The 72,089-nt window shown below is 44.1% G+C and overlaps 1 protein-coding gene across 1 annotated transcript; it reads left to right on the top strand.

The window, feature by feature from the left end:
- Positions 1–38,863: 38,863 nt before the first annotated feature.
- LOC126195745 (mucin-5AC-like) lies at positions 38,864–40,251 on the top strand. Its single transcript, XM_049934371.1, has 2 exons — positions 38,864–38,908; positions 39,337–40,251. Exons 1-2 carry the CDS (start codon positions 38,864–38,866, stop codon positions 40,249–40,251), a joined length of 960 nt encoding a protein of 319 aa, XP_049790328.1.
- The last annotated feature ends 31,838 nt before the right edge of the window (positions 40,252–72,089 follow it).

The following is a 72,089-nucleotide window of genomic DNA, read 5'->3' as shown; positions in this document are numbered from 1 at the left end:
GTTGTCACTGACCAAGGTGTGGGGCAGATCTTTGATTCAGCTTATTTGAGTGAGAGGCTCTGCCGTGTTGAAGTGGAGGTTGGCAGCTCTGTGAAACGGGAATAAGTGTCAACGACCAGCAATCAACAAGCATCCAAGAGGGAGTCTGTGAAGTCTACACGGACCCACTCAAAAGGATGACAGCCCAGACCATGGTGCATAGCTTTGCCGGGGAGCGGCCTGATATACTGCGCATTTAGATAAAGCAGTGATTAAATGTTCAAATTCGTGATTAATTCAAAGCTTCAGACATGGTGACTAGCCAACACCTTGGTGGATGAGATGTCGCAACGATCCTTATGCAGAAGGTGAATAATGCCGTGCCGAGAGAAACCCTAACGACCTCTTGCAGAACAGCGTTTCACTGGGGACAACAAAAAATCGCCATAGACGAGCGCGTGTCTGTGTCTGAATAGACAATAATTGTGGATGGGATTTGTGGATCTTCTTCCGGAACATATCGCCTAAACTGAATGGAGAACGGAGTCGACGGCGACGGCTTCAGCAATGTAAGAACTTCTAATAGAGAATCTATACACAGTGCGCCAAGCCATCTCGTCGAGGTAAAAGCAAAGAAAATGATCCTGATCGAAACCAGCGTCAGATCCCATCGGTAAAGGCGAAAGGGCGACTGTGTATGAATGATAAGCTACTTGCGGAAATTAATACCATAATTATATCTACTAAGGAACAGGGCCCAACTCTGAAGTCTAGGCTTGTGATCAGACACCTAATTATACTTGACACCGTAGAGAAACATATAATACTTCTTGATAGGATACGTAATAACAAGCCCATCCTTCTCTATTTGAGAACGATTCTTCTGTCCATCATTAAGTGTCTTTGACACAAAATCAATGGGCTATTATGAGTCATTTGCACAACGTCACTACGATACTAGCTCCACACCATGCTGCGAATGGTCAGTTGCAACCAAAAATTGGAGCACCAGCTGATAGTGGTCAAACACGTGGCAGAACGGCGTACGTTCTTCAAGGTCTGGAATGCGTGGTCTCAGGCAGGAGTTCACTCAAACGCTGCACCTTCCTTAAGCGGTTGTCATCAAGGAAATGAAACCTAAGCTGCTTGCAGAAGGAACATGTGGAAATACGCGGCTTTGCCTAAGAATGCCTGGAACCCTCTCATATTCATGGGGCGAAAGGGCCGTAATAGGCGGTGTGTGACTGTCGGTCGGCTAAATCACCCGACAAGAAATAAGATGTCCAATGCATTCCATACAGGGTGGTGCGACTGGTAACGACAGTCTCGTCGAGGTGATTGATATAACAGCGAATTCGGTGGGTAAGTTGCTCCAAATATCGCTGAAAAATGGCTGGCGTTCACTTGCGCGCGAAGTGCTACATTCCTGGCACGGAAAAAACGAGGTCACGCCGTCGATTTTTATGGCATACGCACTACGTAGTTAGCAGCCTTCCTGAGTCCCGGGTGAAAAGGGCACAATATTCCAGGTAAACATAATTCAGCCGTTGATGAGGGACAAAATCGGACACAAAATAAACGGAATCGGATATCGTAAATCGTATATCAAAAAGCCCGGACGTAAGTATTAGAATTTAACAGCGTAGCTGCTGAAGCCCTGTCCAGTTGGAAGCGTAAGTGGAACCCCGTTAATATGCTCATTGATGAACGGCGTTTTAGAAACAGTTGCATTTCTTACACTGAAGAGCTACAGAAATTGCTGTACCTGCCTAATATCGTACAGGGCCCCCGCGAGTACTCAGAAGTGTCGGAACACGACGTGACGTGTCTGAAGTAGTGTTGGGGGGAATTGACACCATGAATCCTGCAGGGCTGTTCATAAATCTGTAAGACTACGAGGGGGAGGTGATCTCTTCTGAACTGCTAGTAGCAAGGCATCCAGGGTATGCACAATAATTTTCATGTCTGCGGGGTGTGGTGGTCAGCAGAAGGTTAAAACTCAGAAGAGTGCTCTTTGAGCCACTCTATCACAATTCTGGACGTATGGGGTGTCTCATTTTCCTGCTGGGATTGCCCAAGTCCGTCGGAATGCATAATGGACATAAATGGATGCAGATGATAAGACAGAATGCTTACGTACGTGACACCTGTCAATGTCGTATCTAGACGTACCAGGGATCCCACATCACTCCAACTGCACTCGCCCCACACCATTACAGTGTCTCCACCAGCCTCAACAGTCCCCTGCTGATATGCAGGGTCCATGGATTCATGAGGTTATCTCTTTACCAGTACACGTCCATCCTCTCGATACAATTTAAAACTGTGTTGACGCACCGAGGCGAGGCGTAAAGCTTTGTGTCGTGCAGTCACGCTACAGTCTGGAACTGCGCGACCGCTACCTGTCTGGGGCATAGATGTGTGTGATGTCCTTAGGTTACTTAGGTTTAAGTAGTTCTAAGTTTTAGGGGACTGATGACCTCAGATGTTAAGTCCCATAGTGCTCAGAGCCTCGTGCAGTCATCAGGAGTACACGAGTGTCCCTCGGATCGGAAAGCCCATATAAATGATGTTTCGTTGAGTGGTTCGTGTGGTGTCACCGCCAGACACCACACTTGCTAGGTGGTAGCTTAAATCGGCCGCGGTCCATTAGTACATGTCGGACCCGCGTGTCGCCACTGTCAGGATCGCAGACCGAGCGCCACCACAAGGCAGGTCTCGAGAGACGTACTAGCACTCGCCCCAGTTGTACGACGACGTTGCTAGCGACTACACAGACGAAGCCTTTCTCTCAATTGCCGAGAGACAGTTAGAATAGCCTTCAGCTAAGTCCATGTCTACGACCTAGCAAGGCGCCATTAGCCTTAGATAGCTTGTATCAAAAGAGTCTCACTTGTATCGCCACAATCTCCAGATGTCTCATCAAGAACGATGTATACAAAGGCTGTATTAAAAGTTAAGTATTCAAGGAGCTACGTACTTTTCTTTATAACATTCATTACGTATCCTGTTTCAGACCTCACTCCATCCTTCGTGAGTTAGCGCGTTATCTTGGCCGCCTCTTTCAATTAGTGTGCGTAGTGTTGGCAAGTCTGCCGACACTACAACAGTTCGCACGCTGATACTTATTGATGGCACAGCATTGAAATCTACCGATCCTTGCGGAAGGGTTGCATTTCTGTATGGTTGAACGCTTCTCTTCAGTCGTCGTCGGTCCCATTCTTGCGGTATCTTTTCCCGGCCGCAGCGATGTCGGAGATTTGATGTTTTACCGGTTTCCTGATATTCACGGTACACTCACGAAATGGTCGTACCGGGAATTGCCCAATTCATCACTACCTCGAAGATACTATGTCCCATCGTTCGTGCGCCGACTGTAACACCACGTTCAGACACACTTACATCTGGATAATCTACCATAGCAGCAGTAACCGATCTAGCAACTGCGCTAGATGTTTGTTGTATCATAAAGGCGTAGCCGACCGCCGCGCTGTATTCTGCCTGTTTACATATCTCTGTATTTGAATACGCAGTAAAGTGTCATACAGCTTGGAGAGCGTGTGTCGACCACATGCCACTCTATACCAGCATCCAGTGACGCCTATGGGCTTAGGATGACACGGTGACCTGTCGGTATTGTTGGAACTTCGTGGCCTGTTCGAGCAGAGTTTGGTTTTCTAGTTTTTGTTTGAATACGCAAGTCTATATAAGTATCTTTGTCGCTTCACTGTATCACAGATATTAACCACTAATCTACATGTATAAAGTACATGTAGACTAGCCACTGCGGATGAGGTCATTTGCTTCAATTATTCACTCTGTGTGTATGTGTGTGTGTGTGTGTGTGTGTTTGTAAGTACCTCAGACTCGTAATCAACATACAGTTCATGCGTACATTAGTAATATCCATTAACATTACGATAAGCAAGTCATGCTTCGCCATACTAATAGATTTCATTTAATTCCCTTAGAACAGCATATACAGGGTGATTCAAAAACAATACCACAACTTTAAAAATGTGTATTTAATGAAAGAAACATAATATAACCTTCTGTTGTACATCATTACAAAGAGTATTTAAAAAGGTTTTTTTTTTCACTCAAAAACAAGTTCAGAGATGTTCAATATGGCCCCCTCCAGACACTCGAGCAATATCAACCCGATACTCCAACTCGTTCCACACTCTCTGTAGCATATCAGGCGTAACAGTTTGGATATCTGCTGTTATTTCTCGTTTCAAATCATCAATGGTGGCTGGGAGAGGTGGCCGAAACACCATATCCTTAACATACCCCCATAAGAAAAAATCGCAGGGGGTAAGATCAGGGCTTCTTGGAGGCCAGTGATGAAGTGCTCTGTCACGGGCTGCCTGGCGGCCAATCCATCGCCTCGGGTAGTTGACGTTCAGGTAGTTACGGACAGATAAGTGCCAATGTGGTGGCGCTCCATCCTGCTGAAATATGAATTTGCAGCTCTCTGCTAGCTCTGCGAGTCGATTTTCCTGGGCTGCGAACAAATGCTTGCTGGATGCGTGCTACATTTTCATCACTCGTTCTCGGCCGTCCAGAACATTTCCCTTTGCACAAACACCCATTCTCTGTAAACTGTTTATACCAACGTTTAATACACCACCTATCAGGAGGTTTAACACCATACTTCGTTCTAAATGCACGCTGAACAACTACCGTCGATTCACTTCTGCCGTACTCAATAACACAAAAAGCTTTCTGTTGAGCGGTCGCCATCTTAGCATCAACTGCCGCTGACGCCTAGTCAACAGCGCCTCAAGCGAACAAATGTACAACTAAATGAAACTTTATAGCTCCCTTAATTCGCCGACAGATAGTGCTTAGCTCTGCCTTTTGTCGTTGCAGAGTTTTAAATTCCTAAAGTTGTGGTATTCTTTTTGAATCCCCCTGTATATTCCAACACTGATTCTGCAAGAACTTTTCCGACTGTTAGATGCAGAAATTTTCATATAGAACGTCATTATAAGTTAACTTAACTCCTGAATTGTAAGCAGATGATGTTTGATTTACGATTTGGTTATATATTTATTCTGTAAAACGTGTAACCACGGATACGACATTCCATTAGAACAAAATATGGGTTCCGCGGAAATAAGTCGATTGATGATACCTTTAACCGGGCATACGAGTTAGCGCAAAATGTCAACCGCAAGTTTCCCATCGAGCTTCATCTAACAGAGAAGTATGGGGCTGTATTGGTACAAATTTGCGATAATGTCGCATACGGTGATGATATGTTGTTCAAACAAATTTCGGGCTTGCAGCCGGTCGTCGTTCAATATTTCGCACGATATTTCAACTGGGCACCTGCCAGTCATCTTCAGGTGAGCCGTCGCAGACTGGCGAAATGGTCCTCCGTTTCGCAATATATAGCGTACTGTAACTATTCTGCGCATGCGTCGAAAACTTGATAGTTGAACCACACTGCTTGCCAGCAGCGCCCTCGCTGGTGGAATAGCGCAACTCAGTCGCCCTCTGCGTTGCTGTTTGCCACGGCCGTCGACGCACTCTGTCGTCTTCGATTTAAGCAAATCGTGGAGATGATGGGATTCCATGCACTGTCCAGCTGGTAGCCGCTGTCACGGTTTAAAAGATTTTTCGCCAGTCGCATTTCTACGGATTCTTTAATAGTGGAGTCCCAGAAAGACGTTGCTGTGGACAAAATCATGGTTTTTCCATACTACATTGAATGTCAGGTAGAAATACAATGTTCAGCAATAGCGGACTTGCTTGGCTGCAAAAGGCAGGTGTAACGTTGATGTTCAGTGCAGGGTTCTTTCACGGTGCGTGTGGTTTGACCTATGTAAGCCATACCACAAGATACTGTCAGTCAACAGACGAGATCGGCCTACACATTTTTGTGCTTTAAGTGTCCCTCCACGTTTCCATTTCACTATCACATCGGAAAGAGTGGACCTAGGGACGTTGAGGAGTGTGGAAATCACGCGTACAGACGTATGACTCAAGTGACACCCAATAACCTAACCACGTTCGAAGTCCGTAAAGCGCCCCATTCTGCTCTCTCACGATGTCTAATGATTAGTGAGGTCGCTGATGTGGAGTACCTGGGAGTAGGTGGCAGCATAATGCACCTAATACGAAAAACGTATGTTTTTCAGGGTGTCAGGATACTTTCGATCACATAGTGCATGTTATGTGGATCCGTAGAATATTTCGCGGCGTGCACATGGTCACTGTCTCTCTCTCATAACTAACATAACCTTGCTACATGACGTCAAAGAACTGTTCTGCTGAGACTGACAGGGGATTTAAGCACAACGTCAGTGGAGACACTGTGCGTGGTGCTCGGAACATACCCGAGTGACTTAACAATCTGTCAGCGAGCTTAGATACCCAGCCTGCAGAGAGGAAAAGTAGACAAAATATTGGAAATTACTTATCATGATTTAAGGGACAAGGAGCAGCTGGAGCAGTGACAAGTAATTGCGTGGCAGCGGTGTGGGTAACCAGTGTAGACTGTATGCCGAATTTATAGAAACAAGATCGTACAGGCGCACCAGACGGGCAGTTAACCAAGATAAGCCGGAACCATAAGAAGCATCTTATATCCTGCGCTGCTCCACATTTATTTCAGCATATTAGGGGAGTATGTGATTTAGATAAACACAGGCACCAACGTGAAGGAATATCTGTCACTTATTTTCAATCTTTGTACTTCTCGACAATGTTATAAAGACGGTTCACAGATGTTCATCAGAATTCTTGAGAGGTAATTAATCGCCGGCTGTTGTGGCCGAACGGTTCTAGGCGCTTCAGTCTGGAACCGCACGACCGCTACGGTCACAGGTTCGCATCCTGCCTGGGGCATGGATGTGTGTGATGTCCTTAGGTTAGTTACGTGTAAGTAGCTCTACATTCTAGGGGACTGATGACCACAGATGTTAAGTCCCATAGTGCTCAGAGCCATTCGAACCATTTTTGGTAAGTAACCAGTTGTTTGCATTCATGTGTTGTGACGAGTTGCTGATATCATTTTACGCACATTATTCCCACTACTGATCCAGCAGTTTCCTTAAGTATCTGCTGATTGTGCTATTATTATCCCTGCCCTGATCTCGGAGACAGGACACACTCACTGAGCGTCAGAAGTGTAACTCTCGCTGCCCAAATTACACCTTCAGCCGAACTCATACTTTTTCACAGTCACCTGCACGCGGCGGAACATTAAACACTTACGTCTCGATGGTGGTATGACACAGCCTATCAGGAACAGAGGTAAGTGGGTATTAATAAATGATTATGTTTCACAGTCAATGCATGAAGGACACAGAACATAGACAACACTATACATGATTTAGGATAACGTGGTATTTAGAATAGTACAATAGCATTAACAGTTTTGTGATCATTAATCGCAATAAATATGTAAAACCTTCATTAATTGTATTTAGTATAGTAAATGTAATTATTATAACGATCTCGCAATCATTATACCTCCACTGACATGTGAAATCTGTATTGCAGCGCTCCTGACTTAACCATCACAGGTAACAATTAACAAACACATACGGCATTGCGTACACAATGTCAATTTATATCGAGGAAACAGTTGCAGTAATACTAACAACTTAGCTAATAATTTACATTCGAAAACACGTGACACTGAACAAGTACACAGATCTTCCCGTATTGTGAATAGTATCTATAGTATGTAACTAAGTAGCTTTAGAAGAAATAGTTCGAACCAAAACTGCAAGACTCGAAGGCATCCCGAAGTCGCTGGCTCGGTTAGAGACATAATCGGTCGTCTCTCTCCCTTTCTCCGTAGTTGTTCTTTCCTATGACCTATATTTCTTTAACCTCCTTACGCATCTTAATAATTGATGTGAGATTCCCATCCTAGATTAATTTTATATTTATTTATTATATCCAAACCAAAATTATAAACTACATTTTTATGTAAAATTGTAATCAAAAGAAGTAATACCCAAACAAATTGAGAAACTGGGAGATATAAAGTGGTCTGCCTATTCGTGGCTTTGGGCGGGCTACATCGAGGGGAGCCGGAAGCTACCACAACTTGCTGCTGCTCACGATGACCAGGAGATGAATAACGTCTAGGATTCGTATGTTATTTCGGGGTGCACTCAGTCTCGTGATGCCAATTGAGGAGCTACTCTACCGAATAGTAGCGGCTCCGGTCATATAAAACCATCATAACGACCGGGAGAGCGGTATGCTGACCACGTGCCCCTCCTATCCGCATTCTCAAGTGAAGATGACACGGCGGTCGGATGGTCCCGATGGACCACTTGTGGCCTGAAGACGGAATGCCTTTTCGTATATTATAACGAATGAGTTGTAATAAAAGAAGGACGAGCTACATAACCGTAGGCAGCTGGTTACCCATCTGGCGTAACGGAAATAAAAACGTTAAAATTACCAGCTATCCGAACTGGAAGAAGTACTGTTGTTTAACCAGCGGTCCCGCATGTGAAGAGGAGGGGAGGTCGAAAGATATCTTATTATGTCTCGGGTGTTCTGATGAGCAACTTCTGTCTCAGTACAGAGTACTGAAATTATCTACTTGAGATCGTTGCTGTATGTGTGAAATATAGTAATGTAGTGGGCGACAGAGGATAGAGATGATGCACGCTAAAAAGAAAGAGCTTGGCTTTTACTTCTTCTTAAAGATATTACTAACAGGAAATATGATTTCGGGCTATTACTTAAATAGCAATCGAGGTACAAATTTCCTAGTGACGCATGAAAAGTCAAAATTGTTTTCACCGCTGAAGAAAAGTAATTCCCTGGTGATACTATGTCAGTGCAGAGCTATGATAGCAGAAAAAATGATGTGCACTTACCATTTTTTACCAAAACACTTATGCATAATACTACTATTTAAGAATGTGGTCGCAGTGGTCCATTCCGTTAGTCTCTTGATTCCCAGCACATATACCTTCCATGACCTTAAGTGATTACAATGAAACGCATGGTCATTGAGTTCATGTTAAGAGCAGGTACTTAGCTACATTTGCAGATTTTCCGGAATGGTTTCCTAAAACCTTAAATAAATCATCCATTACCCCTTGCTTTGCGTACCTGAATACTGTGATGCGATCTACTTTCTTTTTCCTCTGTTCGGTGATAGTTGCATTTTCACGCGCTCTGTTATTATCTATGGTGCTGTGTTCTTTAATTTATCTTCGGAATTAAAATTCCGTTTGTCAACGCTGTAGAAGCTATTATGCACACAGACCGAGGGTTGTAACACAATATTTTTTCGACTCCAGTGCTCTCTATTTATTACACGAATCAGTATAGAAACTTGGGATGAAATTTAACTTCCACTTCGAAGCTAATAGTGTACATTATTGACTACTATAAGTTGCCGGTTCATGTACTTGCAGCAGGAATTATCCTTCGAGAACCTAACTCTTACGTTCGAACAAGATAGAGATAACAGGCAACAAACAGCGTATTCCATTCTCCCTTTCAGCCGGCACTATTCATTTACGACGGTGCAACGTGGTTTTCTCCAAGAATGCGATATCGCATATTGCATTACTAAAGCGATCCTACGATTTGTGCCATCCCTTCGAGACTCTTCTTCTCTGTGAGAGGACCACCCTGTACGCATCACCAAGGCGTAGAGCGTATTATCAGAGTATTAAGTATAATTCTAATTTATTCCTTTCTTATTTTAAATGTGATCCGTAGCAGTTTAGTCTGCGTAGCAATCAGAAATTAAGAGTTCCTCATTCCGTATGGCTTGATTTGCGACGATATTTGAGTTTCACGCAATACAGCATTCAATTGCAAACAAGACATTCTGATGGCACTAAACAACGTTTACAGATTTGTAAATTCGGTCTGTGCGTTGATATGGAAGATAACAATGTCCTTTCAGGTTTAGTATTCAGTGATGAGGGTAAATTTCATTCAACAAGAGAAGTGTAGCGACACAACATAAGAATATCGGTACACAGAAACGTAGAAAAGCCTTATAGAGGCTCTCCGAAACTTCATGTGCTTTGTGCCGTTATTCGATAACACGATTACTGACCGTTCTCTTTTCAGAGAAGAATATTACAGTAATTTTGTTACCAAAATACCGCGGATCTGGCTTTATTAGTATTTCATTTTCGAACATGACGGAGTACCACCTAAGTGGTACCATAATGTAAATTGTGAGAGCATTTCTCAGTAGTGAGCTGCCTCAAAGACAGACCGAAGTATGAGGGGACGGTCCTCCCATTGCACCACTGGGGTCGAAGATCGTCTCATCTCACGGTGTATGATCCTGCTTTTTTCTCTTTTTATGCCTATGAAGACAGCCAATGAAGTACTCTCGGATACGAGAAGGGAAAAAATACAAAACAGGCACAGTATTATATTGACCCACTTTAAGATATTTATTTAACATGACGTAACATTGTCTCATGCAACATTTGCTCATTATTGTCTCCCCTGAGGAAACATTCATCAAAACTTGTATGCCTGTTTGGATCTATAAATTAGTAAATATGAGCCGGTGCGTGGCAGTACCTTTCACATCGGAAACTCGTGAAACTGCTGCCGCGATCATTAGCAACTTCCTCCTCTGAGTTTATCTAGTCTTCTCATAGTCACTTCCTATGTTATGTCGAAACATAAGCATTTGCACCAACATTCGAATTAATCTTACTTAATATTTCGCAACCCACATATATAAATTTCAGTTCAAAGAACATAATACTACCAACAGGAAAGAGTGAATTGCAGTTACTGTTCTAATATCAGTAGAGAGACCCGTTTTAATTCCTCTTGCTTCCCCAACACACGGCGTCGATCACACTCGGATAAGAATGAAATCAGCTTTCGTACTTGAGTAACCATAGCGACACTATAAGCTGGGCTCTCAGGCAAACTGGCCGTAAGGTTCCCGTGTGACAGCCTACGTCTGTAGTAACAAGTTGCTAACATTTCGTATAACACTGACTTGTATGCAATTAGATACAAATACAGTATAAGACATCTAGGCTCCTCCTCTGTCGTTGACTACAGCTATTAATATCCTACTCTATAAAGGAATCTTTTAATAGCATAAGGCAATACATTACTACAAAAATTTTCAAACGTATTTTCAATGGTCATGAATATGACTACTTAAAGTCACGTAAAGGTTGTTCTGTAGTTCAGTAGAAGAAAGAATGAAATTTTTCACGCACTATTCGCGAGTGGAACAGAGTTGGAGCGATCAGAAAGTGGTACCGAAAGTACCCTCCGCCACACACCATTAGGTGGCTTGCAGAGTATGATGTAGATGTAGAGGTATATTCGGAAATCGCATTGGCATATTTGGTATTTGAAACAATAATTTTTGCCTTTAGATATTTCACTCCTTAATACACTTATGTTCAAATGAGACACGATTATCAAAATGCTGTGATATATGGACACTGAAATATTGTGTAGCAACTGTAAGACGCAGTCAGTTAACACTGCATGTATCGTCATCTGGGTCGTCTGTCAACAATGCAGTGTCGCTTGAAGCGATCTGTGCCGTTGCTCAGGAACATTGCGAGTTCGTGTAGTTCCCGTGCGCTCTAGTATTGTCTCGAGGTGTTCTGAAAAAACCGTAACTTAACAGTTAACTTAAGGAAAAAGGTTGTAAAAGCTTCGTATTAACATCTGAGAAGAAGCCTAAACGTCCATTTTTCCAGCCGGACACCAGTTCTTCGGAACAGGTATGTAATAAGTGGGCCTTTCTGTCCTTGTCCGCCGATAGACAGACATCAATTTCCCACACTCAGGAACGAATTACAATAAGTAGTCAAAAATGACACATAAAACTGCTACAACTGCTAAGGAAATAGTACAAGATACACACAATAATACAAGACACACACGATATGCTTTCAGACAAAACAGTTGCTCATAGAGGTAGGCCTATACATCATTCTCGTTTGAAAAACATAGATCATAGTTAGGATTCATTGTTTTCATAGCCGACTAGCGAATTTTGTATTAATTTTGAAATAATTTTCTATTAAAATATTAGACCATATTGGCTGTTCTCACCCTAACCCAATTTAGATGTTTCATTTATTAAATTATTGAGCGACTTGTTTCTGTGTATGAATAGTAATTCTTAATATGTGTGTGTGCGTAATCCATATCTTCCACGGCACTCCTGTTTTAAAATGATCGTGAATATCATATATGTTTTTGAGTCGGTTTTACAGGCAATATTCGGTACAAACAATCTACGGTAAATTAAGGTTTTCCTGTTAAATACACGTTTGTTCGTGTGCTTCCCTGTTTAAGATTTAATCCTAAAAGAAATGCCGTTGCTTACATTCAGTGAATCCTCCGGTAGTTATACGGTTCCATGTCAACGTTTTCGCAGACCAGATTAGCTCAGACGTGTATGATATTTAATATATTTAAGGGCATTTAACTATCTGATTCTCCTGCAGAATTAATCGAGGATTAGCAAGCTATATCAAAATTCCATACATTTTTTATGAACTGAAGTCTATCCACTAAGTGTTTTTTCTTTCGAAACAAATGCGCGAGATAAATAGGTAGTAGGTGGTAGCTCGAGGTACCTTCTTTAATGCAATCCCAGTTGAAGTTCACATAATACTGTTTCATGCTACGTAACAGAATAATTATCCATCGACCCATCTAACTGTGTAATTGGACTGGTACGTTACAACCGTTACTACTTTGCTTTATTGTCTACTCCAAGTGTGATGCGTTGAAAGAGCACCGCATTCATACACAATGTCAGACAATATTTAGTGAGTTTCTTTCCAGCAGAAGATGTTTCGCCGGTTTCGCCGGTGGCTGCCCTGCTGTACCACTGGGGAGGGGAGAGAGGCAGACGAGCCGCCGGAGGAGAAGACCGCCCCTGGCCACCCACTGGACAGCATGGAGGTGAGGGGCGCCGTGGTGCCTGCCTTCTGAGAGGCATCGACGGAGCAGCCTACTTGATTTAAAAGCACTATTTTCATCTATCACTATTAGGTATTTTGTGAAACCTTGGCAATCTTTCTTTGCTAGTGGCTGAGATAAAAAGTGGTGTTCTGAATTACTGCTTCCTTTAGACTACGTTCTGAGCGTTACCTACTTTACTGTTATTTGTAAGAGTTAAGAAATGTCACTTTCTTCAGTTGTGGGATTCTCTGTTCTCATGTTAAGTGGTTAGTCCTTATACATCGATGGTAATCAAAAGTGGCACTCGCATAAGGTGTCAATCGTATTTCTATATTTATCAATCGAATAAGGAACCAAACACCAAGAGTAATAGTGGGAAATTATGAGGAAAACGTAAGTGTGGCATGTTATATAGTGGCTTTATTCTAATTAGCGTAAACATTATGCCCATTGTGTATCTCAACACTGAAACCTCCCTCGTGGGATTGGGAATACGTGGTGCGCTAATGAAGGTATCGAAACGGAGCAGAAATAAATGAAGAGTCATTCCAGTGACGATACGGGTCGATAGTGCGGAAATGCACTTTCATTCGATTTAAATATGTACTGAATTGATGTACCAAAAAACTTGCAATATTTAATGTTACTTTAATGATCTAAATTATTGTGAATAGATCTTCTCTCAATTTGTATCACACGGAACACATTAAGCAACATCTTAACATCATCCATTATATCTTTTCCTCACAGGAGCCAGCATTAGCAACAACAGCGGCGTCACCAGCCACGTCGCCCACTGGAACACTGCAGGTATCGCCAGCCACGTTGCCGGACACAGGAGGAGAGCCAGCAGAAGCCACAAGAGAAGAGGCGTCTCCACCTGCGTCACCATCCACAGTACCAGTTGAACGACCAGCTGCACCACAAGTGGCTGCACCAGCCGCGTCACCAGCCACAACAGGAGTTGCCAAGGAGGCCACAACACAACTGGAGCCTCCAACCGTATTGCCATCCACAACACAACTTGAACCAGCAGCTGCTACACACATGGCATCTCCCGCCACGTCCCCATCTACAACACATGCCTCATCAGTCATGACACAAGTGACGTCGGCACCTATAATTGAAGTGGCGTTGCCACCCCCAACAAGAGCAATTCTTCTAGCCTCATCGCCAGTCAAAACAGAAGTTACATCACCAGCAGCCTATCTAACCACAAAACGTGTAGCCTCATTACCATTAGAGCAGTTGGTGTCCAAAGCATCGCCGTCAGCCCCCACTCAAATAGCATCCGCCATCCCCATTGCCTGCTACAGCATGCATCGTATCATTAGTCCTGTTTCCAGATACAACAATCATCAAGTAACCAGTCCTGTTGCCAGATACAACACCCATCAAGGCACCAATCCTGTTGCCAGATACAGCACACGCTGTGTCACCAGTCCTGCTGCTGGATACAACACACATCCTGTCACCAGTCCTGCTGCCCGATTCAGCACACGCTGTGCCACCAGTCCTGCTGCCCGATTCAGCACACGCTGTGCCACCAGTCCTGTTGCCCGATTCAGCACACGCTGTGCCACCAGTCCTGCTGCCCGATTCAGCACACGCTGCGCCACCAGTCCTGCTGCCAGATACAACACGCGTTCTGTCACCAGTCCTGCTGCCAGCTACAACATGATTCGTGTCGCAAGATTCTGAATTTCAGTGAAATATATCATTTGTTCTTATTACACTTTTGATTAAATAAAAACGAAATTTTATGTGTTATATACTGTGTCTATTTCTAACTATGCTGATGTATGCGTGTAGAGACACGACACTTACATGTTTGTGGATACATTTGAATGTAATCTGTAATACATAAGCTTATAGCCCCCTAGTACTTCAAACTTCATTCAAAGTATTTTTCCATTTGCCAATTCTACTGCAATGTTAGTTGACAAGAAAAGAAAACGTTGTTGTTTCGAAGGGAAAGGAACGAATGGACTATTATGATTACTGTACAAACAGATAAAAATCACTTTTCTGGCTATGATTGTGCTGAGATGTTGGAAAGTGGAGCACAGGATTACAGTTTCACAGATCGATCACGTTTTGAATGAAATTTAAACTGAAACAAACTTGCTGTGTGCCTAGATTAGATACTTGGTAGCAGCTAGTTTTCCTTTGGAGTTTTTCGTAAGTATATCAAGAGACTCATTCCTCCCACACACAGTTTTGTTGAGCAAGATTCTGTGGGTGTCACCTGCAGAATTTGACGAGTGCTGCATACTTGCGTCAAAACAACAAAAACTTCCATAGTTGTACAGGAACTTTATTCTGCGGACCCCCACCACACTTAAGAGAATACACTAGGAAGAACTGATATGAGAAAGTTCGATTAATGCTGTTTAGAACGGGTGGCATCAGTCAGAGTTCAAATGTCTGATAACACATTTTCTGTGCTCATATGGTCATGCTGATATCGCAGTTAGATCTAAACAATTGTGCATGTGAATCCACAAATCCTTCTTCCTGCACGTTAAAATTCTAAATAATACATATCGCAAAAAGTACCAGCCACTGAAAGTACGCATTACTGGGTGTACTCGCTACAATTTCGTATATACACCAGACAGTAAATGCTGTACCTTCCTACAAACTTCCAGTGGCCGGTCCCTCGTTGTCTGTTCCTGAGATGCTGCAAATCCTGCATGATGAGAAACGTAGGGGGCTGTAACTCTTACGTTACCACCATTGTGTCGTACTCCAACAGTATATCGATAAAATTTTTTTACTTCTTTACTGGTACATGTAATGTTGTCAATCACGCTATTGCTTTCGTGTACAAAACTATTATCCCATTATAACGAACAAGGTTTGCACTCGACGCGTTCCTGATTCCCAAATTTATCGTTAAAGATCTATTTAACATATATACTTGCGAATTTAAGTATCGAGTAAGGCAAGTCGAACATATTGCACAAAAAAATAGAAACTCCTCTACAGTGGCTCCTTTCGTAATGGTACACAGTAGAGTTTCTGCACATTGGAAGTACAATGTGCGCCCCATCCCCGAAAACCATGTTAGTTAAAAACTGAAGAGAGTAAGTGAAGCTGTGAGAAATGTAAAACTCAGGCATGCGCTCGAATTAACCGTTAGCAGAAGTGATCAGCTGTCATATAAAGAAACCTCAGTGGCTTTGGTGTAGGCAAAATGAATGCTGAACTGATTCCATTGCTCCAGCCCCCGCACTGAACCGGTACTTCACATTACGTACAACCACAGCTGAACCACAAACGAAACAGAGACTCATTGACTACTTCTTTCGAGTAGACGACTGACGCCACTGAAAAATTCTATCTGAAGTGCCGTCAACAAAGGCATCAGATCAGCAGGGTCTACTGAAGCACGGGATGCAAGTCGTCAGTTTTGACCAATGACGTCATAGGTAGCTCATAGATATTAATGTCTTTACTTTCCAACCATAGATAATGAATCGGTTGTCGGCTGCGGATAAGAGCCATCTTTGTACATTTAAAAAAGTGAAAGTTGTTTTAAAAGACAGAGCTAGATATTCGCAAAATTTCTTTCGTTTGCATTGATTTCAGTAATTGGTATTTTGCAATTCATTCGGTACTTAATTTCATTCTTAGTGAGTTTGAGATAATTTGGACGAATAGTTTTTCGTTTTATGAGAAATTTTTCTTTTTCGTTTTAGTTTGTAGGTATGGATTTATCTATTCCGATGAACCTCGATTATTTAAAGGAGACAATGGGCTTAGACATGATGGCCATGACTCGATTTTTACAAATGTATGTTCCTGTTGCCGGTTAAGCGTGATGTCGTGAGTGCCTTAAGAGACATTTTTGGTGTATGAGGTACCCTGTGTGGCTGTGCGTGCATGAATGTCATGTGAGTGAACGTACAGTTGTAGACTGGTACTCTTTTTGTAGGGACGTTTGTAGGGAATATATAAAGTACAGGGGGCCGTTAAGTTACCGGGTGTTATAGTCGAAATCGACGAGTCGCATTTTGGCGAAAGGAAGTACGACAGGGGGAACCTCCTGTAGGATTACGGGTTTGGGGGCTGTAGTTTGAAGTCAAGATGTGACGAAGTAGTTTTTAAGTAGTTCCCAATCGAAGGAAGGAAGTTTGGGTTACATTAATTGAAAATCATGTTGTAGAGGTTTCCGTAGTGATTTAAGATGGTTTTTCTTCATATAGGGATTTTGGGAATAGGGGTTATCAGCATCATGTTGTTAATGACAGCACTGAATTGCGATCTTTATCCACCGGTCAACTGAAGAGCAGGATACAAATGTTATGTATGTCTCTATTTTTCGTCTTCCGTAGCACTAGTATGCTATACTTCAATTGATATACGTAGGTCAATTGAAGTACAGAATACGCATGTTATAAATGTCGTTATCTCCCATTCGCTAGTACTACTTTTCTATTCTTTAAATGGTTCAAATGGCTATAAGCACTATGAGACTTAATATCTGAGGCCGACCCAACGACGTGGACCAGACTCGTATTTGATGGTGATTTTAACTCTGTTGTTTGTAAAAAAGATCAAAAGCCAAATTCAGATAGATGCGTGGAACTTAAATATATGGTTAGAAATTTAAGTATCATTGACACGTGAAACGCAACAAACGCAGACTTACTATTATACACCTAGGTGCATAGACCTTCATAGAGAAGGAAAGACCGGATTTACATCTCATAAGATTTATTACGTAACATCACTACGTTAAAAATGTGGCCTACAAATTTTTCCAACCACTTTACTTATATTACCAAAGTCATGTTACAAAAGGGAACAGCTTTTCGTGGGAAAGCATAATAGAAATTAAATACCACTTTAGACTGAGACGAGGCAATACCTGTGGTGGAAACACGGGGGCCTACGTCACTAGCGTAAAGAAATATCCCCGCAGATTAAACTGGCGGATGGAGCATGGAAAATGCAAACTACGCAGATTGGGAAGACAATATGGTCACAATAAAAGTGAGAAGAATTTTATTTCATATGCCTCTGAGAATTTTACCAAGACACACGAGACATAATCACTAACAGATACAGACAAAGCATATGTGCATGCAGAGAAGAAAACTAGAAGATCTTAATGTGAGATCTGGAGGTGACAGTATTATCCAAGAGGAAAATAAATAACTGTACCACCTAATCCTAACACGGTAGAGGACATAACATAAAATAAGAAAGAACACAAGATACGAAATGAGGCAACATAACAACACTCTTATATCAAAAGCGCAGTGCTGCAACGTTTCCATGAGTTGTATGCTGCAGTAGACATAGATGAGAACCTCGAACCAGTTCTTCAAATTGTTTTTGTTGACGTGCTGGCAGAAGCGGACAACACTTCTGCCAGCTAACTATTCACGGAAGTGTTTTTACGGGGGCTGAATCAGTAACAGTGGTAACTATTTACTTACAGCTCGCACAAAACAGATACGCGTTTCAAAGTTTTACTGACCTTCAAAGTAGTCACCAGCATTGTGTATAGCCCGTATCCAGCGATGTGGAAGTCCTAGGATACTCTTGGCAGCGCCAGTTGTGTTTAGAGTTCGAGCGGCGTGGTCTATTGCTCGACAAATTTGTAGCAGTTCTGAAGCGAATGCCGTGAAGTTTGTCCTTCAGTTTAGAAATCGTGTTGAACTTACTAGGGCTCAAGTCCGGGGGCTGCAGTAGGTGGTATAACACTTAGCAGCCCCATCAGTCAAACAAATCAGTAACAGCTTGCACTGTACGTGCTCGAGCATTGCCCTGCAAAATGCTGGTAATCACTTCAGTCTCGATGCTGTTCATTTTTGGAACACAACTACGACCAGTATAAATGAAGTATGGAATGATTCGTGGATAGTCCAACAGCTTCTTATAGGGTTCCAGGAGAGATATATCGGTAGCCAAGAAAGACCCGCCAACTATCATAGAATCAATTTTTTTTTTTGCAAATAAAAAGTGCCTTTTCTTGGTGACCTGTATTTAATTTCTCTCAGATGCATTTAGCTTTTTTCTCTTTAAGTCGTCATCAGTGGAATCCCGATTTTCGAACAGACACAATAATGTTTGTTGAGAGGATGACTACCCTGGCTATTTGGTCTACCCCCGTCATTAAAAGCAACCAACCATTAATAGCCCGAGAAGTGAAGGAAACTCGTGATGAAAAACGTGATTACCACACCTCAGCAGCACACACCTTGAATGAATGCCATGACGAAACAGGCACGGACATATGTGAAACAAGATGGTGCGTGATATCAGTTTATTTTTCGAAAGTTTTCTGTGGAATCTTTATCGGATTTCCGCTAAAAGCAGTAAGGAAATTAGGTACCTGCAACAAATACTCACCACTTGTGAGAGTCATCTTTGGAGGGGCCAAGTCAAAAAATCAGGATCAGTGGATAACTAATTGGGGCGTACCATATGAAGTGTTCATTCCCTCAGTGATGCCGATTGTCGGCGGCACTACACGCAACTGCGGTCGAACCTCTGGTAACGAAAGTTAAATGCCCGTTCCCAGACCTCACCTTATTACGAAAGAAAATCGTATTTAGAGTGTTTGCAGATGATTTGAGGGTATTCGTGTCGACACAAGACCAGACACAGCACTCACTACATATACTGAACTCGTACAGTCCAACAATAACAACCATGATAAATAGTAACAAATCTAAGATAATGAAATTGGTGAACAAATTTAGGGCCAGAATTGACCTACATTATAAGCCAAGTCCCCAGATGATCCAGGAAGACAAACTGGTGAAAGACTTCATTTTATAGGAAGTGTATTAAAGAGGGTGCATTTTTGCCATTGCCAGTGCCAATAGCCAGAAGTCTACTGTATTTCGTAAGCCGTGGAAATATTTTCAAGGTAAAATACAGCACAATAACATTACACTTTGAGGAGGGTGGGATCGGAATGATAGATACCGAAGCAAATTGCAAATGACTGCTGGTACTCAATATCCTTAAAAGATCAAAATTCAGCCTTACCAACCTGATAAGTATACATCTAACAGCATATCACCCAGAAGTCAATCATCACAGGTCAGTATCGCAAAATACTATGTGCAATAGAATTAAAGGATCACTTTTTCGAAATTCCATAATTAACACCCACTACGTCACAGAAATTTGAGATTTTTCTCAAAGTACCTACAGCCTTCTTCGGTAAAAACTGGCGCCCTGCGATGTCAGTCCTGGCTCAATGATACTTCAAAACCGGCCGCAGCTCAGAAATTCGTATGAGCTGCAAGATAGTTTAATGATGTTAAATCCGCACCAAATTTCACCACATTTCTGTGCGTTGCCTCCATGAATGTTTCAGTCTTTCATTTGACGCCATTGGGATAGAGGTCACAACCGCGACACCTATAACTGAAATCACGGACTTTTCTAGTGGTAGGCCGAGGAACACATTTGAGACACACCACCGCTCAGAATTGAAACGAAGGCCGCAGGGGTTGCATAAAGCGCGTCAATGAAACCATCTTGCCTCAGGCGATGACTCCCACCCACATCGCGGTGGAAAATGACACTTCTAAACGCAATGAGCGACGGGAGACGCTGACATTGCTGACAGCCCAGCCAGTTACAACCATTCTCTAAAGGCTATATGGCGCAGCATTCCCTTTGAACGTGGTTGCCCCACCGAATTTTTACTGTCGTTTGCAGATTGGAACCAACAGGGACAAAATTTGGTTTGAGGGCTGGGAGGGGTGTGGCGGAGACGCGATGTTGACATTCACGTGATTAAAATGGCAAAGCCTCGCGGGATTAGCCGAGCTTTCTGGGACGCTGCAGTCATGGACTGTGCGGCTGATCCCGGCGGAGGTTCGAGTCCTCCCTCGGGCATGGGTGTGTGTGTTTGTCCTTAGGATAATTTAGGTTAAGTAGTGTGTGAGTTTAGGCACTGATGACATTAGCAGTTAAGTCCCATAAGATTTCACACACATTAAAAAATGGCAAAGGGTCCCACTAAAACATCTAGTTCGAAAAACCCTCGACGGTTCCCACCCAGTTTTATTGAGAATTTTAAATATGAACCTTGACACCTCTCCGAATCCAGCTGCATATATGCATATGGTAACCAAATACCATGTGGAAGACAGTTCGATGTATTGCGTTCTGAGAGGGCTACTCGGAAAGTATGGCCAGATTGATCGTGAAATGAAAACCACAGTGAAAGTTTGATGAAGCTTTGCATAGACCTGTCCAACGATCGCGTCACTTCGATCTTTTCAGTTCTCTGTGCACAGTGAGCACCTAAAGATGCACAAAAAACAGTGTCTTCCGCCATGTATGAGTGCCTGTGAGAGATTTCGCCTGATTTCATGCAGCCCACACAGCGTTATCGTCATGCGTTTCCTTCGTTACGACGTTTCGCTGCCGCACACAGCAGGGGAAATGAGGACGTTCCTGCAGCATTTTTGATGGGAAGTGTTTAATCAGCCACCATACAGCAGGGACTTGGCTACTTCTGAGTTTCATATCTGCTCACATGAGCCATTGGCTATAACGACAAGAATTTGTCGTGGACAACAAGCTCCAGATCAGCATAGAGGATTGGCAGGAAACACATTCTGCGGACTTCTATGACGACGGTGTTGTGGAAAACTGCTACAATGTTATGACAAATGTGTCAGTCGTAGCGGCGACTGTGTAGAGTAGTAGCTGGAAGGTTTATCTAACTGCTACCCATAAAACATTTTTTTTCTTCACTGTAATTTCTATTTCACACCCTACTGAAACTTACTTTCCGAATAGCCCTTATGTAATCCTTAAATTAAGTTGGCTGTTAATAATTTCTCTCCACATAAACCTCCCACAGCTCCAACTGAAGTCCCAGGAAACTTAATAAAAGTAATAAAATGCTTACCAGTATATTTTTTAACTCTTGCACTCCTGATTTGACATATAAATTATTCATATATCTCTAGCCTTAAGTCTGAGATCGTTCACGTTGGGAAACCGTCTCATTAATAATGGATGCCCCATTATCTGAAATATTATGCAACTGTACAAATATTGTGGTAGTGCGGTAATGATTCTTTCCAGCGGTAATCCAGAGTGAATATGTGCAACTGAGACAGGAGTAATAATAATAAATCATCTAAGTGTTACCTTTGTTTATAATACCATTAGCGTTTCCCTGCACACTGGATATATGTTTCCATATTAAATAGCCACACATTTGTATTTTGTGATAAATATGTCCACATCTGTAAGGTAATAGTCATCTCCATTGAGCTGCTGCAAGCGTCTAGGCCAGTCTCACTTCATGTGTTATAGCCATGTGATTACTGATATTCCGTCCAACTGGCTTGCATTGCTTGGTTGCCTATAAATTTTCGGAGAGCTATAAATATGAACAGTTGATTATGAGCGAGACCTGGTATCAAATGGGGGCAAAATCTGCGGAAGGGCTGTCGAGTGCGGTGATGAGGAAGGAAGGCCAGATGCAGGAGCAGTATATGATCTCACAGGCGTTTGAGGAGATGGCGGCGTTTGGTCCTTCACTTGTGGATTGCGGTGGTGTGCCACCCGTTGGTCTTCCTTCTACAGTGTGATGACAGGACGACCGCTCAGTCTGTGGATGACTGCCACGTTACCCGCTTGCGTGTCAACGCGACTAGAGTCCCATGTGTATAGTGTTTTAATACTGGTAACTATTTATTCGCAGCTCGTACAAAACAGATACGAGTTTCAAAGTTTTACTAATCTTCAAGGTAGTCACCAGCAATGTGTATAACCCGTTGCCAGCTATGTGGAAGTCGTAGGATACTCTTAGCAGTGCCAGCTGTGTTGACAGTTCGAGCGGTGTCGTCTATTGAACGACGAATTTGTAGCAGTTCTGAATAGAATGCCGTGAAGTGTGTCCTTCAGTTTACAAATCGAGTTGAACTCATGAGGGCTTAAGTCCGGGGGGTGCAGTAGGTGGTATAGCACTTAGCAGCCCCATCAGTCAAACAAATCACTAACAGCTTGCACTGTACATGCTTGAGCATTGCGCTGCAAAATGATGGTCAAGTCCTGCAAAAAGTTTCATTACTTCTGTCTCTATGCTGTTCATTTTTGGAACACAACCTACGACCAGCATAAACTATGGAATGGTCCGTGGAAAGTTCAACAGCTCCCTATAAGATTCCAGGAGAGATCCATCACATCGGTAGCCAAGATAGACCCACCAACGATCATAGAATAATTTGTGTAGCAAACAAAAACGCGACTTTTCTTGGTGAACTGTATTTTAATTCTGGCAGGCGCACTAAACTTTTCTCACTTTGAGCCGTCATCAGCGGGGTTTCGATACACGAAGAGACACAAAGATGCTTGCTGCAGAGGATGGCCACGTAGAGAGATCCTTTTAGCGGCGAATTGTTTAGGCCCGTAGGTATTATTGCCGAATACGCTCTAATAGCCGGGACCAATGACCAATCAGTTTGGTCCCTCCTCCCACTTTAAAACCAGCCAACCATTATTAGCTACAGCTGTGAAGAAGGATCGTAATGAAAATCATGATTACCACACATCTGCAGCACACACCGTGAATGAATACCATGACGTAACAGGCACCACGGAGATTTGTGAAACAAGGTGGTGCGTGATATCAGCTTATTTTTCGAATGCTTTCTATGGAATCTTTCTCGGATTTCTGCTAAAAGCAGTACGGAAATTAGGTACCTGCAACAAATACTCACCACTTGTGAGAGTCATCTTTCGAGGGACTCAGTCAAAAAATCACGATCAGTGGATAACTAACTGGGGTATACCATATGAAGTGGTGATTCCGTCGGTGGTACGCACTGTCGCCGGGCCTACACGCAACTGCGTTCGAGCCTCTGGTAACGAAAGTTAAAAACTCATTCCCAGACCTGACCTTATTACTAAAGAAAATCGTATTTAGAGTGTTTGCAGTTGATTTGAACATATTCGTGTCGACACAAGACCAGACATAGCACTCACAACATTTACTGAACACGTACTGTCCAACAATAGCAGCTATGATCAATACTAACAAATCCAAGTTAATGAACTTGTTGAACAAATTCAGGGCCGGAATTCACCTACAATATAAGCCAAGACCCGATATGATCCAGGAAGAGAATCTAGTGAAAGACTTCATTTTATCGGAAGTATATTAAATAGCGTCGATTTTGCCACTGTCAGCCCAAATAGCCCGACGTCTACTGTATTTCGTAAGCCGTGGAAATATTTTCAAGGTAAAATACAGCTGAATAACATTAATCTTTGAACAGGGTGGGATCGGAATGATAGTTACTGAAACAAATTGCAAATTACTGCTGGTACTCATTGTCCTTAAAAGATCAAAACTCACCCGTAAGTTAATCAACACAGATCAGTCTGGCAAAATACACTGTGCAATGGAATTAAAGGATCATTTTTTCGAAATGCAATAATTATTACCCAATACGACACAGAAGTATGAAATCTGGCTCAAAGTGCCTACAGCCTACGTCTATAATGGTGCAAAAACTTGCTCCCTGCGACGCCACCCTTGGGTCGATGACACTTCAAAACAGGATTAGATTGAGTTTCGAACAGAAGTCCACGTAAGTGCTGAAGACCGTGCTGTGCACAAAGAGCGTAAAAAGTCTGGGAATAAAATTGTTAACTGTTGTCACTGACCAAGGTGTAGGTCAGATCTTTGATTCAGCTTATCTGAGTGAGAGGGTCTGCCGTGTTGAAGTGGAGGTTGGGAGCTCTGTGAAACGGGAATAAGTGTCAACGACCGGCAATCAACAAGCATCCAAGAGGGAGTCTGTGAAGTCTACACGGACCCACTCAAATGGCTGACAGCCCGGACCATGGTGCATAGCTTGGACGGGGAGCGGCCTGATATACTGCGCATTTAGATAAAGCAGTGATTAAATGTTCAAATTCGTGATTAATTCAAAGCTTTAGACATGGTGACTAGCCAACATCTTGGTGGATGAGATGTCGCAATGGTCCTTATGCAGAGGGTGAATAATGCCGTGCCGAGAGAAACCCTAACGACCTCTTGCAGAAAAGCCTTTCACTGGGGACAACAAAAAATGGCCATAGACGAGCGCGAGTCTGTGTCTGAACAGACAATAATTGTGGATGGGATTTGTGGACCTTCTTCCGGAAAATATCGCCTAAATTTAATGGAAAACGGAGTCGATGGCGACGGCTTGAGCAATGTAAGAAGTTGTAATAGAGAATCTATACACAGTGCGCCAAGCCATCTCGTCGAGGTAAAAGCAAAGAACATGATCCTGATCGAAACCAGCGTCAATTCCCATCGGTAAAGGCGAAAGGGCGACTGCGTATGAATGATAAGCTACTTGCGGAAATTAATACCATAATTAGATCTACTAAGGAACAAGGCCCAACTCTGAAGTCTATTGCTTGTGTTATACGGGAAGTATGCCACGGGTCTAGCGACACTAGCGGCTTGTGATCAGACACCAAATGAGACTTGACACCGTAGAGAAACATATAATACTTCTTGATAGGATACGTAATAACAAGCGCATCCTTCTCTATTTGAGAACAGTTCTTCTGTCCATCATTAAGTGTCTTTGACACAAAACCAATGGGCAATTATGAGTCATTTGCACAACGTCACTACGATACTAGCTCCACACCATACTGCGAAGGGTCAGTTGCAACCACAAATTGGAGCACCAGCTGATGGTGGTCAAAAACGAGGCAGAACGGTGGACGTTCTACAAGGTCTGGTATGCGTGGTCTCAGGCAGGAGTTCACTCAAACGCTGCACCTTCCTTAAGCGGTTGACATCAAGGAAATGAAAACTAAGCAGCTTGCAGAAGGAACATGTGGCAATGCGCGACTTTGCCTAAGAATGCCTGGAACCCTCTCATATTCGTGGGGCGAAAGGGCCGTAATAGGCGGCGTGTGACTGTCGGTCGGCTGAATCGCCCGACAAGAAATGAGATGTCAAATTTATTCTATACAGGGTGGCAAGAAATATGACTTTCCAAAATATTACTTTAGTCCTACGGCACACGATGTCTGATACAAAAGACGATGTTTGTGAAGATGGTCTTCGCTGGTGCGACTGGTAAGACAGTCTCGTTGAGATGATTGATATAACAGCGAATTCGTTGGGTAAGTTGCTCCAAATATCGGTGGAAAATGGCCGGCGTTCACTTGCGCGCGAAGTGCTACATTCCTGGCAAGGAAAAGACGCGGTCACGCCGTCGATTTTTATGGCATACGCACTACGTAATTTGCAGCCTTCTTGAGTCCCGGGTGAAAAGGGCACAATATTCCCGGTAAACATAATTCAGCCGTTGATAAGGCACAAAATCAGACACAAGATATACGGAATCGGATATCGTAGATCGTATATCAAAATAACCGTACGTAAGAATTAGAATTTAACAGCGTAGCTACTGAAGCCCTGTCCAGTTGGAAGCGTAAGTGGAACCCCGTTAATATGCTCATTGATGAACGGCGTGTTAGAAACAGTTGCATTTCTTACACTGAAGAGCTAAAGAAACTGCTACACCTGCCTAATATCGTACAGGGCCCCCGCGAGCACTCAGAAGTGTCGGAACACGACGTGACGTGTCTGAAGTAGTGTTGGGAGGAATTGACACCATGCATCCTGCAGGGCTGTCCATAAATCTGTAAGATTACGAGGGGGTGGTGATCTCTTCTGAACTGCTGGTAGCAAGGCATCCCGGATATGCACAATAATTTTCATGTCTGCGGAGTGTGGTGGTCAGCAGAAGGTTAAAACTCAGAAGAGTGCTCTTTGAGCCACTCTATAACAATTCTAGACGTGTGGGGTGTCTCATTTTCCTGCTGGGATTGACCAAGTCCGTCGGAATGCACAATGGGCATAAATGGATGCAGGTGATAAGACAGAATGCTTACGTACGTGACACCTGTCAACGTCGAATCTAGACGCATCAGGGATCCCACATCACCCCAACTGCACTCACCCCACACCATTACAGAGTCTCCACCAGCCTCAACAGTCCCCTGCTGACATGCAGGGTCCATGGATTCATGAGTTTATCTCTTTACCCATACACGTCCATCCTCTCGATACAATTTAAAATTGTGTTGACGCACCGAGGCGAGGCGTAAAGCTTTGTGTCGTGCAGTCATCAGGAGTACACGAGTGTCCCTCGGCTCGGAAAGCCCATATAAACGATGCTTCGTTGAGTGGTTCGCACGCTGACTCTTATTGATGGCACAGCATTGAAATCTACAGATCCTTGCGGAAGGGTTGCAGTTCTGTATCGTTGAACGCTTCTCTTCAGTCGTCGTCGGTCCCTTTCTTGCGGTATCTTTTCCCGGCCGCAGCGATGTCGGAGATTTGATGTTTTACCGGTTCCCTGATATTCACGGTACACTCACGAAATGGTCGTACCAGGAATTGCCCAATTCATCACTACCTTGAAGATACTACGTCCCATCGCTCGTGCGCCGACTGTAACAGCACGTTCAGACACAGTTACATCTTGATAACCTACCATAGCAGCAGTAACCGATCTAGCAACTGCGATAGATGTTTGTTGTATCATAAAGGCGTAGCAGACCGCCGCGCTGTATTCTGCCTGTTTACATATCTCTGCATTTGAATACGCAGTACACTGTCATACAGCTTGGAGAGCGTGTGTCGACCACATGCCACTCTATACCAGCATCCAGTGACGCGGCGACCTGTCGGTATTGTAGGAATTTCGTGGCCTGTCCGAGCAGAGTTTGGTTTTCTAGTTTTTGTTTGAATACGCAAGTCTATACAAATTTCTTTGTCGCTTCACTGTATCATTGGCATTAACAACTAATCTACATGTATAAAGTACATGTAGACTAGCCACAGCGGATGAGGTCAGTTGCTTCATTTATTCACTCTGTGTGTGTGTGTGTGTGTGTGTGTGTGTGTGTGTGTGTGTGTGTGTTTGTAAGTACCTCAGACTCGTAATAAACATACAGTTCATGCGTACATTAGTAATATCCATTAACATTACGATAAGCAAGTCATGCTTCGTCATACAGATAGGATTTCATTTAACTCTCTTAGAGCAGCATATATATTCCAACACTGATTCTGCAAGTACTTTTCCGACTGTTACATGGTTAGATGCAGAAATTTTCATATAGAACGCCGTTAAAAGTTAACTCGTGAATTGTTAGCAGATGATGTTTGATTTACGAATTGGTTATATATTTACTCTGTAAAACGTGTAACCGCGGATACCACATTCCATTAGAACAAAATATGGGTTCCGCGGAAATAAGTCGATTGGTGATACATTTAACCGGGCATACGAGTTAGCGCACAATGTCAACCGCAAGTTTCCCATCGAGCTTCACCTAACAGAGAAGTATGGGGGTGTATTGGTACATATTTGCGATAACGTCGCATACGCTGATGATATGTTGTCAAACAAATTTTGGGCTTGCAGCTGATCGTCGTTCAATACTTCGCACGATATTTCAATTGGGTACCTGCCAGTCATCTTCAGGTGAGCCGTCGCAGACTGGCGAAATCGTCCTCCGTTTCGCAATATATAGCGTACTGTAACTATTCTGCGCATGCGTCGAAAACTTGATAGTTGAACCACACTGCCTGCCGGCAGCGCCCTCGCTGGTGGAATAGCATAACTCAGTCGCCCTCTGCGTTGCAGTTTGCCACGGCCGTCGACGCACTCTGTCGTCTTCGATTCGAGCAAATCGTGGAGATGATGGGATTCCATGCATTGTCCAGCTGGTAGCCGCTGTCACGGTTTAACAGATTTTCCGCCAGTCGTATTTCTACGGATTCTTTAATAATGGAGTCCCAGAAAGACGTTGCTGTGGACAAAATTATGGTTTTTCCGTACTCCATTGAATGTCCAGTAGAAATACAATGTACAGCAATAGCGGACTTGCTTGGCTGCAAAAGGCGGGTGTCACGTTGATATTCAGTGCAGGGTTCTTTCACGGTGCGTGTGGTTTGACCTATGTAACCCATACCACAAGATACTGTCAGTCAACAGACGAGATCGGCCTACACATTTTTGTGCTGTAAGTGTCGCTCCACGTTTCCATTTCACTATCACATCGGAAACAGTGGATCTAGGGACGTTGAGAAGTGTGGAAATCACGCGTACAGACGTACGACTCAAGTGACACCCGATAACCTAACCACGTTCGAAGTCCGCAAAGCGCCCCATTCTGTTCTCTCACGATGTCTAACGGCTACTGAGGTCGCTGATGTGGGGTACCTGTGAGTAGGTGGCGGCACAATGCACCTAATACGAAAAACGTATGTCAGGATACTTTTGATCACATAGTGCATGTTATGTGGATCCGTAGAATATTTCGCGGCGTGCACATGGTCACTGTCTCTCTCTCATAACTAACATAACCTTGTTACATGACGCCAAAGAACTGTTCTGCTGAGACTGACAGGGGATTAAGCACAACGTCAGTGGAGGCACTATGCGTGTTGCTCGGAACATACCCGAGTGACTTAAAAATCTGTCAGCGAGCTTAGATACACTGCCTGCAGAGAGGAAAAGTAAACAAAAATAATGGAAATTACGGATCATGATTTAAGGGACAAGGAGCAGCTGGAGCAGTGACAAGTGAATGCGTGGCAGCGGTGTGGGTAACGAGTGTTAACGGCTCTAGAATTTACTCTTTTTTCCACAACGTCCGAGTAGAGCTGAAAATTCACCATGTACACCGCGGTCCAGCCATGGTGCATTACTTTTGTAGGATATGGCCTGTACCTAACAGTACCTAACGGACCTTCATGGAAGGTACACCTCGGTCAGCAAACAGAGTTCCCCTGTGGCTAACAATGAACTACTAAACATAGCCTTCTGCTCTACGTACTACATATGCCAACCCGACGAATAAATACCACTACGAATCCATAAGACACAGACATATGGCAACCTGTGAACCCAGCTACTGACACTACATCGCGTACACTGTATGCCGAATTTATAGAAACAAGATCGTACAGGCGCACCAGACCGGCAGTTAACCAAGATAAGCCGGAACCATAAGAAGCATCATATATCCTGCGCTGCTCCACATTTATTTCAGCATATTAGGGGAGTATGTGATTAAGATAAACACAGGCACCAACGTGAAGGAATATCTGTCACTTATTTTCAATCTTTGTGCTTCTCGACAATGGTATAAAGACAGTTCACAGATGTTCATCAGAATTCTTGAGAGGTAATTAATCGCCGGCTGTTATGGCCGAGCGGTTCTAGGCGCTTCAGTCTGGAGCCGCACGACCGCTACGGTCGCCGGTTCGTATCCTGCCTAGGGCCTGGATGTGTGTAATGTCCTCAGGTTAGTTAGGTGTAAGTAGTTCTACGTTCTAGGGGACTGATGACCACAGATGTTAAGTCCCATAGTGCTCAGAGCCATTTGAACCATTTTTGGTAATTAATCAGTTGTTTGCATTCATGTGTAGTGACGAGTTGCTGATACCATTTTACGCACATTATTCCCACTACTGATCCACCAGTTTTCTTAAGTATCTGCTGATTGTGCTATTATTATCCCTGCCCTGATCTCGGAGACAGGACACACTCACTGAGCGTCAGAAGTGTAACTCTCGCTGCCCAAATTACACCTTCAGCCGAACTCATACTTTTTCACTGTCACCTGCACGCGGCGGAACATTAAACACTTACGTCTCGATGGTGGTATCACACAGCGTATCAGGAACAGAGGTAAGTGGATATCAATAAATGAATATGTTTCACAGTCAATGCATGAAGGACACAGAACATAGACAACACTATACATGATTTAGGATAACGCGGTATTTATAATAGTACAATAGCATTAACAGTTTTGTGGTCATTAATCGCAATAAATATGTAAAACCTTCATTAATTGTATTTAGTATAGTAAACGTAATTATTATAACGATCTCGCAATCATTATACCTCCACTGACATGTAAAATCTGTATTGCAGCACTCCTGACTTAACCATCACAGGTAACAATTAACAAACACATACGGCATTGCTTACACAATGTCAATTTTTATCGAGGAAACAGTTGCAGTAATACTAACAACTTAGCTAATAATTTACATTCGAAAACACGTGCCAGTGAACAAGTACACAGATCTTCACCTATTGTAAGTAGTATCTATAGTATGTAACTAAGTAGCTTTAGAAGAAATAGTTCGAACCAAAACTGCAAGACTCGAAGGCATCCCGAAGTCGCTGGCTCGGTTAGAGACATAATCGGTCGTCTCTTTCCCTTTCTCCGTAGTTGTTCTTTCCTATGACCTATCTTTCTTTAACCTCCTTACGCACCTTAATAATTGATGTGAGATTCCCATCCTAGATTAATTTTATATTTTTTTATTTTATTATATCCAAACCAAAATTATAAACTACATTTTTACGTAAAATTGTAATCAAAAGAAGTAATTCGCAAACAAATTGAGAAACTGGGAGATATAAAGTGGTCTGCCTCTTTGTGGCTTTGGGCGGGCTACTTCGAGGGGAGACGGAAGCTACCACAACTTGCTGCTGCTCACGATGACCATGAGATAAATAACATCTAGGCTTCGTATGTTATTTCGGGGTGCACTCAGCATGTGATGCCAATTGAGGAGCTACTCTACCGAATAGTAGCGGCTCCGGTCTTAGGAAACCATCATAACGACCGGGAGAGCGGTGTGCTGACAACGTGCCCCTCCTATCCGCATCCTGAAGTGAAGATGACACGGCGGTCGGATGGTCCCGATGGGCCACTTGTGGCCTGAAGACGGAATGCTTTTCCGTATATTATAACGAATGAGTTGTAATAAAAGAAGGACGAGCTACATAACCGTAGGCAGCTGGTTACCCATCTGGCGTAACGGAAATAAAACGTTAAAATTACCAGCTATCCGAACTGGAAGAAGTACTGTTGTTTAACCAGCGGTCCCGCATGTGAAGAGGAGGGGAGGTAGAAAGATATCGTATTATGTCTCGGGTGTTCTGATGAGCAACTTCTGTCTCAGTACAGAGTACTGAAATTATCTACTTGAGATCGTTGCTGTATGTGTGAAATATACACTCCTGGAAATGGAAAAAAGAACACATTGACACCGGTGTGTGAGACCCACCATACTTGCTCCGGACACTGCGAGAGGGCTGTACAAGCAATGATCACACGCACGGCACAGCGGACACACCAGGAACCGCGGTGTTGGCCGTCGAATGGCGCTAGCTGCGCAGCATTTGTGCACCGCCGCCGTCAGTGTCAGCCAGTTTGCCGTGGCATACGGAGCTCCATCGCAGTCTTTAACACTGGTAGCATGCCGCGACAGCGTGGACGTGAACCGTACGTGCAGTTGACGGACTTTGAGCGAGGGCGTATAGTGGGCATGCCGGAGGCCGGGTGGACGTACCGCCGAATTGCTCAACACGTGGGGCGTGAGGTCTCCACAGTACATCGATGTTGTCGCCAGTGGTCGGCGGAAGGTGCACGTGCCCGTCGACCTGGGACCGGACCGCAGCGACGCACGGATGCACGCCAAGACCGTAGGATCCTACGCAGTGCCGTAGGGAACCGCACCGCCACTTCCCAGCAAATTAGGGACACTGTTGCTCCTGGGGTATCGGCGAGGACCATTCGCAACCGTCTCCATGAAGCTGGGCTACGGTCCCGCACACCGTTAGGCCGTCTTCCGCTCACGCCCCAACATCGTGCAGCCCGCCTCCAGTGGTGTCGCGACAGGCGTGAATGGAGGGACGAATGGAGACGTGTCGTCTTCAGCGATGAGAGTCGCTTCTGCCTTGGTGCCAATTATGGTCGTATGCGTGTTTGGCGCCGTGCAGGTGAGCGCCACAATCGGGACTGCATACGACCGAGGCACACAGGGCCAACACTCGGCATCATGGTGTGGGGAGCGATCTCCTACACTGGCCGTACACCACTGGTGATCGTCGAGGGGACACTGAATAGTGCACGGTACATCCAAACCGTCATCGAACCCATCGTTCTACCATTCCTAGACCGGCAAGGGAACTTGCTGTTCCAACAGGACAATGCACGTCCGCATGTATCCCGTGCCACCCAACGTGCTCTAGAAGGTGTAAGTCAACTACCCTGGCCAGCAAGATCTCCGGATCTGTCCCCCATTGAGCATGTTTAGGACTGGATGAAGCGTCGTCTCACGCGGTCTGCACGTCCAGCACGAACGCTGGTCCAACTGAGGCGCCAGGTGGAAATGGCATGGCAAGCCGTTCTACAGGACTACATCCAGCATCTCTACGATCGTCTCCATGGGAGAATAGCAGCCTGCATTGCTGCGAAAGGTAGATATACACTGTACTAGTGCCGACATTGTGCATGCTCTGTTGCCTGTGTCTATGTGCCTGTGGTTCTGTCAGTGTGATCATGTGATGTATCTGATCCCAGGAATGTGTCAATAAAGTTTCCCCTTCCTGGGACAATGAATTCACGGTGTTCTTATTTCAATTTCCAGGAGTGTAGTAATGTAGTGGGCGACAGAGGATAGAGAAGATGCACGCTAAAAGGAAAGAGTTTGGCTTTTACTTCTTCTTAAAGATATTACTAACAGGAAATATGGTTTCGGGCTATTACTTAAATAGCATACGAGGTACAAATTTCCTAGTGACGCATGAAAAGTCAAAATTGTTTTCACCGCGGAAGAAAAGTAATTATCTAGGGATACAATGTCACTGCCGAGCTATGATAGCAGAGAAAATGATGTGCACTTCCCACTTATGCATAATACTACTATTTACGAATGTGGTCGCAGTGGTCCATTCCGCCAGTCTCTTGCTTCATAAAAATGGTTCAAATGGCTCTGAGCACTATGGGACTTAACTGCTATGGTCATCAGTCCCCTCGAACTTAGAACTACTCAAACCTAATTAACCTAAGGACATCACAGACATCCATGCCCGAGGCTGGATTCGGACCTGCGACCGAACCGGTCACGCGGTTCCAGACTGTAGCGCCTAGAACCACACGGCCTTCTGGCCGGCTCTCTTGATTCCCAGCACATATACCTTCCATGACCTTAGTGAAGACAATGAAACGCATGGTCATTGAGTTCATGTTAAGAGCAGGTACGTAGCTAGATTTACAGATTTTCAGGAATGGTTTCCTAAAAGCTTAAGTAAATCATCCAGTACCCCTTGCTTTGCGTACCTGAATACTGTGATGCGATCTACTTTCTTTTCTCTCTGCTCGCTGATAGTTGCAAATTCACGCGATCTGTTATTATCTATGGTGCTGTGTTTTTTAACTTATCTTCGGAATTAAAATTCCGTTTGTTAACGCTGTAGAAGCTGTTATGCACACAGACCGAGGGCGGTAACACAACATTTTTTCGACTCCAATGCACTCTATTTATTACACGAATCTATATAGAAACTTGGGATGAATTTTAACTTCCACTTCGAAGGTAAAACTATACATTGGTCACTACTATAAGTTGCCGGTTCATGTACTTATAGCAGGAATTCTCCTTCGAGAACCTAACTCGTACGTTCGCTCGTCCATTACCCAACAAGCGAGGAATCAAGATAGAGATAACAGGCAACAAACAGCGTATTACATTCTCCCTATCAGCCGGCACTATTCATTTACGACGGTGCAACGTGGTTTTCTCCAAGAATGCGATATTGCATATTCCATAACTACGATTTGTGCCATCATTTCGAGACTCTTCTTGTCTGTGAGAGGAACGCCCTGTACGCATCCCCAAGGCGTAGAGCGTGTTATCAGAGTATTAAGTATAATTCTAATTTATTCCTTTCTTATTTTGAATGTGATCCGTAGCAGTTTAGTCTGCGTAACAATCAGAAATTAACTGTTCCTCATTCCGTATGGCTTGATTTGCGACGATATTTGAGTTTCACGCAATACAGCATTCAATTGCAAACAAGCCATTCTGATGACACTAAACAACGTTTACAGATTTGTAAATTCGGTCTGTGCGTTGATATGGAAGATAACAATGTCCTTTCAGGTTTAGTGTTCAGTGATGAGGGTAAATTTCATTCAACAAGAGAAGTGTAGCGACACAACGTAAGAATATCGGTACACAGAAACATAGACAAGCCTTATAGAGGCTCTCCGAAACTTCATGTGCTTTGTGCCGTTATTCGATAACACGATTACGGACCGTTCTTTTTTCAGAGAAGAATATTACAGTAATTTTGTTACTCAAATACCGCGGATCAGGCTTTATTAGTATTTCATTTTTGAACATGACGCAGTACCACCTAAGTGGTACCATCATGTAAATTGACCGAAGTATGGGGGGACGGGCCTCCCATTGCATCACTAGTGTCAAAGATCGTCTCATCTCACAGTATATGATACTGCTTTTTTCCTTTTTATGCGCATTATTTAGTGCTATGAAGACAGCCAGTAAAGTACTCTCTGATACGAGAAGGGAAAATATAGAAAACAGGGACAGTATTATATTTACCTACTTTAAGATATTTATTTAACATGACGTAACATTGTCTCATGCAACATTTGCTCATTATTGTCTCCCCTGAGGAAACATTCATCAAAACGTGTAAGCCTGTTTGTATCTATAAATTTGTAAATGTGAGCCGGTGGGTGGCAGTACCTTTCACATCGGAAACTCGTGAAACTGCTGGCGCCATCATTGTGAAATAGCAATTTCCTCCTCTGAGTTTATCTAGTCTTCTCATAGTCACTTCCTATGTTATGTCTGAACATAAGCATTTGCACCAACATTCGAATTAATCTTACTCAATATTTCGCAACCCACATATATAAATTTCATTTGAGAGGACATAGTACTCCCAACAGGAAAGAGTTACTTGCAGTTACCGTTCTAATATCAGTAGAGTGAACCGTTTTAATTTCTCTGGCTTCCCGAACGCACGGCGTCGATCACACTCGTATAAGAATGAAATCAGCTTTCGTACTTGAGTAACCACAGCCACACTATAAGCTGGGCTCTCAAGCAAACTGGCCGTAGGGTTCCCGTGTGACAGCGTACGTCTCTAGTAACAAGTTGCTAACATTTCGTATGACACTGACTTGTATGCAATTAGATACAAATACAGTATAAGACATCCAGGCTCCTCCTCTGTCGTTGACTACAGCTATTAATATCCTACTCTATAAAGGAATCTTTTAATAGCATAAGGCAATACATTACTAAAAAAATTTACAAACGTATTTTCAATGGTCATGAATATGACTACTTAAAGTCACGTAAAAGTTGTTCTGTAGTTCAGTAGGTGAAAGAATGAAATTTATCACGCACTATTCGCGAGTGGAACAGAGTTGGAGGGATCAGATAGTGGTACCGAAAGTACCCTCCACCACACACCATTAGGTGGCTTGCAGAGTATGATGTAGATGTAGAGGAATATTTGGAAATCGCATTGGCATATTTGGTATTTGAAGCAATAATTTTTGCCTTTAGATATTTCACTCTTTAATTTACACTTATGTTCAAATGAGAAACGATTATCAAAATGCTGTGATATATGGACACTGAAATATTGTGTAGCAACTGTAAGACGCAGTCAGTTAACCTTGCATGTATCGTCATCTGGGTCGTCTGTCAACAATGCAGTGTCGCTTGAAGCGATCTGTGCCGTTGCTCAGGAACATTGCGAGTTCGTATAGTTCTCGTGCGCTCTAGTATTGTCTCGAGGTGTTCTGAAAAAACCGTAACTTAACAGTTAACTTAAGGAAAAAAGTTGTAAAAGCTTCGTATTAACATCTGAGAAGAAGCCTAAACGTCCATTTTTCCAGCCGGACACCAGTTCTTCGGAACAGGTATGTAATAAGTGGTCGTTTCTGTCCTTGTCCGCCGATAGACAGACATCAATTTCCCACACTCAGGAACGAATTACAATAAGTAGTCCAAAATGACACATAAAACTGCATCAACTGCAAAGGAAATAGTACAAGATACACACAATAATACAAGACACACACGATATGCTTTCAGAGAAAACAGTTGCTCATAGAGGAAGGCCTATACATCATACTCCTTTGAAAAACGTAGATCGTACTTAGGATTCAATGTTTTCATAGCCGACTAGCGAATTTTGTATTAATTTTGAAATAATTTTCTATTAAAATATTAGACCATATCGGCGGTTCTCACCCTAACCCAATTTAGATGTTTCATTTATTAAATTATTGAGCGACTTGTTTCTGTGTATGAATAGTTATACTTAATATGTGTGTGTGCGTAATCCATATCTGCCACGGCACTCCTGGTTTAAAATCATCGTGAATATCATATACGTTTTTGAGTGGGTTTTACCGGCAATATTCGGTACAAATAATCTACGGTAAATTAAGGTTTTCCTGTTAAATACACGTTTGTTCGTGTGCTTCTCTTTTTAAGATTTAATCCTAAAAGAAATGCCGTTGCTGACATTCAGTGAATCCTCCGGTAGTTATACGGTTCCATGTCATCGTTTTCGCAGACCAGATTAGCTCAGACGTGTATGATTTTTAATATATTTAAGAGCACTTAACAATCTGATTCTCCTGCAGAATTAATCAAGGATTATCAAGCTATATCAAAATTCCATACATTTTTCCTGAACTGAAGTCTATCCACGAACTGTTTTTTCTTTCGAAACAAATGCGCAAGATAAATAGGTAGTAGGTGGTGGCTCGAGGTACCTTCTTTAATGCAATCCCAGTTGAAGTTCACATAATACTGTTTCATGCTACGTAACAGAATAATTATCCATCGACCCATCTAACTGTGTAATTGGACTGGTACGTTACAACCGTTACTACTTTGCTTTATTGTCTACTCCAAGTGTGATGCGTTGAAAGAGCACCGCATTCGTACACAATGTCAGACAATATTTAGTGAGTTTCTTTCCAGCAGAAAATGTTTCGCCGGTTTCGCCGGTGGCTGCCCTGCTGTACCACTGGGGAGGGGAGAGAGGCAGACGACCCGCCGCAGGAGAAGACCGCCCCTGGCCACCCACTGGACAGCATGGAGGTGAGGGGCGCCGTGGTGCCTGCCTTCTGAGAGGCATCAACGGAGCAGCCAACTTGATTTAAAAGCGCTATTTTCATCTATCACTATTAGGTATTTTGTGAAACCTTGGCAATCTTTCTTAGCTAGTGGCTGGGATAAAAAGTGGTGTTCCGAATTACTGCTTCCTTCAGACTACGTTCTGAGCGTTACCTACTTTACTGTTATTTGTAAGAGTCAAGAAATGTCACTTTCTTCAGTTGCGGGATTCGCTGTTCTCATGTTAAGTGGTTAGTCCTTATACATCAATGGGAATCAAGAGTGGCACTCGAAGAAGGTGTCAAATGTATTTCTGTATTACCAATGGAATAAGGAACTGATGACCTAGAGTAATAGTGCGAAATTATGAGGAAAACATAAGTGTGACATGTTATATAGTGGCTTTATTCTAATTAGCGTAAACATTATGCCCATTGTGTATCTCAACACTGAAACCTCCATCGTGGGATTGGGAATACGTGGTGCGCTAATAAAGGTATGGAAACGGAGCAGAAATAAATGAAGAATCATTATAGCGACGATACGGGTCGATAATGCGGAAATGCACTGACTCCAGCGTCTCTGAAAACGGGTAGTATGCTGTGTCAGGTGCTTAGGGACAATCATTGGTAAATGGTTAACTTGTTTGGATGTCGTGAGCTATGAAAGGAGGTTGAATGGCGGTGAAACCTGCAGTACCCGATAAGACCTTCGATGTCCTCTCCTCATCACGGTACGTAATGGTCGGAATCATTTGCGGACTGTAGAGCAGCATTGGAGGCTACCTGTGGCATATATGACGACAGAGCAGATTGCTGGTACAGGCACAAAGGCCTAATCCCCTATATCCATAACCTCTTGTGTATTGTATTCTTGAGGAGGCCCAACACCATATTAAATATTTGGTCATACTATTTTGGATTGTCAGCATAAGCTTGTAGGACACAGATCACCATGAAAGCCAGCGAGGTGGATATGCGCATCCTCGCGTCTCTTATCGTAAGTGCAGAAGTGAACTTACAGGCATGGTCCATATCAAGTGATTGGGAGACATCACAACGTCATTTTGTGAATGAGACTGTATCATTGTGTGGAATGTCGAGTAGTGATAGTCTTTTGCTTATGTATAGATTGCTATTCATAATAACGTGCTCTTAAAGATCCAACCCGGACAAAGAAAATGCACGAGAATAATTTAGACACCAATATAATCTCACAGTATTTATAATGTCACTATATTGACAGATAAATAATTCGTACTTTCATTCGATTTAAATATGTACAGAATAAATGTACCAAAAGAACTGGCAACATTTAATTTTACTTTAATGATCTAAATTATTGTGAATAGAGCTTCTCTCAATTTGTATCACATGTAACACACTCAGAAACATCTTAACATCACCCATTGTATCTTTTTCTCACAGGAGCCAGCATTAGCAACAACAGCGGCGTCACCAGCCACGTCGCCCACTGCAACACTGCAGGTGTCGCCAGCCACGTTGCCGGACACAGGAGGAGAGCCAGCAGAAGCCACAAGAGAAGAGGCGTCTCCACCTGCGTCACCATTCACAGTACCCGTTGAACGACCAGCTGCACCACAAGTGGTTGCACTAGCCGCGTCACCAGCCACAACAGGCGTGGCCAAGGAGGCCACAACACAACTGGAGTCTCCAGCCGTATTTCCATCCACAACACAACTTGAACCAGCAGCTGCTATACACAAGGCATCTCCCGCCACGTCCCCATCTACAAGACATGTCTCATCAGACATGACAAAAGTGACGTCAGCACCTACAATTGAAGTGGCGTTGCCACCCACAACAAGATCAATGCTTCGAGCCTCATCGCCAGGCGTAACAGAAGTTACATCACCAGCAGCGTACCTAACCACAAAACGTGTAGCCTCATTACCTTTAGAGCAGTTGGTGTCCAAAGCATCACCGTCAGCCTCCTCACAAATAGCATCCGCCATCCCCATTGCCTGCTACAGCATGCATCCTATCACCAGTCCTGTTGCCAGATACAACACTCATCAAGTAACCAGTCCTGTTGCCAGATACAGCACACGCTGTGTCACCAGTCGTGCTGCTGGTTACAACACACATCCTGTCACCAGTCTTGCTGTCGGATTCAGCACACGCAGTGTCACCAGTCCTGCTGCCGGATTCAGCACACACTGTGCCACCAGTCCTGCTGCCCGATTCAGCACACACTGTGCCACCAGTCCTGCTGCCCGATTCAGCACACACTGTGCCACCAGTCCTGCTGCCAGAAACAACACGCGTTCTGTCACCAGTCCTGCTGCCAGCTTCAACATGACTCGTGTCGCAAGATTCTGAATTACAGTGAAATATATCATTTGTTCTTATTACACTTTTGATTAAATAAAAACGAAATTTTATGTTTTACATACTGTGTCTATTTCTAACTATGCTGATGTATGCGTGTAGAGACACGACACTTACATGTGTGTGGATACATTTTAATGTAATCTGTAATACGTAAGCTTATAGCCCCCTAGTACTTCAAAATCCATCGCAAGTAATTTCACATTTGCCAGTTCTACTGTAGTGTTAGTTGACAAGAAAAGAAAACGTTGTTGTTTAGAAGGGAAAGGAACGAATGGAGTATTATGATTACTGTACAAACAGATAAAAATCTTTTTTCTGGCTATAATTGTCCTGAGATGTTGGAAAGTGGAGCACAGGATTACAGTTTCACAGAACGATCACGTTTTGAATGAAATTTAAACTGAGACAATCTTGGTGTGCCTAGATTAGATACTTGGTAGCAGCTAGTTTTGCTTTGGAGTTATTCGTAAGTATATCAACAGACTCATTCCTCCCACACACAGTTTAGTTGAGCAAGATTCTGTGGGTGTCACCTGCAGAATTTGACGAGTGCTGCATACTTGCATCAAAACAACCAAAACGTCCGTAGTTGTACAGGAACTTTATTCTGCCGACCCCCACCACACTTAATAGAATACACTAGGAAGAACTGATATGAGAAAGTTCGATTAATGCTGTTTAGAACGGGTGGCATCAGACAGAGTTCAAAGATCTGATAACACATTTTCTGTGCTCATATGGTCATGCTGATATCGCAGTTAGATCTAAACAATTGTGCATGTGAATCCACAGATCCTTCTTCCTGCACGTTAAAATTCTAAATAAAACATATCGTAAAAAGTGTCAGCCACTGGAAGTACACATTACTGAGTGTACTCGCTACAATTTCGTATATACAGCAGACAGTAAAGGATGTACCTACCTACAAACTTCCAGTGGCTGGTCCCTCGTTGTCCGTTACTGAGATGCTGCGAATCCTGCATGATGAGAAGTGTAGGGGTCTGTAACTCTTACGTTGCCACCATTTTGTCGTACTCCAACAGTATATTGATAACATTTTTTTACTTCTTTACTGGTACATGAAACGTTGTCAATCACGCTATTGCTTTCGTGTACAAAACTACTATCCCATTATAACGAACAAGGCTTCCACTTGACGCCTTCCTGATTCCCAAAATTATTGTTTAAAGAGCTATTTAACGTATATACTCTCGAATTTAAGTATCGATAAGGCAAGTCGAATATATTGCACAAAAAAATAGAAACTCTTCTACAGTGGCTCCTTTCGTAGTGGTACACAGTAGAGTGTCTGCACATCAGAAGTGCAATGTACGCCCTGTTGTGTCGATTCCCTAAGGTCTCGACACAATGAGTGGCTAGGTGCACGCGAAACTAACGCAGACGGGCGTAAATTCTGAAACAGGAGACTGGATGAAAAACTATAAAGAAAAGAACGTATTGGGTAGATTACTTAACTTTTAATGATGTTCTTCTTGTTGAAATACATCTCTTGCATAGTAGTAAGCAATTAGCAATGATACACATGGCGCCTTGCTAGGTAGTAGCGATGGACTAGCTGAAGGCTATTTAATCTGTCTCTCGGCAAATGAGAGGAATACTTGGTAGGTCTAGTCGCAAGCTATGTCGTCCGTACAACTGGGGCGAGGTCAAGTCCGTGTCTTGTGACCTGCCCTGTGGTGGCGCTACGTTTGCGAATACACAGTGGCGACACGCGGGTCCGACATGTACTACAGGACCGCGGCCGATTTAAGTTACCACCTAGCAAGTGTGGTGTCTAGCGGTGACACCACATTCCTCCCCCGCAAATCGGCGAACGGTCGTGAGATAAGGCTTCCGCCCGCCGTGGGGAGGACCCCATGTTGACGTATGCGATGAGGTGGGGAGCCTAACAACAGGCGAGGCTGTGCCACCCGCACCCGGCCATTCGGTCCGAGGGGAGCTAGGAAACGCCTGCAAACCTAGTCCAGGGTGCACGTCAACATGAGGTGTATGCGCACGTAATGAGACAGAAGGGTCGACCTCCATGTGGTCGGAGCACCCGACGGGCGAAGACGACATCTGGTCCGGAGCGGGCAAGAGGTCCATGGCGGAGGACGGCTGGCCACGGGAAGCAAGCGGCGGCGCGTGACCCAGGGAGGCGCGAGGCGGCTGCAGCGAAGCGTCCGCTGCTGGCGGCGCCGGCGGCGGCTGCGGCGGCGCGACGCCATGAGGCAAAATGGAAGGCATCGTCGGTAACACCTGGGGATGAGGCGAGCCAGTAGATGGGTCCCCAGGGCGCTGACCGGACGGCTCCGTCGCTGAAAGCAGACGGGGAGCGGCAGAACCCAGGCGACGACAGAGGCGCAGCTGATTGAGATGCCGACGCACCTCACCAGAGGCCCCCAAAACCAAATACATCGCGCGGCCGAGGCAGCGAAGAATGCGCCCTGCGAGCCAACGCTGTGAACCGCGATAGTTGCGATAATAGACAACGTCGCCAGGAGCAAAAGCAGGAGTCTGCCGCTGCACAGGAACCGGATGTGGCGGATGCAACAAAGACATCAGAGTTCGATGAGGACGACCATGGAGCAATTCAGCCGGCGAGCGACCATCGCGAGGCTGAGAGCGATATGAGGACAAAAAGAGCAACAAAGCGTCCTCCCGAGAATGCGACTCTTTCAACTTCAACATCTGCGACTTGAAAGTCCGGACCAATCGTTCCGCGGCACCGTTTGACTGAGGCGAAAACGGCGCGGATGTCAGATGTTGAATACCATTGGCCTTGCAGAACGACTGAAATTCTGCGGACATGAATTGTGGGCCATTGTCGGAAACAATAGTCTGCGGAAGACCCTCAATGCAAAAGATAGCAGACAAGGCTTGGATTGTGGCAGAAGACGTCGTGGAAGACATCCGGACAACAAAAGGAAAATTACTGAAAGCATCGACCACAACCAACCATCGAGCATTCCAGAACGGCCCAGCAAAATCGATGTGCAAGCGTTGCCAAGGGGAAGTGGCTTTCGGCCATGCAAAGAATTTCCGCGGCGGTGCGGATTGTTGTTCGGCACACGCCACGCAAGAGGAGCACATATTCGCAATCGCAGCATCGATTCCGAACCAAGTACAGTGCTGTCGAGCAAGTTGTTTCGTTCGCACTATACCCCAATGTCCTTGGTGAAGAAGCCGTAAGACAGAGGACTGTAACGAACGTGGGACCACGACTCGGGATTTATCATTATCGGAACGCAACAACAAAACACCACGTCGGACAAAAAGTCTCTCCTTGTGGGCAAAAAATCGGCGAACCAAAGGATCCTCGATCCGTGACTTTGACAAGGGCCATTGCGTAGCAACAAAACGCAAAACGGGAGCAAGGACAGGGTCAGCAGCTGTGGCTGTAGCTACACGACGAAAATCAATCGGAAACGATGCGACCACGTCATCGGTTTCCGAATCAATGAACATGCAAGCAAGTTCGGAAGAATCGAATGCTTTATCCTCAGCAACAGGCAAACGGGACAACGCATCAGCGTTGCCGTGCTTAGCAGTGGACCGATACAAGATATCGTAGCGGTACTGCGAGAGAAAAAGTGACCAGCGAATGAATTTCTGCGCTGTACGTGGAGGTACAGGCTTGTTCGGATGAAAAAGCGATGTCAAAGGTTTGTGGTCGGTGATGATTGTAAAGTGACGACCATACAAGAAGTCATGAAACTTGGTAACACCAAACACAAGAGCCAAAGCTTCCTTCTCTATTTGTGAATAATTTCTTTGCGCAGATGAGAGCAATTTGGACGCAAAGGCAATAGGGCGATCATGCGAGCCATCTTTGTGCGCAAGCACAGCACCGATCCCGAAATCCGATGCATCGACCATCAACAAAAGGGGTTTTCGGGGATCGAATGGCGTAAGGCAAGTATTTGAAAGTAACGCCGATTTCAACTGGCGAAAGGCGCGTTCGCATTCCGTCGTCCAGACGAACGGAACACCTTTACGGCGTAAGCGATGAAGCGGAGCTGAAATGGAAGAAGCATTGCGCACAAATCGATGATAATAATTTACCTTACCCAGCACACTCTGTAGCTGTTTTAAGTTCTGCGGTGACGGCAAGTCCTGAATGGCACGAAGGTGCTCTGGACTCGGATGTATACCTTGGGCGTTAAGGACATGGCCCAGGTACGGTAAGTCACGAGCAAAAAACACACATTTGTCCTTCCTCAAGCGAAGACCATTCTGACGCAATACCTGAAATAATGTCCGGAGATTGTGCAAATGTTCTGCTTCTGTCTTTCCTGAGATCACAATATCGTCCAGATAGTTCGCAGCAGTAGGGACCGACGCACAAATAGTTTGTAAATATTGCTGAAATAAAGCAGGGGCGGATGCACACCCGAATGGCAGTCTTTTGAAGCGATACAAGCCAAGATGCGTGTTGACCACTAAGACGCGCTGGGATTCTTCGTCCACAGGTATTTGCAAGTACGCATCTGCTAGGTCCAATTTTGAAAAATATTTTCCCGGGCACAGTTTGTCAAAAAGATCTTCCGGGCGGGGCAAAGGAAAAGTAGCAGTCACTAGTTGTGGATTCACAGTTGCCGTGAAGTCCACGCAAAGTCTCAGTTTTCCGGAAGGTTTTGGCAAAATGACTAAGGGTGAGGCCCAGAGAGAAGCCTGCACACGTTCAATTACACCTTGAGATTCTAATTCGGCTAATGTTTTTGCGACCTCATCACGCAATGCGTGGGGAACATTGCGCGCTCTGAAAAATTTTGGTTGCGCGTCGTCTTTCAGTTCCAAATGCGCTTCATAGTTCTTAGCGCAACCAAGGCCCGGTGCAAAAATGTCTGCAAATTCTTCACAAAGACTAGAAACACTGGCGGAAGGCACAGTCTGATTCACTGATAGGACCTGATTTACAATAGACAAATTAAACAATTGAAACAAATCTAAACCAAACAAGTTCACTGCACTAGAGGAACGAAGAACATAAAATGACACAAGTTTTGTCTGTCCCTTGTATGTGGCAAGAAGGCTGCACTGTCCTAACACAGGTATATGCTGTCCTGAGTAACTAGTTAACGTAACATTTGCGGCACGCAATGGCGGGGCGCCCAGTTGTTTGTACGTGTCGTGATTGAGCAAGGAAACTGCAGCTCCGGTATCGAGCTGGAATGGTATCACTTTTCCTGCAAAGTCTAAGTCCACAAAAAGTTTATTGTCTTGTTGACGACAAGAGCGACTGTCTCGTGCAATTTGAACTGATACAGGTCCAGAAGCACATGCAACTTTACGGGATTTCCGGCGACGTCGACGCACACTTTGGGTGGGACGAACACAGTCACTGTGAGCTAAAATGTCACTGGACGGGTGGGAATGAACGACATGAATGTCCATGGGCGAAGGTCCACGAGCCTGATTGTCCTGGGTTCGATTCCGGCGCGAAGCAAAAGGCCTGGAATTATTGCGAGTGTCTGATCTAAGCTTTTTCTGGCAAACACTTTGTACATGTCCTTTCTTTTGACAGTAAAAGCAAATAGCTTGGCGTGACGGGCAATTTTCACGCGAATGTCTAGTTGCACACCGCGGGCAAGATTTCACTGCATTTGCTTGCTTACGCGGCGCACGTGGTTGCAAGCTAGGCGGCCGCAGCGAAGTCGGGCGCGAGGGCCGCTTAGCGTCCCGTGCAGCGGGCCCGGCGGGCCGATTAATGTGACACACTGCTGGCGAAGTTTCAAATGATTCCTGAGCAAAGTCAAGTGTGTCTTGCCTGTCCAATATGTCTATCACTTGTTGCAGGGAGGGATTAACTAGCTTCAAAATCTGTTCCCTTATGCGAACATCAGAAACGTTCTGTGCAATTGCATCACGCACCATAGTATCTGAATATGGGAGGCCACATTCACAGGCAAACGCGCAGTCTCTAGTAAGTCCTTGCAAAGTTGCTACCCACTCCCTATTAGTCTGACCGGCCGTACGTTTTGTACGAAAAAACGTATACCGTTTTGCAACTACATTAACTGTTTCTTTGAAATAGGCATCTAAAGCAGACAAAATTTCTTCGTAGGACAGAGTTGCTACGTCGCGTCGGGGAAACAATTTCACTATCACACGGTAGGTAGACACACCGACACAAGAAAGCAAAAACGGCTGCCGCTCTTTACCTTGAATTCCATAAGCAGTGAGGTGGAAGTTGAACTGATCGGCCCACTCAGTCCAGCTTTCGGTTGTGGCCTCGAAGGGCCTAAATGGCGGTGCGACAGCGTTGTGTGGCTGCGGTAGCGAAGAAGCGGCTGCCGCCGCATCGGTTTGCAGCGCACGTTGACCCTGGACGAGCTGTCCAAGGGCTTCCAATAACGCCTGCGTCTGCTGATTCTGCAAGCGAAAAAATTCGGACAGTACATCTGGAGAATGCGGCGAAGCCATGACACAAGCAAATTAGAGCAAATATAACACAAAGACTGCAACGTGGGCGCGGCATCCCATCCTCGTCGCCAAAATATTGTTGTGTCGATTCCCTAAGGTCTCGACACAATGAGTGGCTAGGTGCACGCGAAACTAACGCAGACGGGCGTAAATTCTGAAACAGGAGACTGGATGAAAAACTATAAAGAAAAGAACGTATTGGGTAGATTACTTAACTTTTAATGATGTTCTTCTTGTTGAAATACATCTCTTGCATAGTAGTAAGCAATTAGCAATGATACACATGGCGCCTTGCTAGGTAGTAGCGATGGACTAGCTGAAGGCTATTTAATCTGTCTCTCGGCAAATGAGAGGAATACTTGGTAGGTCTAGTCGCAAGCTATGTCGTCCGTACAACTGGGGCGAGGTCAAGTCCGTGTCTTGTGACCTGCCCTGTGGTGGCGCTACGTTTGCGAATACACAGTGGCGACACGCGGGTCCGACATGTACTACAGGACCGCGGCCGATTTAAGTTACCACCTAGCAAGTGTGGTGTCTAGCGGTGACACCACACGCCCCATCCCCGAAAATCATGTTAGTTAAAAACTGAAGAGAGTAACTCAAGCTGTGAGTTAAAACTCAGGCATGCGCTTAAATTAGTCGTTAGCAGAAGTGATCAGCTGTCATATGAAGAAACCTCCGTGGCCTTGGTGTAGGATAAATGAATGCTGAACTGATTAAATTGCTCCAGCCCCCGCACTGAACCACAAACGAAACAGAGACTCAGTGACTACTTCTTACGGGTAAACGACTGACGCCACTGAAAAATTCTGTCTGAAGTACCGTCAACAAAGGCATCAGATCAGCAGGGTCTACTGAAGCACGGGATACAACCCGTCAGCTTTCACCAATGACGTCCTAGGTAGCTCATAGATATTAATGTCTTTACTTTCCAACCATAGATAATAAATCGGTTGTCTGCTGCGGATAAGCGCCATCATTGTACATTTAAAAAACTGAATGTTGTTTTAAAAGAGCTAGATATTCGCAAAATTTCTTTCGTTTGCATTGATTTCAGCAACTGGTATTTTGCAATTCATTCGGTACTTAATTTCATTCTTAGTGAGTTTGAGATAGTTTGAACGAATTGTTTTTTGTTTTATGAGAATTTTTTCTTTTTCGTTTTAGTTTGTAGGTATGAATTTATCTATTCCCATGAACCTGGATGATTTAAAGGAGGCTATGGGCTTAGAAATGATGGCCATGACTCGATTTTTACAAATGTATGTTCCTGTTGCCGGTTAAGTTCGATGTCGTGAGTGCGACGAACATATGCGCCTGACAAGTATGTTCGCTCGCCGTACTCACGACTTATTCGTATAGCGCTGCAGCAAAGATCGGTTGTGGCTGTCCAATAGACGAGGAACATGGATCGAGGAATCTAAGCTCGCGTTGAGCGATATTGTTGGTGTATGAGGTATTCAGTGTGGCTGTGCGTCCATGAATGTCGTGTGAGTGAGCGCACAGATGTAGACTGGTACTCTTTTTGTAGGGAAGTTTGTAGGGAATGTTTAAAGTGCATGGGACCGTTGGGTGGCCGGGTGTAATAGACGAAATCGACGTGTCGCATTTTGGCAAAAGGAAGTACAACAGGGGGAACCGCCTGTAGGATTATGGGTTTGGGGGGCTGTAGTTTCAGGTCAAGATGTGACGAAGTAGTTATTAAAGTAGTTCCCAATCGAAGGAAGGAAGTTTTGGTTACATTACCTGAAAATCATGTTATAGAGGGTTCCGTAGTGATTTGAGATGGTTTTTCTTCATTTAGGGATTTGAGGAATAGGGGTTATCAACATCATGTTGTTAATCACAATACTGAATTCCGATCTTTATCCACCGGTCAACTGAAGTGCAGGATACAAATGTTATGTATGGCTCTATTTTTCGTCTTCCGTAGCACTAGTATCCTATACTTCAATTGATATACGTAGGTCAATTGAAGTACAGAATACGCATGTTATAAATGTCGTTATCTCCTATTCGCTAGTACTACTTTTCTGTTCTTCAAATGGTTCAAATGGCTCTAAGCACTATAGGACTTATCATCTTAGGTCATCAGTCCTTAGTCTTAGAACTACTTAAACCTAACCAAGTATCCCATACTTCATTTGATATATATATATATATATATATATATATATATATATATATATACTCCTGGAAATTGAAATAAGAACACAGTGAATTCATTGTCCCAGGAAGGGGAAACTTTATTGACACATTCCTGGGGTCAGATACATCACATGATCACACTGACAGAACCACAGGCACATAGACACAGGCAACAGAGCATGCACAATGTCGGCACTAGTACAGTGTATATCCACCTTTCGCAGCAATGCAGGCTGCTATTCTCCCATGGAGACGATCGTAGAGCTGCTGGATGTAGTCCTGGGGAACGGCTTGCCATGCCATTTCCACCTGGCGCCTCAGTTGGACCAGCGTTCGTGCTGGACGTGCAGACCGCGTGAGACGACGCTTCATCCAGTCCCAAACATGCTCAATGGGGGACAGATCCGGAGATCTTGCTGGCCAGGGTAGTTGACTTACACCTCCTAGAGCACGTTGGGTGGCACGGGATACATGCGGACGTGCATTGTCCTGTTGGAACAGCAAGTTCCCTTGCCGGTCTAGGAATGGTAGAACGATGGGTTCGATGACGGTTTGGATGTACCGTGCACTATTCAGTGTCCCCTCGACGATCACCAGTGGTGTACGGCCAGTATAGGAGATCGCTCCCCACACCATGATGCCGGGTGTTGGCCCTGTGTGCCTCGGTCGTATGCAGTCCTGATTGTGGCGCTCACCTGCACGGCGCCAAACACGCATACGACCATCATTGGCACCAAGGCAGAAGCGGCTCTCATCGCTGAAGACGACACGTCTCCATTCGTCCCTCCATTCACGCCTGTCGCGACACCACTGGAGGCGGGCTGCACCATGTTGGGGCGTGAGCGGAAGACGGCGTAACGGTGTGCGGGACCGTAGCCCAGCTTCATGGAGACGGTTGCGAATGGTCCTCGCCGATACCCCAGGAGCAACAGTGTCCCTAATTTGCTGGGAAGTGGCGGTGCGGTCCCCTACGGCACTGCGTAGGATCCTACGGTCTTGTCGTGCATCCGTGCGTCACTGCGGTCCGGTCCCAGGTCGACGGGCACGTGCACCTTCCGCCGACCACTGGCGACAACACCGATGTACTGTGGAGACCTCACGCCCCACGTGTTGAGCAATTCGGCGGTACGTCCACCCGGCCTCCCGCATGCCCACTATACGCCCTCGCTCAAAGTCCGTCAACTGCACATACGGTTCACGTCCACGCTGTCGCGGCATGCTACCAGTGTTAAAGACTGCGATGGAGCTCCGTATGCCACGGCAAACTGGCTGACACTGACGGCGGCGGTGCACAAATGCTGCGCAGCTAGCGCCATTCGACGGCCAACACCGCGGTTCCTGGTGTATCCGCTGTGCCGTGCGTGTGATCATTGCTTGTACAGCCCTCTCGCAGTGTCCGGAGCAAGTATGGTGGGTCTGACACACCGGTGTCAATGTGTTCTTTTTTCCATTTCCAGTAGTGTATATATATATATATATATATATATATATATATATATATATATATATATATATATATGTGTGTGTGTGTGTGTGTGTTTGTGTGTGTGTCAATGGGATACAAATAATATGTACGTAGATCTTTCCGCCGTCGGTAGCACTACTAACTATGTAAGAATAGACTATTTGTGGTAGCGGAGGCGAAAGAATGAAAGAATCAACACATGTACAATTTGTGTCCCGTACTTCAGGTGATCTATATAGTTCAACTTAACAACAGAGTACGAATACTAACGAAAACGAAGAAATCGACGTACGTTACGTTTGTATCCCGTTCTGCAGTTAACCTATACAGCACGACTGAAGTTCGAGGTACAACTCTTATATATGTGACGTGAGGTATTGTATGGTACCGCTACTTCTATCCCATTTTTTCCCATTATTTTCCACAGAAGTACAAGGACACAAACAAGTGATATCCTTAACATTAAGGTCGAAGTATTACTCGCTTGATATATGTTTACAATATTTTTTCTCTCCTGTATTCCCTTGATTCTGAACACTCCTCTCAGCTGTTACGTCTTTGTAATAAATGATCTCTGGCAAATATAGACGTCATTGGGCAAAGCCGACGAGCTGTATCTTGTTCTTCAGTAGATCCGACCAGCATCTTCTGGGAATTATCTCATGACAGTCCAAATGATGAAGCTTATTACTGACCCATTGCTGCCCGCTGTAACACATTATTTCAACCAAGTGTTTTCGCTGAGATTTGGATACAGGGACTAGTTAAGGCCTTACTAAAAAAGACATTTACACAGAAACCTCTGATTTCTGACCTATTTCCATTCGTGGTGTAATGTGTAAGGCGTTAGAACGTACAGGCTATGTCCAGGTAACAAACTACCCAACTACAAACAACATCGCAGGTCAGCGTTTTCCTTCAAAGAGATGCACGCGAGACAGCTTTCATGTGATTCTTACTCTTTAGAAAAGCTTTGGCACTGCTATCTGTGATATTTTATCTTTCCAAAATTAGAAGCCTACATTTCTTGACAAATGTAAGGCAATGGTTTCGCTCATACCTGACATTTCGCCAGCAATGCTTCATATTCGTTATCATAAAATCACAATGGAGGAGGGTACTATCAGGCGTTACCCAGTATTCGGTATTAGGGCCAATATTCTCATCAGCTTTGTGTTCAGTTTTATGCTACTGCAAATACCGCATCTTCGTTGATGGTCTCCAGTTGTACCTAAGTGCAAAAAGCAATAAAAATCTATAGACAATCTCAACACCGACCAGTATGCGCATATAAAATGGGAACAGGATATAGGGTTAAAACTCATCCCTTCCAAAACTCGAGAGGTACTTGTTACCCGTTCTAGGTTCGTTAGTCCGAAATATCGGTAGTCCCTGTCATCTTAAAACAGTAAATGGGAGAAATTTCACATTGTCGCATTCAGCGAAGTGTCTAGGAGTAATAAGAGTTGAAAATCTAAATTGGACTGAGCACGTAACTGCAATGTACTTGAAGTTATTAGCATCTTTTTGTGCCCCACAAAAATATAAGGACTCTTCCTTTATGACCTCGAAATGATTACAGGGATGTTATCCTGCAAGGATTTCTCAGAAATGCTCACAGGCCTCGAACTGCTTATGAATACCTGTGTTCGTTATATCTGTGATGTTCGACTCTTTGATCACATTTCACTGTCATATGCACAGCTGCATGCAGATGGGAGAAGGGGGACAGAGGGGGTGCAACCCAGAGAACCGTTATCCAAGGTGGCAGTGATGACTTCATCCAAGATGGCGGCCGTGATAGCTGATGGCACAAGTACCATTATCCACGAAGGCGGAATTTGGCCGGAAGTTTGAGTATTGGCAGGAAGGTCGGTCAATTGGGCTACCTCCACTTACCTAATGACACCCCCTCCCCCAGAAAATGGCGGGTAGTTCAAATTCCATCAGTACAATGCAACACACCACGCCTACCTCTACTAACCCAAGGAAATGGCGGGAAAATAGGTTATTTGCGGTACCTCCACTAACATAAGTCATCTGACCGCCACCTCATCCTAGGAATTCGCAGGAAAAGGAATAAGATAGCCATAAGTCTTTATTTTGCATGCAGTCTTTATTTAAACAATTAGAGGCAGTACCACAATGAAGTGTGTTCACTATGAGATGCAGAGTCCAACTGACCTAGTACACAGTACCACCACAAGAGGGTTCTGTATACCTTCAGTGATGTAATCGAATATGGTAGTCTGAGGTAGGGAAATATGGCAGGAAAAGGACTCAGCCTGTGCTGGACATATGCCCATATTCAAACAATTAGAGGCATTACCACAGTGAAGAGTGTTCACCATGAGGCTCGGAGTCCAAATGACCTAGTACGTAGTACTGCCCCCAGAAGGCGCTGTCATCCCTGCTCTGATGAGCTTGGGTTCACAATACAGAGTCGCCAGACCTGAAAATACTAGTAATTAATGCAGTACACTAATGTACAGACACGCAAAACAACTCTTAAATTACGGAAATAATGCAGCAAAAAGCATACAGACCTGTAAAATGCACCTAAATCACCGAAATAATGCAGTTCACTGAATAGCAGTCACGAAAACAACTCCCAAACTATCAAAATAACGCATGTAAAACGCTCTGCTGTCATGCTCACTACTCGTAAACTGTCTAAATAAAGCATAGCATAACCTACAAATCTTCTTGCAAAATAAAGCAACAGATACACAATCAATGCGAACACGCACCAGCCATTGCCCCTTGACCACTTAACCGCACAGGATGCTATCGCTCACACTCCCAGAATTCGGGATGCCCCGGCAGCCCCCACGAAGTGATGATGCGACTGTCAGCTGCTGAGGCCATTTGGGTCTCACAAGCACGAGGCGGCATTATCCATATCATATTTGACACCTTAGAAATTCTTCTCGAAATACGTGTTCATATAGCCACCACTGATGGCACGACAGGAAGGGGGAGAAGACCTACTTGCAGAGTTGAAACGTCCCCTTAGAAAAATTATACATGACTATGCTTAAACTGGCACACAATATTTTTATTTAGCGTAACGCAAACTGACTTTCAATAATCCCTACAAAAGAATGGCCCTGACTAACATTAACCTATACCTTTCACAAATCACTTACCTCACAAAAATCTTCGTTACTCGAACTACTGCAAGACAGCGAGCGCCACTACTGCCAGCTAAATAAAAGATTCAAACTACAGAAGGCACTAACTACTGATAGGCATAGTTAGCAAATGAAAGATTTTAATAGAGAACAAACAAATTATTTACCTTAATAGTCATAATATATATAGCAGTTCATGACATCCATTCTTACAAATGTACTGTTTCTGATGGACACACCTCGAGATTATCCATTCTCAAAAATCCGCCATCTCACTTGCCCACATCCACCACTGCTGGCGGCTCACCTCCAACTGCGCAACGCTACGCGGTGTTAACATCCAGCTGCCCAACACTACAATGGCAGACAACAATTCGAACTAGCCACAGACTGCACACAGCACAGCCAGTGATTTTTATACTGAGCGCTACCGTCATAGTATATGGACAATATGTGAGAAGTAGAGACCGTTAGTGTTTGCACATGTGTTGATAATTCAGCAAGGGACTGGTTAACAGCGCTGCTGGTTCTAAGAACAATTCCAAAACTTTGTGCGTGCACAAGTTGTGGTTTATGGACTTGCTATATTGTACTCAAGACTCTTCGATGGTGATTGTGCACCTGCACAGTCGCAACAGATGGCTGCTGGCCGTCTCTACAAGGACTACAGAGGGTCTGCATCTTTGATGGCCCACCAGTACCATTATTTCTACAAGGACTGCAATGGGTCTGCACCTCTGGTGGCCCACCAATACCGTAATCTCTAGCAGGATTACAGTGGTTCTGCTCTTTGATGACCTACCTACCAACATTCTTCAAAACTTCGACTGACTCTGTGGTGGGTTTGCTCTGTTGTGGCCCATTACCTATCTGCATGTCAAGAGTCAGCACTGTCTTTCCGTTGGAAGGACAACAGTAATTCTTCAAGACTGCATGGAAATCCACTACTTCCGTGTGCATTTTCTTTTACTGCTCAGACTTTGAAAAAAAAAACACTGCAATTTTACTGTGATGAATGATCAGAACTGTCTTTATGGACTGTGAGAAAATTTTAGCTTTTGACCAACATTGTATCAATAAGTGTGTGGATTTGATATCTTTGTTATTGTAATTACGAAAAATTTTTTCAAAACTGTATTGGCCACTGCCCAAAACAATTTGTAACATTTTTTGGGGGCAGCATGGGAGATATGTAAGTAGGCTATTGAGGTTTTCTTATTGGTAACGCTACGTAGTGCTCTGTATGAAAATCACTGGCTGTGCTGTGTGCAGTCTGTGGCTAGTTTGCATTGTTGTCTGCCATTGTAGTGTTGGGCAGCTGGATGTTAACAGCGCATAGCGTTGCACAGTTGGAGGTGAGCCGCCAGCAGTGGTGGATGTGGGGAAGTGAGATGGTGGATTTTTGGGAATGGATAATCTCGAGGTGTGTCCATCAGAAACAGTACATTTGTAAGAATGGATGTCATGAACTGCTATATATATTATGACTATTAAGGTAAATACATTGTTTGTTCTCTATTAAAATCTTCCATTTGCTAACTATGCCTATCAGTAGTTAGTGCCTTCCGTAGTTTGAATCTTTTATTTAGCTGGCAGTAGTGGCGCTCGCTGTCTTGCAATAGTTCGAGTAACGAAGATTTTTGTGAGGTAAGTGATTTGTGAAAGGTGTAGGTTAATGTTAGTCAGGGCCATTCTTTTGTAGGGATTATTGAAAGTCAGATTGCGTTGCGCTAAATAAAAATATTGTGTGTCAGTTTAAGCACACTCATGTATAATTTATCTAAGGGGACGTATCAGAGTGACTCACTCTTGCAGACGCTGGAGAAATCTGTTCCATTGCTTCCCAGAATAGCATAGGCTACTTTCTCTTTCTTACGATTAAAATGGGACTTCAAACTGCGCATAAACGGGTACACGTGCTTACCTGTCCGGGGTGACTGATGCATCGCCATGAAATGCGCGTGCATAGCTACACACCATCGCAAGCGCATCTAAAAAGGTTCTCAATGTTATACTGATATCACATGGCTATCTAAAACAAGAACCTAATCGACCTCTCAGAAATTGTATAGTGCACCAGCAAGAGTTAGCGCTCACTTTTGTAGGAGCTTTCGTGATGTCTCAGCTTGTTTGCTTGGAAAATCTTGCCCTAACACAACCTGTTTACGAAAATAGTGCAGTAAAACGTCGAATGCATTCTTCCTCGCGGTCCTAACGTGGCACTCCGTCGCTCACGTGTTACCCTTCCTGCTTTCAACATACGTAATGTTCTCACCGCTATCTAGAAACTCCTGTACCCCAGCACAAAGGATGTCTTGTGAATGAAAGAAGAGAGCTTTATGATTGACTCTTATCGAATTTATCCGCCGAATTACTGATGCCAACGGTATGGAAGAATCGTCTGCCTTTTATCTTCTTTCTGAAGATGAGACTTTCAACGGCAAAAAACTACTTCACACAGATCGCTATATTGCACCGGCCATTAAACCCTGCTAAAGTGGCTTACAGATCGTCAAATATGGAAAGACTCTTACTCAATTACACTGCTCTGTTACTAAGGATGGAAACTTGAATATTAGAGAGTTAAACTGATATCCAACCCAACAATATGTCACCAACTACTGCGTCGATGTAGTAAACATACAATTTCTATTCTGCGACATACAAAATCGCCCCTTTTACATCACTCGTATAGCTATCGACTGCCAGAAACTCGTACGTATACCGCAAAGATGGACTGCACCACATATACTCCTCACTGCACAAGATATTTCCCATGAGGTCAGGCGGTTATCCACTCCCAATGGGTGACCAGAGCACTCTCAGTGGACCGAAGTCACTCTCAGAACTGTTGTACAAAGACTGGATCGGTTCCCCTCGACACAAAGACGTTACGTTTTCTGGTCCCGACCTGCTTGCTTTTGTACACCCATCTCCAGACTCTGGGGCTTACAAGACCACATGTATTTTTACATGATTTGCGAGAACATTATACCAATTACACGAAGCTTCTCGATATCACGCACATAGCAGTATCCTAAGTGAGCGCTCGCGCAACATAATTACACAGATATAGACTGGGAATTATTTCTCTACAAACCCGAGACTTTAGCGAGGTGGAGCGCTCCGTAAACCACTGAGTAACTAGAAACTCAGCCCGTCTCAAAAGACCTGTATGTGAACAAACTTGAAAAAAGAAAAAATAGAGCAATCTGATATTTTCGCTCACGAATACTGATATCGGTGATTTAGCAGATTCCAATTAATCCATACAATTTACAAAGTCAACTGAGGTGTTTCTCATTTCTAGACAACCAGCAAACGTGTCTTCGACCTGCTAGCTGCATACACCACAATCGAACTTCCCTCAGCTAAGTAAAGAAATCAAATGCGTAGACTCAGTCAACATAACAATTTACATGGGATTGGATAATGGCCCAGTGCAAACAAATGTCCATGTTGAATCTCGTCAGGTTTACACTTGATCACGAAAGCTGTCCAGCACATACTAAGTATTAGTTCACTATTCGGGCGTCTGGAGGACTACACAGTTAAGTGAACTACATTCCTGTACTGCAACAACCCTCTCAATTTGGACGGTCCCTCCCGTTAACGGGAAACGTGAATCATTCCCACCACAGGCCACGACTAGACAGAATCAGCCTACAAAATCGGTGACATATATATTTGATCGCTATACTTACAATTAAATGTTAGTATTGTGGTTTCAGTTGAATGACATTGGACAGTGAGGGAAGTATCGGAAAAACATCCTGCTGACGGCTATGGCTCTGGAAATAGAAATATCTGTACAATTCTTATGACTTGACATACACCTCCCTTCGCCGTCACGGTATTCTACTTGAAATCCACACCTTCCTTACGACTGGTCATAGTCATGTATTTTGCACATGCCTGAACCCAAACACATACTTTACAATTCTGATGCTCAAGGCGAACGTATCAATATCCTCTACTACTAACTATAATACTTCGTCAACAATTGATTTCCAGCGACACGAAATAATACTGACCGAAAATCAAGGATGGGTAGACATGTCTAATAAGTTTTCTTGTGAATGGTACGACAGTGTCCTAGAAAGAGGGGCGTAATCGTCTTACAAACAGCGAGGTGTTATAAAATACAATCATATTACCATCACAAACGGTCTTGGTTCTACAGGTGCACACAATTTTCCCTGGTAAAAACTATAACCGCTTTACAAATCGAGGTACGACATCACCTGTGAATAAGGTGGTTTTTGTCCAGACAAATACCATAACATGTAATTTAACGGTGTTCGCTGGAGTATATTGTATCAGATCAACAGTGCGCTTATATGTCGCCGATGGTGCTACCTCGTAACAATGTTACACTATTAAAAAAGTTATTCAGCTAATATATGTGGTATTTGCGACTCCCTCACTCCCACGCCGCTAGATATTCCTCCGGTATATGTAATGGATTCTGTCTCGATGCCATGTCAGAGGTTCGGTGATATATCGACTGGGCTATAGGCAATGCTTGATTGAGAATGATCACAAACGGTGGATGGTGTGCTGATTGAGGTCGTAAGAAACTTACACTAGCTGTTCAGATCTCTAGTGCTACGCTGTCCGCTAGAATTTCTGTCTGGGATTTGGAATCAAGTCCTCCCATTCACGCACATACCTGTGTTGGATCCTATGGAGAAGTCATTTATTGATTAAAGCCACTAGTCAATCATACTTGTGGCACTCTCGTATCTCGAAACGAGTCACCTTTCTTGAAGGTATCTGCTACAGTAAAATTCCACCATCGTATTAGATAACTGTCATGCACCTTGCAGCTGCCGCCATTTCACCAGCTTTACGCATGTGATCGTCCCATTTCAAGTCGGAGCTGCTAGGAGTCGGAGGTCAATATATCTACCACCTTCTGCCCATGTCGAAACAGGCTAAGCTGCATTCTGCGACAGGACTGTGTTTTGACCATTAGATGGAAACGGGAACTGGGAGAAGGACAAGGATTTTTGCTACTGCACTGTGGTGCGCCCCCAAACTATATGCAAGTACTGAAGATAAACATCCATTCACATCTATCTTCCCAAAATGTATCTTCGTTAATATGTACCTTCCAACAGAGAAAAATTAGGAACTATAAAAGCTCCAGTAACTTTATCCGACAGAGAAATCGAGAAGATTTTTACCGCATCTCTCCTCCCTTATGTCGAAAACAAATATTGCATGCTGGAGGCATCGAGCACATGTGACAATCCTATTAAATACACATGCATTGATCAACTGCACAGACCAGTTTAAAGTTTCATCACATGTGCTCTAGGAGGATGACCATATCCCGCAGACTATGCTGTACTTTCAAGAGATGCGGCCTGTGACCCTTTCTCGTTGTTTAAACATTATTTTTTTCTCCTCTAACAGGCTTTGTATACAGCCAAACATTTTATTTTTCTACCACGACTTCGAGGTATGTGTCAGATTCTAAACTTACATTAACACTTTCTGATCCACGACCTCTCGCAGGAAACTAGACGTCGCACGGTGTAAATCATGTTGTTACCGCTGTTACCATAACACAACACTCACACTGTTTGATTTCAATTAAAAGTCAATTAGAACATAAGGAAATTGGAAGAGTTTTGTGGCGTTGTGGGGGGTTTCCAAACTGCAGTCTGAAGGTGATTCACGAGCTCTACATTTGAACTCATCTGTCACAGCGACGGAGTAGCTGATGGCTCTGCATTCCATTTCAACTGATTCCTCATATTGCCGTTCTGTACGCGATCACTGTGCTAGCCACCCCCAGAACGTGTCACCCCTCCACAAATCTCTTGCTCCAACTCAAACAAGCGATGTCAGTCAATCATTGTGTGGTAACCAACAGCATGTGAGTGGACGGATGGCATGGAAAAGACGCCGTCGATGTACTGAAATAATAAGCATTATAGTTGATAGTGTGAACAATTTCAGCAATTTTACAGTAATTTCCACACCAATCAATGATGTGACAGCATGATTCCCAGTTTCAGTATCATGGCTAAACCACCCGTTCTCCAATTTGTGTCATTGCGAATGTAGATAGATGGCTGACCTCTAAGTCTATTCATTGTTAATTCTCGAACACATACATCATCAAAGTATACCAGACAGAGCTCTACGTATTTCTAAAACCTCGATTATAGCGATTAGTTTACGATCTATCTCTATGCTGATGGGAATCTCTGAGCATTCTCGGAGTCTTAAGGTAAAATTAGAGACTGAAAGGCATCCCCTCACACGGCCATTGACCAACCAGACCTGCAGCAACATTGCCAGTTTCATCTGCAACCGACCAGAAGAAGATCGCTATATTCCACGTCTTGTGAATGAATGGAGCCTGCCGAGCCCTCGTCCTTTCTAGTGCACAAGATTTCTCGAGATGCGCCCATTTAGAGGAGATTAGCACTCCTTGTCGATGTATAGTAACAGATTTGAAAGTGTTCTGATGTGAGAAATCCACAACACATGCATATACAGAGATGTACAGAAATCGACGCCTCCAAAGCAGTGTATTTTGGGTAGGTGTTTCCAGCTGTATTTATTTACAAGCAATTTCAGAACACAGAACGAGAGTTTATGGCATGGGTAGAACTGACTTAAAATTGATAGAATTTCGGAAAATGGCGGGGGAATAGGTACAATTTGACCTAATGTACACCGAGGAGGAAGTACTTGCATATCTTCTGGTTGGTTGAGAACAGTTTGTACATTTAAGCAAGTATATGGCAGCAAGAGGAATCCGAGAAAATGTCAACATGGAAGCGAAGGGAAACAGGGAAGCAGTCAATTATTTTTTTCCGTCGAGACAACATATACTTTATGACTGTTGAGGTACCAGTGATATACGTGAGTTGACTACGGTATGGCGCTGTCAGAAAGACAGACAACCACCCACCTCTAAACTTATAATCATGTGCGTTAAATGATAACAGAGATTGGACGGGGTGATTAATTGAGATAAAGCTGTAGCGAGGTACGATTTAATGGTAGACTGATGATGCATTCTAGAAAGTGAAAATTTGCTGCTGGGCAAGTTTTCCACTGTTCTTTCAGGATGCATCAGTCGCGTTACATAGCCCGCTTTCGACACGTACACAGCCACGTGTTCTGAATGATATAAAGCACTGTCTACTTGCGATCGTTGATGGTAAATCTGTCGGTCATCAGAGGACTTCCATCTCATCTGTGATGTAACGTGACAAATTCCTCTAAACGAAGTATGATTTATATGATGTACTTCATCCACCTGTCGCATCTTGGGTGTAAAATCGAGACTTTAGCTTCATAACTAAGATATCTCTAAGTTAGCGATAGGTGTTTGTGAGGCACTGCAATCTCCATGTATACATCTGCCTGACAATGTGCTGTTTACAGAATTAGTGGCGGAATGACTTGTAATTTCCACATGTTGGAGGCTGCTGCTAGGTGTTTATCTGTTTCCTTGTAAGAGATATTCCCCATTACTAACGATCATTTTATACATGGCTTGGCTGATGCAGCCATAGCATAATTTCTGAACTGTCATCGGATGTGAACAGTGGACCCGTTGCAAGCTCAGTTTTGGCTCCTTGATGTCCCTTGGACAGTCTGTTCCTTTCCCCAGGCTAATAATAGGTGCACCGTACACGTGTCCCATATTTGTAGTTTCACAGTTTTTCCTCCAACATTCACTATCTTTTATCCAAACTCAACACCGATTGTGGCTACTTACATCCTTAAATTTACATTATATTAAATGGTGAAATAAACACGACTTCCCTGACGCAGCACTATCGATAACTAAAAATTTAAACAAGAAATCATATGGCTCTGACATTACTCAACACATATTTTTTACTTCTATCCCGCAAAATTAATTCCGACGCATTTGTTTCTAGCTGATCGTGTGGCCGTGCGGTTCTAGGCGCTTCAGTCTGAAACCACGCCACCGCTACGGTCGCAGGTTCGAATCCTGCCTCCGGCATGGATGTCTGTGATGTCCTTAGATTAGTTAGGTTTAAGTAGTTATAAGTTCTAGGGGACTGATGACAACAGGTGGTAAGTGCCATAGTGCTCAGAGCCATTTATTTCTACAGAACTGCGTTTGATTTCTCCTACAACAACACTCCACACACCTCAGGCGCTACACTTCCCTTTCCAGTGACTTAAGGACAGGGATTACACCATCAACCTTCCTCGCTCTTCAAAAAGCCTGCTGCCGTAGCAGACTCACAATACTCGAAAACACATATACGAAAGCAGAATGCCTACTTCATCTACGCAACCCAATGATACATGACACAAAAACAAAAAAAAAAAAAAAAACAAAAAAATAAATAAAACTACAAATACTCTACTAATTCCAGGATCGCAAAGCATATAGTACTTCATGCTGTACTCTATCTTCCTGGTATTCTCTGCGCTAAACACCTCTCTTCACTCTCCCATTCGTCCTTCCTCTCGTTGGTAGCTGAAGCTTAACATTAACGGAATATGTGGTTTCAACAACTTGATATGGCCCTTGATACTTCGTGAGGAACTTCTTCGTTTTCCATTTTTGCGTATAGAGGCTGTGCAGCGTTACCCATTGCCCCACTTTATACTGCGGTTAACTTCGTTTCCGCTTTACTGTGTCTTCCTGCCTTCCCAAAGCCTTTGTATTCTCCTTTGTTTCCAAACATCCCGAATTGTTCTCGCGAATTGACGCACAGATTCGCCTGTCCTTGTCTTCTGTAACTTCACTAAAACATACGGTGACGGTATTTTTCGACCGTATGCCACCTCATATGGAGACAAACCGGTATTTTTTTGGACTTCTCCATTGTATGTGCGTACAATATGCTTCAAATACTCGTCCCACTGATGGTGTTGAGAATCCACATAAAAACTCAGCATCTTCCCGATGTTCTGTGTACCCGTTCTCTCCTACCGTTGGCCTGAGGATGCAACGCGCTCGTCCTCACTTCTTCACGTTCAACAGTTTACACAGCTCCATCATTAAATCCGACATGAAGTTTGTGTCTTCTTCTTGCCTCTGGTACACCAAACCTGAAAATCCAGTTGTTTACTAACGCTTGCGCGACCATTGCCTGTTGATTCGGCATAGCCTAAAAGTTCCTAAAAGGTCCTAAGACATCAATCCCGAGCAAAGAGAATGGACATCCCACTCAAATCTGCTCTCTGCGCACATGGTATACAATTCTTGACATACTGATCCACACCTCCCCACCAATACGTCAACGCAGCATTATCTGTCACTACCCAAAATCTGCTCCCATATAAATAACATTTAAAATATTTGACTCCATAAATTACGCTAAGCATCTCCCTCTCTGTTGTTGAGTAATTCTTCTCTGCTGCAATCAACTGCCTAGACGCATAGGCTACAGGATGTTCTTTCCCATCAATTTCATTGGTAAGAACACACCTTAATGCTTGATTCGGTGCATGGCTTGCTAGTATAAACTGCTTTTCAAAATCTGGAAACACTTGAACCAAACTTGATGTTAACACTTCTTTTAGTTTGTCAAACGCTTTCTGACACTCTCCTGTCCACTCAAGTTTCACACCCTTTCGTAACAATCGCGTCAATGGCTGGGCTAAATCTACAAAACGCTTCATGTGCTTTCGAGAGAAATTGCAAATTCCGATGAGTGATGGCACTTCCTTAACTGTTTTCGGTTCCCGAAAATCCCTTACAGCCTGTACCAACCTCGCATCTGTTCGTACTCCGTCCTTACTGATAATATGACCTAAATATTTTTCTTTTTCTAACGCAAAATGACACTTCTCCAAGCTCAACGTCAAACGGGCTGCTCTTAACCTCATAACGACTTCCCTTAACCACTGTCTATGCTGCTCCGTAATACTACTTGGTAACACTATAATGTCATCCAAATAGGCAAGACACTGCCATGGTTTCATACCCCTCAAAACACTGTCTAACAACCTCTGAAACGTTTTTAGAGCGTTTTTCAAACCGAATGGCATTCTAATGTACCGGTTATGGCCTCCAGGTTTAGAGAAAGCAGTTTTTGGACGATCCACTGGGGCCACCTCTAACTGATGATAACCACTCGTAAAATCCATCGTAGAAAATTACTGACACTGTCCTAAGTGATCCAAAGTCTCCGATATGTTTGGAATGGTGTATGCGTCCGTTACTGTCTTATTATTGAGGTATCTGTAGTCACAACACAACCTGCATTTCTTAGTTCCACCTGTAGATTTTTTAGGCACAAGGACAATGCCCGCTCCCCAGCTACTATGTCTATGCTCTATAATACCGTCCGCCAGCTGCCGATCAATGAAATCCTCCACAATCGGCTGCAAATAACTCGGTATTCTGTATGGTTTGCGGTAAACAGGTGCTTAATTTCCTGTTGGCATCCTAGGTTGCTGTTAACAGCTCTTGTGGAATTCCTAAAATAATTTTTCCATATGCTCTCTTCCTTTCAAATGCTTAATTTTGTCACGCAATGAAGTTATATCGGCAGATAGTGGTTGATCGCTTCGCCTACCTCTCGAACCCCAGTCTTCGTCATGTGCTACTAAAACTCCTTTGCTCGAATTCGCGTCTACAGCGCTAAAATTATCCACGTTCACGGGAACTACTCGCCCGTCGTTCCCCTCCTGTACGCGTACAACACTACGTTCCACAAAACAACCAAGTGAACCCAAAACATCATTATCCTCCAATGGTTCAGTAACACATACTGTACCCACAGGTAGATTTGACTCCACACTTACCGAAACCGACATCCCGATGCCACTAGACACACACTCATGCAAATTAAGCCTTAATGCTAATGTACGCCATTCAATTGGTTTGTTCATTACGTTGAACCCCCTTCGCGACAGCTCTGCATTGACAACAGTTTCACCTAGTGGAAATAACATTCCACCAAGTTCCCCAGTTCGTTGTCCAAGGTCAATTTCGGCATGATGCTGATACAAGAAATCTACTCATAGGATCATGTCGTAGCCCCCGCTTACCCATGGTACTACCTCCAGGCATGCATTAAATCTGACTTCCCCTATTCGAAAGTCAACTGTCACCGACCCCAAAGTCGTGACCTCCTTATCCCCCAATCCACACAATCTATGACGTGGTGGGTCTAACTTCCTTTGTCCCATTATATTCTTAGTAGCCACTGACTCTTACGCCCATGTGTCCAACAAAATCTTAAGCTTTTTAGTTCCTATGGATCCAACCACTGAACATTCCACCTCTGCATACGTAATCGTAGCATTGAAATTAAATGGTAGCTGCCTTAGGTGGGTCTTGGGCCCCCTCTGCCGTTTAACGCTTGTACACCTCTCCTATCTCCACATCTCCGTCCTCCACTCTGCTGATTTCCACCCCTTCCTCTATTCCTTGGCGACTGGGTACATTGCCTCTGCACATGAGCCGTGCGACCACAATTATAACATTTTACCCCCGCCGTAAACACTGTTTGCTTCTCGCGTACCGCTGTTGCCATATCTATTTCCTCACATTGGATTGCCAGCTGAACGGCCGAATGGAAATCTTTCCGATTCCCTTCACGCATTTTCCGTGACAGATGCGCCGGTAACCCTCTCAAAAATACATCGAGTGCCCTTTGCTCGGCCTCCTGCAACACAATAGTAATTGCTTCATCGTTCTGATCCAACTCGTAAGTATACCCATTAAATTCCCTTATCCTGTCCGCAAATTTCTCTATCGTCTCCCCCAGTCTCTTTGTCAGTGTACCTAACCTCTCCCTAAAGTACCGAGCGCTATTCTGTTTCTTGTACCTTTATAAAAGCCCTTCCTTTAACTGCTTAAACTGTCCTGCCTCCCTTAAGGCTTCAGCACACCTTACATATGTTGTCGCTTCACCTGTTAATCTAATCTTGGCTATATGTAACAACTGCTCACCGGACCAACAGTTCATTACCGCTGAAGTCTCCAAGTCCTCCACAAACGAACGCACATCCTCAGTTGCCTTGCCAGAAAACGGAATTATCAAAGTTACGGCGGCTGGATCAATCTCTGCCCTCTAGGCAACAACGACTGATCACATGCGGTTTCCGGCTCACTTCTAGATGTTAATTCATTTCTCAGCTGCGTATTGTCCACTGTCAATTGTGCTATCTTTCCCATCAAAATCCGAACCGCTACTGGTTCCGACACACCTTGCGTCGTTGACTCTGTCATTGTGTTGCTTTCGTTCCCAGTCAGTCCCGAAACAAAACATTTAAGTAGAAGAACAACCTGACTTCCTACAGCTCCGTATCATGATACTCAGTATCATCATAAACCAATACAAAAGTAATTAAATGGCACGAAAAAAATAACACATCTTACTGCCTCAAACACACTAACACTTACTCTGACAACAAAAAATACTATGCACATGTAAAACGTCTAAAATGTGGCTTGCCAGGAGCCATACTCGAAAAAACAAAAAAGAAATAAAACATCCAACACTCAAAAAGAACAATTTTGTCAGCAATCACCATATCTTGTGACCATAATGCAGGCAGTGGGTCGTACTGGACAGACAACGTCCGCTATTCTGACACCTAATGTTGTGGCGGCTTCTGCCACCGAATGGATGGGGTTGACCAAATGTAGTGGAAAGACACCAAATGTAGTGGGTGGGTGCCAGGAGTTGCCGTATTAAAACTTGGCGAGAACATTCAAAAAGATTTATTGTTCTTTAGCTACAGTGCCCCATTCACCTCGGTCTGTGTCACAGCATCCTGCAATGCTGAGGCCACATACCCAGTGACCCAGTGGAGTGCGCTGTGTCGAGCCGGACCTGTACGCCAGCTGCAGATTTCCGATTACGTCAGGATGGCTTCGCCAGGAGCTGACTCAGCTGTCCTCGTTGTTTCTGCACTGCTCTGCCGGGAGTCGTTGGCCGGCCCCGCTGCTCCTTCTCCCTCGCTGGCGTAGCTGAGAACTCAGTGGCAACGACCACCCGTGATCTGGCGTCCCAATCTGTGGCTCTCGCCTCGGGAAGTCTCCAGTGTATGTCGGGAGCCGAGACAACCGCCCGCGGTAGCGAGCCGAAGAGTGGCCCATCACTGGCTGGCTGTGGACTTTGCGTCGGCCTCAGAGGGTCGAACCAACGCCCCGCCATGGACTAGGATGCTGTCAGAGCATCTGTTGCTGCATGTAGCCCGGAAGTGTGATACGCCCCACCGTCTAGGAGAGCTGCCACACTTGAATGCATCTCATTAGAAAACAGTAGATATTTGACCTCGGCTGTGCGCCTCTGTTTCGCTAGATCGCCACTTCGTGTCACGTACACACCACACCCCGGTTGTGCCAGTGGGCCCTTTCTGCCTGTAGCTTGCGGCATGCGAAGCGCTGCGTTTACACTTTTCAGTGGTTCGACGGCCCTGTGGCCTCCATTCCACTTCGCAACTGCTAGTCAGCGTAACTTACTGCAATTCGGCCTGCACCTGGCTGTAACTTGGGCGCTCTGAAATATTGCACCAAACCTAGCTTCCCTATCTTAAATTGTGGTGCCGTTACAACTCCTTGGTATCTTACGCTGAAGAGCTAAAGAAACTGGTACAACTACGTAATATCCTATAGGGCCCTGCAAGCACTCAGAAATGTCGCAACACGACGTGACATGTCTGAAGCTTTATTTGGGGGAATTGACACCTTGAATCCAGCATTGCTGTCCATAAATCCGTAAGAGTACGAGGGCGTGCAGATCTCTTCTGAATAGCACGTTGCAAGGCATCCCAGATATACTGAATAATGTTCATTTCTTTGGAGTCTTGTGGCCAGCGGAAGTGTTTAAACTCAGATGAGTGTTTGTGGAAGTGTGGTGTGTCTCATTGTCCTGCTGGGATTGCCGAAGTCCGTCGGAATGCACAATGGACATAAATGGATGCAGGTGATCAGACACAATGCTTACGTATGTGAAACCTGACATTGTCGAATCTATACGAATCAGAGGTCTCACATCATTCCAACTGCACTCGCCCCATACCATTTCAGAGTCTCCACCAGCCTCAACAGTCCCCCACTGAAGTGCAGGGTCCATGGATTCACGAGGTTATCTCCTTACCCCTACACGCCCATCTGCTCGATACAATTTGGAACTGTGTTGACATACCCAAGCGAGGCGTAAGGCCTTGCGTCGTGCAGTCATCAAAAGTACACGAGTGGCCCTCGGCTCGGAAAGCCCACATCAATGATGTTTCGTTGAATGTTTCGCACGCTGACACTTATTGATGGCACAGCATTGATATCTACAGTTTGTTGCGGAAGGGTTGCATTTCTGTATGGTTGAACGCTTCTCTTCAGTCGTCGTCGGTCCCGATCTTGCGGTGTCTTTTCCCGGCCGCAGCGATGTCGGAGATTTGATGTTTTACCGGTTTCCTGATATTCACGGTACACTCACGAAATGGTCGTACCGGGGATTGCCCAATTTATCACTACCTCGAAGATACTATGTCCCATCGCTCGTGCGCCGACTGTAACACCACGTTCACACACATTTACATCTTGATAACCTATCATAGCAGCAGTAACCGATCTAGCAACTGCGGTAGATATTTGTTGTATCATAAAGGCGTAGCCGACCGCCGCGCTGTATTCTGCCTGTTTACATATCTCTGTATTTGAATACGCAGTAAACAGACATACGGCTGGGAGAGCGTGTGTCGACCACATGCCACTCTATACCAGCATTCAGTGACGCCTATGGGCTTAGGATGACACGGCGACTTGTCGGAATTGTTGGAACTTCGTGGCCTGTTCGTGCAGAGTTTGGTTTTCTAGTTTTTTTTTGAATACGCAAGTCTATACAAGTTTCTTTGTCGCTTCACTGTATCACAGATATTAACAACTAATCCACTGCGGATGAGGTCAGTTGCTTCATTTATTCACTCTCTGTGTGTGTGTGTGTTTGTAAGTACCTCAGACTCGTAATCAACATACGGTTCATGTGTACATTAGTAATATCCATTAACATTACGATAAGCAAGTCATGCTTCGTCATACAGATAGATTTCATTTAATTCTCTTAGAGCAGCATATATATTCCAACACTGATTCTGCAAGTACTTTTCCGACTGTTAGATGGTTAGATGCAGAAATTTTCATATAGAACGCCGTTAAAAGTTAACTTAACTCGTGAATTGTTAGCAGATGATGTTTGATTTACGAATTGGTTATATATTTACTCTGTAACACATGTAACCACGGATACGACATTCCATTAGAACAAAATATGGGTTCCGCGGAAATAAGTCGAATGATGATACATTTAACCGGGCATACGAGTTAGCGCACAATGTCAACCGCAAGTTTTCCATCGAGCGTCACCTAACAGAGAAGTATGGGGGTGTATTGGTACATATTTGCGATAACGTCGCACACGCTGATGATATGTTGTTCAAACAAATTTTGGGCTTACAGCTGATCGTTGTTCAATACTTCGCACGATATATCAATTGGGTACCTGCCAGTCATCTTCAGGTGAGCCGTCGCAGACTGGCGAAATTGTCCTCCGTTTCGCAATATATAGTGTACTGTAACTATTCTGCGCATGCGTCGAAAACTTGATAGTTGAACCACACTGCCTGCCGGCAGCGCCCTCGCTGGTGGAATAGCATAACTCAGTCGCCCTCTGCGTTGCAGTTTGCCACGGCCGTCGACGCACTCTGTCGTCTTAGATTTGAACAAATCGTGGAGATGATGGCATTCCATAAACTGTCCAGCTGGTAGCCGCTGTCACGGTTTAACAGATTTTTCGCCAGTCGTATTTCTACGGATTCTTTAATAATGGAGTCCCAGAAAGACGTTGCTGTGGACAAAATTATGGTTTTTCCATACTCCATTGAATGTCCAGTAGAAATACAATGTACAGCAATAGCGGACTTGCTTGGCTGCAAAAGGCGGGTGTCACGTTGATATTCAGTGCAGGGTTCTTTCACGGTGCGTGTGGTTTGACCTATGTAAGCCATACCACAAGATACTGTCAGTCAACAGACGAGATCGGCCTACACATTTTTGTGCTGTAAGTGTCCCTCCACGTTTCCATTTCACTATCACATCGGGAAGAGTGGACCTAGGGACGTTGAGGAGTGTGGAAATCACGCGTACAGACGTATGACTCAAGTGACACCCAATAACCTAACCACGTTCGAAGTCCGTGAAGCGCCCCATTCTGTTCTCTCACGATGTCTAACGGCTACTGAGGTCGCTGATGTGGGGTACCTGTGAGTAGGTGGGGGCACAATGCACCTAATACGAGAAACGTATGTTTTTCAGGGTGTCAGGATACTATTGATCACATAGTGCTTGTTTTGTGGATCCGTAGTATATTTCGCGGCATGCACATGGTCACTGTCTCTCTCTCATAACTAACATAACCTTGTCACATGACGGCAAAGAACTGTTCTCCTCAGACTAATAGTGACTTTCGGCAGAACGTCAGTGGAGTCAGTGTGCGTGGTACTCGGAACATATCCGAGTGACCTAACAATCTGTCAGCGAGATTAGATACACTGCCTCAAGAGAGAAAAAGTAGGCAAAATATTGGAAATTACGGATCATGATTTAAGGGACAAGGAGCAGCTGGAGTGGTGACAAGTGAATGCGTGGCGGCGGAGTGGGTAACCAGTGTTAACGGCTCTAGATTTTACTCTTTTTTCCACAACGTCCGAGTAGAGCTGAAAATTCGCCATGCACACCGCCGTCCAGCCATGATGCATTTCTTTTGTAGGATATGGCCAGTACCTAATGGACCTTAGTGGAAGGTACACCTCGGTCACCAAACAGAGTTCCCCTGTGGCTAACAATGAACTCCTAAACATAGCCTTCTGCTATACGTACTACATATGCCAACCCGACAAATAAATACCACTACGAATCCATAAGACACAGACAAATGGCAACCTGTGAACCCAGCTACTGACACTACATCGCGTACACTGTATGCCGAATTTATAGAAACAAGATCGTACAGGCGCACCAGTTGATATCAGTTAACCAAGATAAGCCGGAACCATAAGAAGTATCACATACCATGCGCTGCTCCACATTTATTTCAGCATATTAGGGGAGTATGTGATTAAGATAAACACAGGCACCAACGTGAAGGAATATCTGTCACTTATTTTCAATCTTTGTACTTCTCGACAATGTTATAAAGACGGTTCACAGATGTTCATTAGAATTCTTGAGAGGTAATTAATCGCCGGCTGGTGTGGCCGAACGGTTCTAGGCGCTTCAGTCTGGAACCGCACGACCGCTACGGTCACAGGTTCGCATCCTGCCTGGGGCATGGATGTGTGTGATGTCCTTAGGTTAGTTAGGTGTAAGTAGCTCTACATTCTAGGGGACTGATGACCACAGATCTTAAGTCCCATAGTGCTCAGAGCCATTCGAACCATTTTTGGTAATTAATCAGTTGTTTGCATTCATGTGTAGTGACGAGTTGCTGATATAATTTTACGCACATTATTTCCACTACTGATCCAGCAGTTTTCTTAAGTATCTGCTGATTGTGCTATTATTATCCCTGCCCTGATCTCGGAGACAGGACACACTCACTGAGCGTCAGAAGTGTAACTCTCGCTGCCCAAATTACACCTTCAGCCGAACTCATACTTTTTCACTGTCACCTGCACGCGGCGGAACATTAAACACTTGCGTCTCCATGGTGGTATGACACAGCGTATCAGGAACAGAGGTAAGTGGATATTAATAAATGATTATGTGTCACAGTCAATGCATGAAGGACACAGAACATAGACAACACTATACATGATTTAGGATAACGTGGTATTTAGAATAGTACAATAGCATTAACAGTTTTGTGATCATTAATCGCAATAAATATGTAAAACCTTCATTAATTGTATTTAGTATAGTAAATGTAATTATTATAACGATCTCGCAATCATTATACCTCCACTGACCAGTAAAATCTGTATTGCAACACTCCTGACTTAACCATCACAGGTAACAATTAACAAACACATACGGCATTGCGTACACAATGTCAATTTATATCGAGGAAACAGTTGCAGTAATACTAACAACTTAGCTAATAATTTACATTCGAAAACACGTGACACTGAACAAGTGCACAGATCTTCCCGTATTGTGAATAGTATCTATCGTATGTAACTAAGTAGCTTTAGAAGAAATAGTTCGAACCAAAACTGCAAGACTCGAAGGCATCCCGAAGTCGCTGGCTCGGTTAGAGACATAATCGGTCGTCTCTTTCCCTTTCTCCGTAGTTGTTCTTTCCTATGACCTATATTTCTTTAACCTCCTTACGCATCTTAATAATTGATGTGAGATTCCCATCCTAGATTAATTTTATATTTATTTATTATATCCAAACCAAAATTATAAACTACATTTTCATGTAAAATTGTAATCAAAAGAAGTAATACCCAAACAAATTGAGAAACTGGGAGATATAAAGTGGTCTGCCTCTTCGTGGCTTTGGGCGGGCTACATCCAGGGGAGACGGAAGCTACCACAACTTGCTGCTGCTCACGATGACCAGGAGATGAATAACATCTAGGCTTCGTATGTTATTTCGGGGTGCACTCAGCCTCGTGATGCCAATTGAGGAGCTACTCTACCGAATAGCAGCGGCTCCGGTCATAGAAAACCATCATAA

The sequence above is a fragment of the Schistocerca nitens genome, chromosome 7 (assembly GCF_023898315.1).
Source record: "Schistocerca nitens isolate TAMUIC-IGC-003100 chromosome 7, iqSchNite1.1, whole genome shotgun sequence".
NCBI classification, from domain to species: domain Eukaryota; kingdom Metazoa; phylum Arthropoda; class Insecta; order Orthoptera; family Acrididae; genus Schistocerca; species Schistocerca nitens.
This window is presented reverse-complemented; position numbering and strand designations above follow the sequence as displayed.

Bases quoted from the DNA above. Each gene is read 5' to 3' on its own strand.
- LOC126195745 (XM_049934371.1), top strand. From the start codon at position 38,864: ATGAAAGCCAGCGAGGTGGATATGCGCATCCTCGCGTCTCTTATC. The intron at 38,909-39,336 runs GTAAGTGCAGAA...TTTTTCTCACAG, and splicing joins GCATCCTCGCGTCTCTTATC to GAGCCAGCATTAGCAACAAC.